We start from the raw sequence: 72,089 nt of genomic DNA on the forward strand, positions 1-72,089 counted from the left end.
TTTCCTCTCCACCCTACTGCTGTACCCAGGGGCCTAGAAACAATGGAACCAAGTGACCATTGTCTGAAACCACTGAAACTGAGACAAAATAAACATTTCCTTCTTTAAGTTGATTTTCTCAGGTGTTTTATCACCATGAGAGAAAGCTAATTTAACACACTTAGTGATGATACATTTTATAAAAGCTCTAATCTGCATAATTTAGCTCCAAATGCTCTATAGAGCTGACTTGCCTGAATGGAAGTCTCCACAGCTTGCTGGGTAAGTCCTAGGGTCCACTGTTGAGTTATCTTATGTAATAGGCTAAGCAGGATTCTCATATATAAAGTACCTCAATACTGAATAAGTTTATAAGATACTGGGCCTCCTTTTTGTTTGCTGAAGATGTTTAAAGTCATCAGGTTTTCTGTATTAGATTCAGGGATTATTCTTTTTTTGAGATGCCTTCATATTTGTTCTTTATTCTTTTTTAATTCATTTTTATTGTAAACAAATGGAATACATCTTGTTTCTCTGTTTGTACATGAAGTAGAGGCATACCATTTGTGTAATCATACATTTACCTAGGGTAATAGTTTTTGATTCATTCTGTTATTTTTTTTCTCCCCCTAACCCGTCCCACCCCTCTTATTCCTCTATAGAGTCCCTCCTTCCTCCATTCTTGCCTCCTTCCTACCCCCAGGGATTATTCTTTAGGCACCCCAAGAACCTTATTTGGGTAACTGGCCACTGATTTCTTGATAAGAGTTAATCTTCCAGTCATGATGAATCATATATTGGACCCTATATCTAAGGAAGTATGCCATCCTTATCTCTTCAAAGCATAGGAGTTTTCAGTCTTTTCTAGGTCTCAGCCTATCCTTTGGTGAGAAATCATGGGAGAGTTTAGATTGCCTTATTGGAGCCCAGTAAACATATATTTTAATCTGAGCTATGTGAATGCAATTTGACTTTGGTCATCTAAATGTAGTGGGATGCTGAAGAAGGCATCAGAAATATCCAACACTGCACATCAGAGTCCTGCACAATGCACTCTCTCATCATTACTATATCTGGAATCGTAGGCATGAGGATTATGGTAGTCCACATTAAGGTGTCAAGTATCACTGATAGTTTTCATCAGACACACTGGACTGGTATGAAATTATTTAGTTTCCTTAAGCACCTCTGCTTCCATTAGTCCTTGATTAGTATAATGACCTGCATTTCCCACTCTGATATCTTTATTCCTTTGCAGTTACCACATGACTGGACTGAGGAAGTCTGTCAGGCTTCTAATTGTGCACTCATACCACTACCACTGCTCTAATTGTGTCATTTCCCCATAGGGAATATTCCTTCCAATCAAGAAAAATACATATAGAGTATGTATTGGCCCCAAAAGACCCATATATAAAGTTTTATAAGTTTATTGTCTAATATGAGATTTCCAATTTTAGTTAATTTGGGGGCTATATTAATTTTCTACTGCTGCTGCAATGAATTACTATAAACTCAGTGGTTCAAAACAATATACAGTTGTATTGTTCTAGAGGTCAGAAGTCTAACATTAAGGTGTTAGGCAGGTTATATTCCTTCTGGAGACTTCAGGGGAGAATGAATTTCCTTGTCTTTTCCAGCTTCTAGAAGCCACCTGCATTTCTTGGCTTGTAGTCCCTGTTTCCACCTTCAAAGCCAGCAGCATAGCATCTTCTCTCCTCTCTTTCTGCACCCTTCTTATAAGGATTTTAATGACTCTTGATTACACTGGGCCCATGTGGATAATCCAGCATAATTTTTCCACATCAAAAATTCTTAATCACATCTGCTTAGTTCTTTTCTCCATGTAATATTATCATCATAGCTTCTGGGGATTAGGATATGAACACTTTTGGTGAAAGCATCATTTAGCCTGCCACACTGGCTCTGTCCACACATACTTCCCAGCATCAGATTGGTTTGTTTCCTAAAGTTCAAAAGAGTTGAAAATGTTTGACAACCATGGTTGCTGTCAAGTGCTCAACACACCCAGACCAGTGTATAAGGCCTCTGGTACCTCTTAGAGAAGAAGGAACCTCCACCTCTGCCTTAGTCCTATATTTTCTTGAAGAGGGTGAAGTCTGGGTAAAGAGGTGGGATTGAAGATATTGAATCAACATTAATTCGAAAAGCACAAACTTCAGGAAAGAAGCTAAATCCTCCTGGGCCTTCTCCTATTTGTCCATAGTAAATGCTAAAGTTGGCCAGGGATACTGTCCTACTACACTATCTTGTGGTCTTCTTATGGTCTGATAGTGACAGAATTTCCTCAGGGGAAAATTAACAATTCCCTCTTTGAGGCCCATCAGCATATTAGCTAGAGTCATAGGTCCTGTGGTCTAGACCTTGAATTGGTTTTGTTTTCTTCTCCTTAGTCTGAAGGACCTCTTCCTATTTTTGTGTCCATTCTTTATTCTACCAGTTTGTTTCCCAGGAGCTAAGTACTTTTCTCAAGGCAATCTCTGGGACACAAGATAAGATTTTATCATCCTTAATAGCCTAATGGTGCCAACTGAACAAACCAGTGGATCTGACCCTGGTTGAGTATCTGATCATCTGAGAGCACATGTTCTCCATTATAAATCTGAACTGTAGTTACATTAGTCTTAAGGGAAATTAAAGCATCATCTTACCTCATCCATGGGTATTTATTAAATGACAGAAACTAATCTCAGGTAAGTTATTGTTTCATTATGAATGTAAAGATTCACTGTGGCAAACCCTGGTGTATTTTATCATGTTCTTCTGCCATGATAATTTCATCCACCAAAGTGCATTTGACCAGGCTGGCTTGGAGCATGGGGTCAGACATTAGGTAACTAAATGATTCCCATTCCTTTTCATTCATTGAAGCTGGCATGGCTCCCTCATTTACTAGTCAGAGGAGCCAAGCCTCTGTTATCTCAGTGGGAATTTTTTTCTCATTTTTAAGTTCATTTTAAGAGCAGATCTCAGCACATCTCTGAGATCTAACTCCCCTCGATTACCAACGTATATTTTATTTGTGGGTATGTCTGCTGATCAGAGAAAACTTGTGTTTTTGTTTTGTTTTGAGTTGGGGTCTTGCTAAGTTGCCCAGTCTGGCCTCAAACTGAAGATTCTCTTGCCTCAGCCTCCCACATAGCTGGAATTACAGGCTTGCAACACCATGCCCAGCTAAGGAAAAGAGTTTTGCTTTCCTAATGGCACATAAGAAAACAACTATGGAGTATTTCTTTTTTAGGTTTATAGGGTCCCCACCTATTATCTCTAACAATGTGACTCACAGGAGGTTAAAGAACAACTGTCTCCTCATCAGCAAACACTTCAATAACCAGATCTGCTACTGCCCACCATGGTTATCTGTCTGGCTAGTCAGGCTGTTCAGCCTCAACTGCTTTTATTTTATTTTATTTTTCAGAAAGGGCATTGTGATCTTATAGGCCTTCAGGAGAAGGGGGTTAAATAATGGAATAGTCAATATGTCAGGAACAGGGGAAGGCAAAATCTCTTGTAACGTGGCTTCTTTTGTAGCAGTTACAAATTTTTCTATCAGGCACACATGAATTTTTTTGTTGTTTGCAAAAGAGGATTTTTCTTTGACTATCAGAGGGATTCAGTGTTGTGAAGTTGCCTACATTGTTTCAAGAAACTATTTAGCAAGCAGGCCTTGAATTTTGGGGGAGCTTATCAGTTGCTCCCACAGGCAGGCAGCCAAGGCCAATGAGACCTTTAATTTGTCAACCAGCAAGACATCATTACACAGTGAAAACTTTGGACATCAGAAGAATTTTCTAGTAATCTATAAATGCTCAAAATTTGAACATGTATCCCATTTCAAACCAATCACACATTTTTACAACCATACATACAATGAGTTATCTTAAGCCTCACTCACAAGTTATTTTAACCTTTTTTTCTGTCTCCATTGAAAGTTTTAGACAACCTCTACTAGGCACTGTTTTTTGATTTTTTAATTTTTTTTAACCAGAAACAAAGAACAAGAGTTGTAATGTAGGCACCTGTGGAATTGAAAGCCGGAAATTCAGGGAATGGGAGAAGATGGTGGTACAGATGAAACAACTTGTACCAAATAAGTGCAACTTTCATTTTGTAGTAGTTTTCGTTTCATTTTGTTTCTGTTTTTTTGGTACCACGGATTGAACCCAGGGGTGCTTAACCAATGAGTCACAACCCAGCCCTTTTATTTTTATTTTATGTCAGGGTCTCACTAAGTTGCTTATGACCTTGCTAAGTTGCTGAGACTGGCTTTGAACTTGCAATCCTCCTGCCTCAATATCTGAGCCACTGGGATTACAGGTATGTGTCACTGCACTTGGAAGAAGCAAGCATTTCTTAAATGCCTCCTGAGTGGCCAGGATTAGAGGGGTGTGCCATCATGCTTGTATTTTTATATTTTTAAGTGGCCATTCCCTGGGTATGAACAAAAGCACTTTTATTGTGTTTAAATTTTTTTTGGTTCATTTTACTTATACATGAAAATAGAGTACATTTTGACATAATTTTAAAAGATGTCATATAATTTGATCTAATTCAGTCCCCAGTACTTCCCCTTCCCCTCCTGTTCCCCTCCCCATTCCCTTCACTATAATCTACTGATCATTCTGCTATTTAGTTTTTTTTTCATTAGTGTCTCATGGATGATCATGATGGTGTATTCATATATGTACATAGGAAAGATAGGTCAGATTCATTCCACTGTCTTTCCTTATTCCATCCCTCCTCCCTTTCCTTCATCCCCTTTTTTCTACTCCACTGATCATACTTCTATTCTTTTGTTTGACCCTCCCCCCATTTTGGATTAGTTTCTACATATCAGAGAAAATATTAGGTCTCTTACTTTTGGAGAGTGACTTATTTGACTGAGCACTGTAAGAAAAATGCAGCTCAGCTTGGGTTCCAAAGCAGCTCAGACCCTTAAATCCAGGGGAGCAGGCACTCTGGGGTGCCCAGTCTGAGTCGTGGCCCAGCGACAGCACCCAGAAAGCCACTGCAGACACAGGAACTCACACCAGAGATTTTATTAGGCGGTCGACTAGAGCATCCACTCGGGGCTGGAAAGAAAGGAAAAGAGAAAGAATGGTGCAGGAGCTTCTCCTAAATATTGGAGTTCGGTGGGCTAACAAGGGACCAATAACTGAGTAGGAGACTTACAGGCTGACTGATGAACCAATAGCTAGCTAGGATGTTCACAGACTGACAAGCTAGGTTGTAAGATGAGAGGTGGAGAAATGGCTGCAGCGTAAAGGGCAGAGGAGCAACTTTATATTATATTCCCCCTTTTTTGTTTTTATAAGAAGATCTCTTTTGGGTACATGGACGAAGGTCCATCTTCAGTAACTGCTTCCTGCTGGGTGTGGACGTAGAGCTGATTCAGGGGAGAGAGATGTCACTGTGGCAGGCTGGAGTTTGGGACCTGATAGTTCCTCTGGGGAGTGCACTTGTAGCCAGGCTCTGATTCTTTTCCTGTGAGATCCTGATATTTCTGTAATACAAGCTGATTAATAGTCTGGTTAGAAATATTTTGAATTTAATTTTGTACAAATCTTAATGTACAGGAGGTAAAGGTCAATATGGCAATTACAAGGAGTGGGGATATAAATGAGAGAATAAGCTGCTATAATTTGCCAGAAATGGTCCACGAGAATCCTCAGGTAAGTCCTCCTGTCGCTGTTTGATCTTATCCTCAACAATACCTGATTGGTTGACATAGGAGCAGCACTCTTCCTGTAGGAAAAGACAGAGGCCCCCCTTTTCGGCTGGCATTTGAACATGTCTATTGAGAAAAAAATCCAATGGTTAGGAAAATAGCAAACAGGGTGAATGGTAGGGGAGGCAAGAATGTAGCTAGCAGTCCAGTCCTCATGGCTGGGTGTGGTTGTCTGGTGCTTCAGTTGTCTGGTCCTCAGTCTCTGGAATGGGAGAAAGGGTGGAGGGCTTGATGTCCTTCAACCTGAAATGAAGAGGTCCCACAGGGGTGGCCGAGCATTGGTTAGAAGAAGTCTGTGGGTTAGAAGCTGGAGAGGTATTTGTGGATTGAGAGTAGAGCATAATCCGAGAAATGTGTAGCCATCCTGGTAAATCTTGCACCCTGACAGTCGTTGGCATAGCCAGGATCACCGTATGGGGTCCCTGCCATTTGGGAGACAGAGGGGCTGGAGCCTCCTGAGGAGAAGAGATAAGAAGTTGGTCTCCAATTTGAAGAGGTTGAGCAAGGGGGGCCAGACAAAGGTTTAAGCAGGGAGGAGTTGGCATACCCCATAGAAATGCTCAAATATGGTTTAGGAGAGGAACAGATATATGAGAAGGAAGAAGGGAACGAAGGAGCATTATCCCAGGGGGAAGGATGGGAAGACCATACATCAGCTCAAAAGGGGAAATATTAGCAGTTTCTTTGGGAGTGAACAAAGATGCAGAAGAGCAAGGGGCAGAAGTTTAACCCAGTCAAGGTGAAGTTCTAAAAAGAACTTGGTTAAGACATGTTTAAGAGTTTGGTTTGCTCTTTCTACTTTGCCTGATGACTTTGGGTGAAAGGAAATGTGGAAATGCCAAGGGACCCCAAGGGCCTTGGCAAGTTTTGGGGAAACTTGGGAAATGAATTCAGGTCCATTATCTGACTGGAAGGAAGTAGGTACTCCAAAGTGAAGAATGATTTCACGAAGGATGAAGGTAGAGACAGCTATTGCCCTCTTTTTGGAGGTGGGGATGGCTTCAACCCATTCTGAGAAGGTATCTACCATAACCAAAAGGTATTTAGACTTTCTTACTGTGGGCATGTGAGTGAAATCAAGTTGCCAGTCTACCCTTGGAATGGTGCCACAGGCTTGGTGAGTTGGAAAAGTGAGTGGTCTGACAGCTGTAGGATTAGTTCATAGGCAAACTTCACATGAGGAGAAGAGTTCCTTCAGAAACGAGATGTCAGAGGAGGATAGTTCCAGATGAGTCTTAGCGAATTGTAAGAGTGAAGAAAGGTTGGGGTGGAGGTAGGAAAGTACCATCTCCCTGTTGGTGGGTGGTGGAGGTAAGGAATCATGGAAAGTCATAATGGGGGCTGCTGTGGATGACAGGGCAGCCCTTTTAGCCTCCTCATCTGTCTTGCTGTTGCCTGAAGAGATGAATGATTGGTCTGTCTGATGGGCTCTGCAATGTACAAGGCCTATAGTTGCTGGAAGGTGAACAGACTCAAGGAGATTTAGGATGTAGCTAGAGTTGGTAATAGAGTTCCCTTTTGTAGTAAGAAGGCCCCTCTCTTTCCAAATAGCAGCATGGGAAAGGATAATGTGAAAAGCATATTTGGAGTCAGTGTAGATTGTGAGGGCTTCTCCCTTTGCAAGGGTGAATGTGCGAATGAGGATGGCTATTTCTGCCTGTTGGTTGGTGGTGTTGTTGAGTAGTGGTCCTGACACTACAACCTTTTTCAGAGAGAAAATGGCATATCTAGCCCTTCAGATCCCTTCATGAAGAAAAAAGCTCCCATCAGTGAACCATATGAAAGTAGGGTTGTGTAAGGCCCCCTCCTGGAGGGACAGGAGAGTAACTCCTCCAGGGTCTCAAGGCAGCTTTGGGATATTGAAGCATGTATGTTGGAAGACAGAGGTAAGAGAGTGGCTGGATTTAAAGGAGAGCATGTCTTAAAGGAAATGGAAGAGTCCGCAATAAGAGCAGCTTGCAAGGCTAACACCTGACAGGGTGGTAGAGTTTGCAGACCCATATAAGTTAAGAAGCTCGGACAGATGATGAGGTGAGAGCACTTCAGTGGGAGCCCCAAAGGAAAGTTTCTTTGATTCCTGGATTAAGACAAATGCTGAGGCCAATACCCTAAGACATGGTGCCCAGCCTCTTATGGTGGGGTCTAGCCTCGTTGATAGGTATGCCACTGGGCCAAAGATGAGACCGAACACGTGTCCTAAGACCCCCAGAGCAAACCCACTTTTCTCAGAGACAAACAGGTAGAATGGTCTGGTTATGTCAAGGAGGTGCAGGGCTGGGGCTTGAAGGATTTTCCTTAGGTTCTAGAAAGGGGCTTCCACCGTGTTGAGGACAGGTTCAGTGGGAGTGCCCTTTGAAGCCTCATATAAGGGAGCTGCCAGGATGGAAAAATTTGGGATCCAGGATCATAAATATCCTGCTAACCCTAAAAAAGGAAAGGATTTCTTCCTTGGTGGATGGAGTGGGCATGTCCTGCAGCAATGCTTTTCTCTCTACAGTGATGACCTTAAATCCAGGTGAGAGGCTAACTCCTAAGTAAACCTGAGACTGGGAAAGCTCCACCTTTGCTGGAGAGACCCTACAAACCCTGTCAGCCAGAAAATTTAGAAACATAACTGTATCTCTGGGAGTCCTTGAGAGAGGAACTACATAGAAGATATCAACATACTGTAAGAGAGAGGAGGAAACGAATGAGAGAGAGGTGAGATCATGAGACAGTGTTTGACCAAAGAGGTGAGGGCTATCTCGGAGTCCCTGTGGGAGAACTGTCCAGGTCAGCTGAGAAGAAACTTGAGTGGGCGATCCAAGATGGCGGCCTAGAGGGAGACTGCACCCCCAGTCGCTCCAGAACCCTGGAGTTAAGAAGGGGAGGCATTGAGAGACTCGGACTGAAATAGAGCCACGGGTGAGTCTGCCCACTGGGTAAAGCTCGGCCCGGGTGGTAGGCCCAGATAGAGGTGGCTTATCGGAGCCGGGCAGGGCAGCTAGAGTCATCCACAGGCAGCCCTGCGCACTCCGGCAGTGGGCCCCGCCCACACAGCCAGCTTCTCCAGGTTCTCGGAACGGAACTGGCCCGCTAGTGAGAGCCTTTCTGACCAGAACAAGCTCCGAGTCCCGGAGCCACTGCAGCGTAGCGTACTCCAGCAACGAACCAGCAGAGAGACACGATCAGCAAGCAGCCTCTGGGATTAGGGCAGGGCAGCCAGAGACCTCTTCAGGCGGCTCTGCCCACTCCGGCTGCAGGCTCTCTTCACGGGGCGATCCAAGATGGCGGCCTAGAGGGAGACTGCACCCCAAGTCGCTCCAGAACCCAGGAGTTAAGAAGGGGAGGCATTGAGAGACTCAGACTGAAATAGAGCCACAGGTGAGTCTGCCCACTGGGTAAAGCTCGGCCCGGGTGGCAGGCCCAGATAGAGGTGGCTTATTGGAGACGGGCAGGGCAGCTAGAGTCTTCCCAAGGTAGCCTTCCACACTCCGGCAGTGGGCTCCTCCCACACGGCCAGCTGCACGGCGCAGGCCCACAGTGAGAGCATTTCCGCACAGAGCCGGTTCCAAACCGTGGAACCAGTAGGGGGCTAGGGGCAGTTTTCTTCAGATGAGCTGCTTTATCAGATTCCTCCAAGACATCAGGCTACTGAAGGCTGGAAGGTGATACACTGGAAATCTACCGGGCCATTATAAGCCAGTAGCGGAAAACTGCAATATCTCAGGGTCCCACTGACAACTGACCAATATGAGAAAACAAGGGAAGAAAATGTCCCAAACAAACCTAGATACTACATCAATAAAACCCAATGACAGCACAGCAGAAGAAATGACAGAAAGGGAGTTCAGAATGTACGTAATTAAAACGATCAGGGAAGCTAATGAGGAGATGAAAGAGCAAATGCAGGCATTGAATGATGAGATGAAGAGCAAATGCAGGCATTAAATGATCGCATCAATCAACAGTTAAAAGACCAAATACGGGAAGCAAGAGATCATTTCAATAAAGTTAGAGATACTGAAAAAAAAAAAAACAAACTGAAATACTTGAAATGAAGGAAACAATAAACCAAGTTAAAAACTCCATAGAAAGCATAACCAATAGGATAGAACACCTGGAAGACAGAACCTCAGACATTGAAGACAAATTATTTAATCTTGAAAGCAAAGTTGGCCAAACAGAAAAGATGGTAAGAAATCATGAACAGAATCTACAAGAATTATGGGATATCATGAAAAGGCCAAATTTAAGAATTATTGGGATTGAGGAAGGCTTAGAGAAACAAACCAAAGGAATGAACAATCTATTCAATGAAATAATAACAGAAAATTTCCCAAATCTGAAGAATGAAATGGAAAACCAAGTACAAGAGCCTTATAGAACTCCAAACATACAAAATTACAACAGACCCACACCAAGGCACATTATTATGAAAATACCTAACATACAAAATAAAGACAGAATTTTAAAGGCCGCGAGAGAAAAGAATCAAATTACATTCAGAGGGAAACCAATAAGAATATCAGCAGATTTTTCAATCCAGACCCTAAAAGCTAGAAGGGCCTGGAACAACATATACCAAGCCCTGAAAGAAAACGGATGCCAACCAAGAATCTTATACCCAGCAAAACTTACCTTCAAATTTGACGATGAAATAAGATCCTTCCATGATAAACAAAAGCTAAAGGAATTTACAAAAAGAAAGCCAGCATTACAGAACATTCTCAGCAAAATATTCCATGAAGAAGAGATGAAAAACAATGATGCAAATCAGCAACAGGAGGCGCTAGCCTAAAGGAATAGCCAAATAAAGGAGAAACCAAATCATGTCAAAAACAAATATGAGTCAATTGACTGGGAATACAAATCATATCACAATAATAACCCTGAATGTTAATGGCCTGAATTCATCAATCAAAAGACACAGACTGGCAGATTGGATTAAAAAGAAAAATCCAACAATATGCTGCCTGCAAGAGACTCACCTCATAGAAAGAGACACCCATAGACTAAAGGTGAAAGGATGGGGAAAAACATACCATGCACACGGACACAGCAAAAAAGCTGGAGTATCCATCCTCATCTCAGATAATGTGGACTTCAAGCCAAAACTAGTCAGAAGGGATAAAGAAGGACATTACATGCTGCTTAAGGGAAGCATAAATCAGCAAGACATAACAATCATAAACATCTATGCCCCGAACATTGGCTTATCCACGTATGTCAAACAAATCCTTCTCAATTCCAGAAATCAAATAGGCCACAAAACAATAATACTAGGCGATTTTAACACACCTCTCTCACCACTGGATAGATCGTCCAAACAAAAATTGAATAAAGAAACTATAGATCTCAACAACACAATCAGCAATTTAGACTTAACGGACATATATAGAATATACCATCCAACAAAGAACGAATACACTTTCTTCTCAGCAGCACATGGATCCTTCTCTAAAATAGACCATATTTTATGCCACAAAGCTACTGTTAGCAAATACAAGAAGATAGAGATACTACCTTGTACTCTATCAGATCATAATGGATTGAAATTAGAAATAAATGACAGAATAAAAAACAGAAACTTCTCCAATACCTGGAGATTAAATAATACACTATTATATGATGAATGGATAACAGAAGACATCAGGAGGGAAATTAAAAAATTCTTAGAAGTAATGAGAACAAAGACACATCATATCAAAATCTCTCGGATACTCCGAAAGCAGTACTTAGAGGAAGATTTATTTCATGGGGCACATTCAATAAAAGAAGTAGAAATCAACAAATAAACGACTTAACACTACAGCTCAAAGCACTAGAAAAAGAAGTGCAGACCAATACCAAAAGTAGTAGAAGACAGGAAATAGTTAAAATCAGAGCTGAAATCAACAAAATCGAAACAAAAGAAACAATTGGAAAAATTAACAAAATAAATAGTTGGTTCTTTGAAAAAATAAATAAAATTGATAAACCCTTAGCCACACTAACAAAGAGAAAGAGGGAGAAAACTCAAATTACTAAAATTTGGAATGAACAAGGAAACATCACAACAGACACGAGTGAAATACAAAACATAATTAGAAGCTATTTCGAAAATCTATACTCCAACAAAACAGAAAACCTCGAAGACATCAACAAATTTCTAGAGACATATGAACTACCTAAACTGAACGAGGAGGACATACACAACTTAAATAAACCAATTTCAAGCAATGAAATAGAAGAGGTCATCAAAAGCCTACCAACAAAGAAAAGTCCGGGACCAGATGGGTTCTCAGCCGAGTTCTACAAAACCTTTAAAGAAGAGCTCATTCCAATACTACTCAAACTATTCCATGAAATAGAAGAGGAGGGAACCCTACCAAACTCGTTCTATGAAGCCAATATCACCCTGATACCTAAACCAGACAGAGACACATCAAGGAAAGAAAATTTCAGACCAATATCCTTAATGAACATCGATGCAAAAATTCTCAACAAAATTTTAGCAAATCGCATACAAATATATATTAAAAAGATAGTGCACCACGATCAAGTGGGTTTTATCCCAGGGATGCAAGGTTGGTTCAACATTCGGAAATCAATAAATGTCATTCACCATATCAACAGACTTAAAGTTAAGAATCACATGATTATTTCCATAGATGCAGAAAAAGCATTCGATAAAATACAGCATCCCTTCATGCTCCAAACATTAGAAAAAATTGGGGTAGTGGGAACATTCCTAAACATTATAAAGGCAATCTACGCTAAGCCCATGGCTAATATCATTCTAAATGGTGAAAAACTGAAAGCGTTCCCCCTAAAAACTGGAACAAGGCAGGGATGCCCTCTTTCACCGCTTCTATTCAACATCGTCCTTGAGACTCTAGCCAGAGCAATCAGACAAACCAAAGAAATTAAAGGGATACGAATAGGAAAAGAAGAACTCAAACTATCCCTGTTCGCTGATGACATGATTATATATTTAGAGGAACCTGGAAATTCCACCAGAAAACTTTTAGAACTCATAAGTGAATTCAGTAAAGTAGCAATTTACAAGATCAATGCTCATAAATCCAATGTATTTTTATACATAAGTGATGAATCTTCAGAAAGAGAAATTAGGAAAACTACCCCATTCACAATAGCATCAAAAAAAAATAAAATACTTGGGAATCAATCTCACAAAAGAGGTGAAAGACCTCTACAATGAGAACTACAGAACACTAAAGAAATAAATTCAAGAAAACCTTAGAAGATGGAAAGATCTCCCATGTTCCTGGATAGGCAGAATTAATATCGTCAAAATGGCTATACTACCTAAAGTGCTATACAGATTCAATGCAATTCCAATTAAAATCCCAATGATGTACCTTGCAGAAATAGAGCAAGCAATTATGAAATTCATCTGGAAGAATAAAAAACCTAGAATAGCTAAAGCAATCCTCAGTAGCAAGAGCGAAGCAGGGGGTATTGCAATACCAGATCTTCAACTCTACTACAAAGCAATAGTAACAAAAACGGCATGGTATTGGTACCAAAATAGACAGGTAGATCAATGGTACAGAATAGAGGACATGGACACAAACCCAAATAAATACAATTTTCTCATACTAGACAAAGGTTCCAACAATATGCAATGGAGAAAAGATAACCTCTTCAACAAATGGTGCTGGGAAAACTGGAAAACCATATGCAATAGAATGAAATTAAACCCCTATCTCTCACCCTACACAAAACTCAACTCAAAATGGATCAAGGACCCTGGAATCAGACCAGAGACCCTGCATCTTATAGAAGAAAAAGTAGGTCCAAATCTTCAACTTGTTGGCTCAGGATCAGATTTCCTCAACAGGACTCCCATAGCACAAGAAATAAAAGCAAGAATCAACAACTGGGATAGATTCAAACTTAAAAGCTTTCTCTCAGCAAAGGAAACTATCAGAAATGTGAAGAGAGAGCCTACAGAGTGGGAGAATATCTTTGCCAACCATACCTCAGATAGAGCGCTAATTTCCAGAATCTATAAAGAACTCAAAAAACTCTACACAAAGAATACAAATAATCCAATCAACAAATGGGCTAAGGAAATGAACAGACACTTCACAGAAGAAGATGTACAAGTCATCAACAGATATATGAAAAAATGTTCAACATCCCTAGTAATAAGGGAAATGCAAATCAAAACTACCCTAAGATTTCATCTCACCCCAATTAGAATGGCGATTATCAAGAATACAAGCAACAATAGGTGTTGGCCAGGATGTGGTGAAAAAGGAACACTCATACATTGCTGGTGGGGTTGTAAATTAGTGCAACCACTCTGGAAAGCAGTGTGGAGATTCCTCAGAAAGCTTGGAATGGAACTACCATTTGACCCAGCTATCCCACTCCTTGGTCTATACCCAAAGGACTTAAAATCAGCATACTACAGAGATACAGCCACATCAATGTTCATTGCTGCTCAATTCACCATAGCCAGATTGTGGAACCAACCTAGATGCCCTTCAGTTGATGAATGGATAAAGAAACTGTGGCATATTTATGCAATGGAATATTACTCCGCAATGAACAATGATAAAATTATGGCATTTGTAGGCAAATGGTCGAAATTGGAGAATATCATGCTAAGTGAGATAAGCCAATCTCAAAAAACTAAAGGACAAATGATCTCGCTGATAAGCGGATGAGGACATATAATGGGGGGTGGGAGGGGCTAGCATTAGGTTTAGGGTTAGGTTTAGAGTTAGGCTAAGGAGAGCGGCAAGAATGAAGGAAAGAAGGACTGTGTAGAGGGAAAAGAGGGGTGGGAGGGGTGGTGGGAGGGGAAAAATAAAATAAACATCATTACCCTATGTAAATGTAAAAAAAAAAATAAATAAATAAAATAAAAAATAAAAAATAAAAAGAGCTAGAGATGAAAAAAAAAAAAAAAAGAAACTTGAGTGAAAGTGTCAGTCCAGGTAAAAGCAAAGAGATCCTGTGAATCAGGGTGAAGTGGGACAGTGAAAAACGCATCCTTCAAATCTAGTACTGAAAAGTATGTGGTGGAAGAAGGGATAGAAGAAAGCAGGTGTAAGGATTGGATACAATGGGAAAGATGGGGACCACTGCTGAGTTAGTGATGCGGAGGTCTTGCACTAAATGGTAAGATCCATTAGGCTTCCTAACAGCCAGGATTGGAGTGTTATAAAGTGAGTTGGCAGGGTGCAGGAAGTCTTTCTGCCTTAAATCCTGGATGACTGGTTAAAGTCCTAAGAGGCTCCTTTGGTGAAGGAGATATTGGGCTTGGGCTGGGTAGGATGTTGGGTCCTTCATGCGAATGAGTACAGGTAAGCATTTGGCTACAGAGGGTGTGTGGGTGTCCCAGACCTTGGGGTCAACAAGGGAGGGAGGAAGGGGATATGAAGACTCAGTTTCAGTTGTATATTTCTGCAGAGTCATAAGGAATGGAATAGCAGAGGAGTCTTGGCTGAGGTACATGGTGAGTGAGAAGGAAATAGAGGCACCCAATTTTGTTAGGATGTCCCTTCCCAGGAGGGAAATGGGACATGTAGAAATTATCAAAAATGAATGAGTGAAGCAGATTTGCCCTATATGGAAACTTATTGGAGGGGTTTGTAGGGGGTTGTATAGTTTTTCCCTCTACCCTGACAATGGAGGATTTGGCAGGGGAAGTGGGCCCCCAAAACTCTCACAGCACTGAGAAGGTGGCTCCAGTATCTATAAGGAAAGGGATCTGCCTGCCTGCCACCCTAAGGGTCACCCGGGGCTCCTGAGTAGTGACGGTTGTTGGGTGTAAAAGTCCTGGGCCCCTTCAGTCATCCATTGCCAATCCCAGTAAGTCACTGGGGCAAGGGAGTGAGTGTGACCTGGCACTTCTCTGAGCACCAGGGCAAGCCACTGCCCAATGTCCCGGGTGATGGCATTTTGGACAAGGACCTGATGGACAAGGGCTGCTGGGGGTTGGGGCAGGCTCATGCCCAGTGGCCCTCTTTTCCACACTTGAAGCATGGGCCTAGAGGTCTTCTGAGAGTTAGGGTGACCTCAGCAGTGGCCAGTTGTGCAGGTCTAGCTGGCTGAAAAGCTTTGGTCAGCATTTGGTATTTCAATTTTTTTTTTTCTTCCCCTCCATTATAAACCTTGAATGCCACTGCTAGAACCTCTGGCTGTGGGATAAGGGGAGCCTATCCAACCACCTCAATTTAGCCTTTATGTCAGGGTAGCTTTGGGAAAAATAGTCATAAGTAGCTGCCGTCCCTCTGGAGTTTCAGGGTCCTGGTTACTATATTTGAGCATGGCCTCTGTGAGGCAACTCAGAAATGAGGATGGGTTTTCAGTTTTGTCCTGTATTACTTCCTGAAGTTTATCATCATTAATGGGTTTAATGGCAACTTTTCAGAGACCTGCGAGGACACAGGTTTCAAACTGGTCTTTCTGCTGCTGCCTGGCCCCCATGTTATAGTCCCACTGGGGCTCCATATCTGGTACTGCTTCAGTCCCAATGGGGTGGGCTGAGGTCGATTGGTGAACCTCATCTGCAAAATTGTGCACTTGTTCCCAGACTCTCCTGTGCTCCTCAGGGGTCAAGGTGTTGGACATAATCATGTAAATGTCATGCCGCGTAAGATCATAAGACTAAGATATTGAAATTCCTTAATGAAGGTCAAGGAGTCAAAGGTGAAGGAGACTAGCCACTTCTCTATTTGGGAAAGATCGGAGAGTGAAAAAGGAACATGGACTCATCACTCCTTCTACACCAGCCACCTCCCATAGGGGGGCTAGAACATGTGCTCGGGACCATGTGGTGGGTGGACTGGGTGGAGAGGCAGAAGTAGAAGCAGAGTGGAGCAAAGGAGATGGAGGAGCAGGGGCTGGAGGAGGCCAGTATGGGAGTGGTTAGGCTTGCAAGAAAAGATCAATTTTAGTGTGTAGAAAAGAAAAAGAAAGAACATAAGGAATCTCTTTCCACTTGCCCGATCGCTCACAAAAGTTGTATAAAACCCATAAAATATCGGGGTCCAAGGAGCCATTTACTGGCCATTTGGATTGATTATCTAAACGGTACTGTGGCCAAATATCGTTACACAAATGAATAAGTTTTGATGGCTTTAAGCCAGGGGTCAGGTGAAGGGTTCTAAAGTTGTCTAATACATATCCCAGGGGTGAATCTGCTGGAATGGAGGACCCAGATCCCATGGTGGAGATGGATAAATAGTCAAGTCTGTGCCTCAGTGTCCCAAGGTTGGACTAATTGACTGAAAACAAGAAGGGACACAATGAAGGGTTCGTCACCCAAACATCAGTGTGTGCTGGGCAAAAGCCGAGGAGGTTGAGGACCTGGTGCTAGGAATTTCGAGAGGAATGAGAAAAGAAGCCTTAACCCAAGAGGGACTCTCCATCATAAAGACCAGGAACCCACCTGTCAGATTAGACTGACTAAGGGGGCCAGCCATAACTATAAAAATCTTGACTTGGGGTACCCCCACTCCTCAACTGCCTCAAGGGTCCCAGGCACTCAACGGTCGCTTTCCAGGTCAGCAGAGGAGTGTTTAAGTCGGCCTAGGGGTACTCACCTAGGGAACTCACCAATCTGCAGTCTGGTGATGCATGCAAAGCAGAGCATCCAGGTAAATGAAAGGTGAGGCTATGTCCAGGGGGCACTGGGGCATCAGATGGGGTTCCACTTGCCTAAGAGGAAGTGAAAGAGCCCATCTGAGTCATGGCACCAATGTAAGAAAAATGCGACTCAGCTTGGGTCCCAAGGCAACTCAGACCCTTAAATCCAGGGGAGCAGGCACTCTGGGATGCCCGGTCAGAGTCACGGTCCAGTGACAGCACACAGAAAGCCACTCCAGACACGGGAACTCACACCAGAGATTTTATTAGGCGGACGACTAGAGCATCCACTCGGGGCTGAAAAGAAAGGAAAAGAGAAAGAATGGCACAGGAGCTTCTCCTAAATATTGGAATTCTGCAGACTAACAAGTCTCCTGAGAAGGAGACTTACAGGCTGACTGATGAACCAATAGCTAGCTAGGATGTTCACAGACTGACAAGCTAGATTGTAAGATGGGAGGTGGAGAAATGGCTGCAGGTAAAGGGCGGGGAAGCAGCTTTATATTATAAGCACAATAGTCTCCAGTTCATCCATTTACTGGAAAATGCCCTAAAGTCATTCTTCTTTATGGCTGGGTAACGCTCCATTGTGTGTATATACTACATTTGCTTTATCCATTCATCTGCTGAAGGGCTCTTAGGTTGGTTCCATAGTTTAGCTATTGTGAATTGAGCTGCTATAAACATTGATGTGGCTACATCACCATAGTATGCTGATTTTAAATCCTTTGGATATATATGAAGGAGTGGAATAACTGGATCATATGGTGATTCCATTCCTAGTTTTTGAGGAATGTCCATACTGCTTTCCAGAATGGTTACACCAATTTGCAGTCCCACCAGCAACGTATGAGTATACCCCTTTCCCTACATCCTCACCAGCATTTACTGTTACTTGTATTCTTCATAATTGCCATTCTAACTGGAGTGAGATGAAATCTCAGTGGATTTGTAATTTGCATTTCTCTAATTGCTATGGATGTTGAACATTTTTACATATATTTGTTGACCATTTGTATTTATTCTTTTGAGAAGTGTCTGTTAAATTGTTTTGCCCATTTATTGACTGGATTATTTCTTCTTTGGTGTTAAGTTTTTTGAGTTCTTTATATATCCTGGAGATTAATGCTCTGGGGTGCAGGTGACAAAATTTTTCTTCCATTCTATAGGCTCTCTTCACATTCTTGATTATTTCCTTTGGTGTTAAGAAGCTTTTAATTTGATGCCACCCTATTTATTTATTTTATTTTATTTTATTTCTTGAGATTTAGGAGTCTTGTTAAAGAAATCATTTCCTGAGCTGACATGTTGGAGTGTTGGGTCTACGTTTTCTTCTAGCATGCTCAGGGTTCCTGGTCTAATTCCAAGGTCTTTCATTCCCTTTGAGTTGAGTTTTGATGCACTTCTAATTAGGACAAAATGCCACTTGAACAACTGGTTTTTATTTTATTTTTAGCCACTTGATTTCCAAGTGTTTACTTGCAGATAATCCTACAGGATTCCTGGGAGTCCTAGCCCCTAGCAGAGTTCCCATATCTGCTATAGGAAGACTCTTACTTCTCCCTGACCCATGTTCTAGGTTAAGGCTGTACCAAAAACTGGTGGTTTTGTCCTTCCTAATGTGGCCTATGTAATGCCTCAACAGGAGTACCCTACTCCCTCTTTTGCACCACATAGGTAAGAACATATGCTACTGGATGTCAAGGAGTCTATCTATTCTCCTAAACTGGCCCAAATGGTCTGATGTTTTAAAAATGGTGTCACCAATTTGCTGGCCTCAACTGGGCACCAAATGTGTAAAAGTCACACATAACAAAGCAAGGGCAAGCCAACGTCTGGTTGACTTGACTGTCAATAACACAATGAACTGCTTTTAGGTTTAAGCAGTTTGTTACTTACATAGACAATAAAAGGAAGAGTACCCAAAGATGCCAGCTCCTTGAGATTCTTATATCACAAAATAAATGAGCCAGGAGTCTATGATACAAATTGTGGTATGCTCTGTCACTGAGGAGAGAAATCTAGGAATCAGTTAAGTGATCTGATACTTAATAGCTCTATTCTGATGTGCTTGGGACAGAAGGTCTTCTAATTTATCAGAACCAGGAAGGATATTTGAAACCTTCTTATGACACCCTTCCAGGGGAGATAAGGAGTTGAGTAGGAGATGGCCTTACTGCAATTTCTTGTAGACCTCCCATTCTCTTGTGTTCTGGGAGGATGGCATGGTGTTGTAGGACTCTGATTAGCTGTGTACAAGGTTTTTCCTATGTGGATACACACAAGGGCACCAGAATACCAGGACAGAGCCATTCTCCTGTGGGAAAAAAATCAAAGATATAAAACCAGTGATCCCCAAGAATTATTAAGACTATTTAAATCTTCCTCATTTATACTGAGATGCTTCTCCTCATTTTCCTCCTTCTTTTATGGCCACTCCTTTTCAATCTATTTCACTGTTCCTCTTTTTCTCCCTGCTTATTACTTTACTCTGTGCAGACTTCGAATTTAGCACTCGTGTCCTTTTTGGTGCACTTCTGTTTGTGTTTGCTTCTTTGCCAGATTGTGAGATCATTCAGGGGGAATGACCCCATTTCATTGTCCTTTTCATATCCAGTGGGTATCATACTGAATGAAATATAGTGGACTTATCTTTTGAATTAAAATTAATCTTGGCATTGACACTGAAAAGAAAAACGAATATCTTCCAATCTGTAATAACTATAATAGTTTTTCCCCCTGTGTCTTATTTGTGGCCATAGTGCATCAGGTACTAATATAAATTCTATGAGGCAACTCTGATGTATTTGAGGACTAGAATTGGACTCATTTTTCTTTGTTCATTTTCATACTGAATAGCTGAGTTCTCAATGCACGGTATGATGTTAGGCATCATTTCTACTGCTTTAGTAACTCATGGCATCTCCTTCGCTTTTTTTTCTCATATACACATGACCTATAAGTTATTAATTATTTATTTTTTGGTGCTACTAGGGTTAGAACCCAGAGGTGCTCTACTACTGAGCTACATCTCCAGCCCTTTTTAGTTTTAAACAGAGTCTCACTAAGTTGCCGAGGCTGGCCTTGAACTTGGGATCCTACTTCCTCAGCCTTCCAAGTGGCTGGGATTGCAGGTGTGCACCACTGCACCAGCTCTGTATTTAATATTGTTAAAAAGAAATCAAGATAACTCTAAAAATAAAGTATCTGGAAACTGAACAATATTACTGAATAAAAATAAACTTAAATATATAATCATAACTACTACCCCTAGTGCTGGAACCACCTCACAAAAGTTATCCTCTAATCTCATGGGCATTTCAAGGTTTCAACCACCAGTTCCAGGGATTAGTATTCCCAGTTCTAAGACCTTCTGCAAGAAGGAAATGTTCCTGATCTAGGGTCACCAGAGAAACAAGAGAGAACTGATCCTGAAGCTAGGAAAAATGTACCCACAATGTGAATCCAGGACTTTGTACTTCTGCTTTCACTCAGATTTTATTCTGAGCCTGGTGAGGCAAGGCAGATGGAAGACAAGGAAGAAAAAAAAATAAGCTCCTCTTGGCTTACTCTGCTTCAGAGTGAAGACATTAAGCTTCATGTCTCTGAGGTTCCAGGAGAGATCAGCATTAGCTGCTCCTAAAAAAAGGGACATCTGCATATCACAACTTACAACTCAGAGGATAACCTCCAAATTCTAAGCTCCAGCTCCTCCCACATACCTTCCCCAGAAAAACTCCCAAACCAAGCCCTTAAGAACAGAGTAGTGATGCCAAAAGGACACATAACAGAAGAAAGATAGATGCAGTATTCCTTTTTAGGTTCTAAGACAAAATGATCTCTAAAATCTTAGCATTTACAGGAGGAAGAACAGAAGACAGAGAAGAAAGCTTAAGGGTAGGTGGAACATGATTCAGATAATAAGGCCTTTTCTTTGTCTTTTTAAAATATGAAAGTAGGACTTTAATGTCTTCAAAAAGCAGAAGCATCTATAGACACATAGCATAGACACTTGTCCACAACATGACATACCACTTTACACATTCACAAGATGAACAAGAAATCTGTCTTTAACACACAACTTATTTTGTGATTAAATATCATAAGGAAAAGATAAAATTTTCTCTGGTAAAATAAAGTATGGCTTTTACCAAAAAAGATACACAAACAGATATAAAGAGAATGAATCCAATAACTTATAATATACTAAGCACTTACATATGTAATTTTATTCCTTACAGAAAACTTCAAAGGAAATGTTATTGTTCCAATTTTATAAATGAGGAAATTAAGAACCACACAAGTTAAATGACTGGACCCAGGTAAACCCAGAAATATTTTATTACAGAATCCTAAGAATTGCATTATAGGCAGGCTCTAATTTTATTATGATCACTATTTCCCCTGGTTTCTTTTCCTTTTTAAACCAATATGGTTCCCCCTCCTTTTTCCTGCCATTTCCTAATCTTTTTCAGTCAGTTCTTCATCCTAGGCCTATCCTGAGCCTCAGAAGTTATATATTTATATGTACATATATATTTATATATTAAATATATACAAAATATATGTATATATTATTTTAAACATATAATTAAACTAAACTTGGCTTGATGATGCCTTTGTACCTGGAGACAATATGCAATGAACTGCAGCCTAAATTATTAGATAAATTAACTGAAAGCCTAACTTAGGAATATACATTTGTAACAAATAGCTGCATCTCAGCCAATCACAGAAGTTGAGCTTCAGTCAGTCACATGTAGCTAAGTGATCAGACCATGTTCAAATGAGACAAAGCCAAGTTATAAAGAATCATGATCTTTCTGTCCTCATTTCCATTTTCTGTCCATAAATATGCCAGCCCACGTTCCCTCTGAAAGTATTTCTTGGTCAGAGGGCTGCCCCATTAGCAAATTGTTCTTTTCTTCAAATATGTTAAATTATAATTTGTCTCAAGTTTTTCCTATGACATAGGTAATATGGAAAATAATAACTATTTTTATAATGTCATATATTTTAATGGAGTGGAGACAGAAGAAGGAACTTCAGTGAAATTTGTCTGCAATTGTAGAACTTCAGCTCCATGCTGGGCTCCAATGACACTATGCCAGGATGGAAAGCAGAGTGCCAACTAGCACCATCTTTCACTGCCTCACTCTGTTTCTTTAAGTGCAGGATGCACATTATTTACCCACTCTACAAAAATCAAGTCTTAAACTCAGAGTTTCATAAAGATGTCCACATTCTTTCAAAATATTTTAGTGACAGAGAAGAATTCCATCCCAGTTTAGTCAGAGCAGGATAACATTGATCTTTCTGGATTCTGGGCTTTTCCTTCAAGTGTCTACTGAACAAGAATGATGTTGTCTTGAGTCAAGCACAGATGCTTTGTCATCTGGAAAATATGTCCACAACTACTCTTGCAACCAAATTATTTATTCAATCATTACTCAACAATAATTTCTTATGAACTAGATGCTAGGAAAATCACAAAGAACAAAAATGCACAGCTTCTTCGCTCATCAAAAAAGTCTTGAAGGGAACTGGAGAGAAATGTACTTTATCTATGATAGTAAATTTCTCATCAGAAACCATGAAGCCAAGAAGGAATGGCAAGCTGGTGATGTAGCTCAGTGGTAAAAGCCCTGGCATCACTATCCACACTGGCTTCCCCAGGCCCCCCAAAATTAAGTAATGGCACAGCATATTTCAGAAGTGTCAACCAAGAATTCTAAGTGCAACAAAAATATCCTTCTGAGATACATATGAAAACAAGACATTTTCTGATGAAAGGAAGCTAAGAGAAATTGTTGCAAGCAGGTCTGCCCTATCAGAAAATCTAAAGGAAGTTCTTCAAATAGAAAATAGATGATGAAACAAAGAAATCTGAAACATAAAGAATAAATAGAGTGGCTGGGGAGATAGCTCAGGTGGTAGAGTGCTTGCCTTACAAGCACAAGGCCCTGTGTTCAGATCCCCAGCACTGCAAAAAAAAAAAAAAAAAAAAAAAGATTGAACAGACAATAGTGTGTAAATATAACATCTACTTATAAGTTTTCTAAATTATATTGAAACAAAGATGATTGAAGCAAAACATAAAAATTAATGGGCATGGATCTTAATGTATTATAGGACATACTAGTTTCCTGCATGATTTTCTCTTTATCTATATGTTCTTCAGTTTAAATATGATATACCTAGGATAAATATTTCTTGTCTCTAATAATTTTGTGTCTTTAGTTTAATATCTCTCATTAATTTTAGAAGATCTTGCAGGAAGCTAGTTGAAAGAAAATGCCTTTCCTATTGAGGTAAGAATTACCTTGAAATTTTCAACAGAACCCATGGAGCAAAAAGAGAGTACAGTGAGATATTTAAAATGTTGGAAAATATCTACTGATTTACAATTCTATGCCCAGATAAATTATTCTTCAAAGAAAAGAAGAAGGGCTGGGGATATAGCTCAGCTGGTAGAGTGCTTGCCTTGCAAGCACAAGGCCCTGGATTCAATACCCAGCACCACAAAAAAAAAAAGTGAAGAAGAAATAAAGACATTTTAAGACAAAACAAAAACTGAGGGAACTGGTTGACTGTAGATCTACACTAAAATTGATTAAAATTTTCTTCACAGAAGGAAAATTATATAGATCAGAAACATGAATATAAATAAAGAAAGGATGATAACTAGAGAAAGAGTAGATGAAGCAAAATAGAATATATTGGATGTCTTCTTAACTGTTCTAACATAAGTGTTCGAAGTATTAATAATAGCATATTGGTTGATTCTAGCACATAGATAAATTAAATGAATGACTGCAGTATCTTAAGGGATAAGAAAGAGGAATCAAGGATATTCTTAGGTACTTATACTAAACCATGGAGTGGTAGAAATTATTTGAAATTAGACTTATGAAAATTGTAAATATATATTGTAGACTCTAAGAAAGTCACTAGAAAAATATTTTAAGGCTTTTATTAGTGCACTACAGTTATACGTAATAGTGGGGTTCATTTTGACATGATCATACATGCATGGAATATAATTTGCTCCATTTCAGTCTCCAGTACTTCCTCTTTCCTCCCCCTCCTCTTGTCCTGTATTCCTCCTTTTACTTTACTTGTCTTCTATTTTTTGTTGTTTTTAAAAGTTGGTAAGTTATAGATAAATATAAAGGTAAAAGTCACTATGGCATATTCATACATTTACGTAGCATTATTTGGTCAAATTCATTACATGCTTCCTTCTTCTTCCCATTCCTCCTCATTCCCCCAAAACTCCCTTCTACTCCACTGATCTCCCTTCTATTCTTGTGGAATCCACCCACTTTTTTCCCTTATATTACTCTAGTTTCCACATTTGAGAGAGAGTACTTGACCCTTGTCTTCCTGATTCTTTCTTATTTCACCTAATAAGATGTTCTCTAGTTTCATCCATCTACCAGCAAATGTTATAATTTTGTTTTTTTATGGCTGAGTAAAATCTCCATTGTGTGTTTATCTATGTGTGTGTGGGCACCTGGGCTGTCCATAACTTAGCTATTGTGAATTGTGCTGCTATAGCCATTAGAATGACTGTATCACTATAGTATGCTGATTTTTGTTCTTTGAATAAATATCAAGGAATGGGATAGCTGGATCATATTATGGTTTCATTCCTAGATTTTGAGGAATCTCCATACTACTTTCCAGAGTGGCTATACTAATTTGCAATCTCACCAACATGTATGCATGTACCTTTTTCCTCACATCCTCACCAGCATTTAGTATTATTTGTATTCTTGATAATAGCCATTCTGAGTGCTGTGAGAGGACATCTTAGTGTAATTTTTATTGATGTTTCTCTGATTCCTAGAGATGTTGAACATTTTTTCATGTATTTGTAGGCCATTTGTATTTCTTCTTTTGAGACTTTTTAGTTTTTGCCCATTTATTGATTGTGAGTTTTTTTTTTGGCATTTAAGTTTTTTGAGTTCTTCATATATTTTAAAAGAGATATAATTGACATCCTACAAAAGGAAAGAAAATTGAATAATAAAAGATGCTCAATTAAAACTGGAAATGGAAGTCAGGTGTGGTGGTACACACCTGCAATTCCAGCAGCTGAGGCAGGAGGATCACAAGTTCAAGGCAGCCTCAGCAACTTAGCAGGCTAAGCAATTTAGCCAGACCCTGACTCAAAATTAAAAAATAAAAAGGTCTGGGGATGTGGCTCAGTGGATCAAATCCCGGTAACAAAAATGAAAACAAAGAAAAAGAAAGAAAAGGAAAATAACTGGAGAAGACTGGCACATGCCTGAAATCCCAGTGACTCAGGAAGCTGAGGCAGGAGGATTACAAGTCCAAGGCCAGCCTCAACAACTTGGCAAGGCCCTAAACAACTTATCAAGACTGTTTCAAAATTAAAAAATGAAAAGGGCTGGGGTGTAGCTCAGTGGTAAAATGCCTTTGGATTCTGTTCCCAGTACAAAAACAAACAAAAAGAAAGGGCTGCAAAAGAGGGAAAGATTTTAAAAAAAAGAACAAGTACAATGAAAAGCAGTTTTTAAATGTGCTAGTCCAATTATATCAACAATATCTTTAAATATGAATGATTTAAATAAACTGATGAAAAGACAGAGTCTGTCAGTATGGAATAAAAAACCAATACTCAAGATATCAACTTCAGACATGACAGCATAAACAAATGTATAGATCTTCCAAATTAAACTGGTGAAATTATTTTTAAAAATCATATAAAGCCTCTATAAATGGCCTTAAAGTCATTCAGCATATGAAAAAATATCTATTTAAAAATCTATGAAAATTCTGTAATAAAAGAGAGTCTGTGGTATATTCAACCCAGATCACTCCTTTCCTAACTCTCCTAGCTGAGCAAAGCAAAGATTCCACTATAGTCAGGTATAGCCCCAAACATAATCCCCAGCTTCCAGTTTGATCTTTTTGTCCCAGGAGGAAAAGGATGTAGGCATTTCTCATCCTGTCCCCAGCTGTCCCTTGCTAAATCTAAAACTCCAGGTGATTGTGCTTGCAAGGTAGGGACTACTTTTTCCCCCAGCCCTTTCTTAGAGAATAGAGGCTCTGACTATTCTAGCCCTGGCTCATAAGTCAATGATTCCTTATGCCAAGAAAGGCAAGTGAAGAAGACTTTAGGCAATTGCCTCCACTGAGCACTCAGCTCCTAATGCAGGGATGTCACATAGAAATGTGCTTTGACTCCAGCTCCAGATTCCTGACTCAGAGACTTTCTAAGGGAGAGAATTAGGACATAAAACATAATTTCCAGACTTCTTCCCAAAGAAATTGATATCATTTACAACAGAGTGTGAAAATTTTCAGGCCTAAGGACATTTTCAACACAGTAGTTGTGTTAAATCAGAAAGGGATTTATACATTCATTGAGAATACAGGATAGATTGTAGGCTATGCATTTTATAGGTGAGGTTCAGGGAAAAAGATATCTGGGTCAAACACTGACTTTCAAATTCATTCCTTTCAAGAAATTTTATTGGACTAGTCTGCAGACTAATTGATGCCTGGAAGCATTGTCAAAAACAATAGAGAAATCAGCAAGTGATTAGATTAGTGGATCTTAACAAGTAGGTGTGGTCAGAGTAACTGCCTAAGAACACTGCCAGAACCACTGTCATCCAGGGGTGACTGTGTGCATAACCCAAAGCTGGGTCTCCCTGAGGAGGAAAATCTAAGGCTTCACACCATAGGGTGGAAATACACTTTATTAAATTAATTCAGTCAGTCACTGGACAAACAAATAGCAATAACAAGCTCCAGTACTTCAGGGGAACCAGTACTCAGTTACTATAATGTGTAAAACATCACTTCTGAACAACAACAACAAAGACATGGAGAAAAATGAAAGTATGATGCATACATTAAGAGAAAAAACAGTTCATATAAACTGTAAAGAGTGGCTGGCAGCCACATCAATGTTTGTAGCTGCTTAATTCACAACAGCTAGATTGTGGAACCAACCTAGATGCCCTTCTATTGATGAATGGATAAAAAAACTGGTATACATACACAATGGGATATTACTCAGCCATAAAGAAGAATAAAATTATGGCATTTGCAGGCAAATGGATGGAGCTGGAGAATGTCATGCTAAGTGAAATAAACCAAGCCCCCAAAAATCAAAGGCCAAATGTTTCCTCTGATAAGTAGATGATGATACATAACAGAGGGGATGGGTAGGGGGGCAAGAGAAGAATGGAGGAACCTTGGATTGTGTAGAGGGAAATGGGGTGGGAGAGGGTGTGGGAAGGAAAGATAGTAGACTGAGACAGACAGTATTACCCTATGTATATGTATGATTACATGAATGTTGTGAATCCACATTGTGTACAACCATAGAAATGAAAAGTTGTACCCCATTTGTGTGCAATGAATCAAAATGCAGAGTGGCTGGCAAAGATTTCCTCTCATTCTGCAGGCTCCCTCTTTACACTCATAATTCCTTTGCCATGCAGAAGATTTTTAATTTGATGCCATCCCCCAGATTCTTGGTTTCATTTCCTGAGCTTTAGAAGTCTTAATGAGGAAGTGTTTTTTGTGACTACATGCTGGAGATATTTTTTGTTTTTTTGTTTTGTACCGGGGATGGAACACAAAGGTTCTTAACTACTGAGCCACATATCCAGCCCTTTTTAATATTTTATTTAGATTCAGGGTCTCCCTGAGTTACCTTTGGGCCTCGCTAAGTTGCTGAGGCTGACCTTGAACTCACAATCCTCCTGCTTCAGTGTCCTGAGCCTTTGGGATTTCAGGCTTGCACCACCATGGCCATGCTACGGTTTTGACTCTATGATTACGTTTAGCGATTGCAATGTTGCTGGTGTAATTTCTAGGTCTTTATGAGTTGACTTTTGTGCAGGATGAGAGATAGGAAACTAGATTCTTCTCCATATGACTATTCAGTTTTCCCAGCAGCATTTGTTTAAAAGGCTGCCTTTTCTGCAATGCATGCTTTTGGTGACTTTGTCAAGGATCAGCCAACTGTATCTGTGTGGGTCTGTCTCTGTGGCTTCTATTCTATTGCATTGGTCTAAATGTCTATTTTTATGCCAGTACTATCCTGTTTTTGTTACTATAGCTCTGTAATATAATTTGAAGTGTGGTGTTGTGATACCTCCAGCTTTGCTATTATTGCAAAGAAGTAAGTTGGTTACCCTGGGTCTTTTATTCTTCCATATAAATTTTAGGGTCATTTTTTCTAGTTATGTTAAGAATGTCATTGGCATTTTGTTGCGGAGTGCATTGAACCTGTAGGTAACTTTTTGTAATATGGCCATTTTAACAATATTAATTCTGCCTATAAAAGAACAAGGGAGATTTTTCTATCTTCTAATTTTTCTTCAATTTCTTTCTTCAGTGTTCTATAATATTCATTGTAGAGGTCTTTCACCTCCTTGATTAGACTTTTTCCTAGGGATTGTTTCTGAGGCTTTATGAATGGAATTATATTCCTGGTTTCTTTTTCAGTGGATTCATTATTGGTGTATAGAAAAGCTATTGATTTTTGTATGTTTTTGTATCCTGATACTTTGCTGAATTTTTTGTCAGCTCTATAAGTCTTCTAGTTGAGTTTTTGAGTCTTCCAACAGTGATAATTGGACTTTTTTCTTTCCTATTTATTTCACTTATATTCCCTTCTCTTGAATAATTGCTCTGAATAAAATTTCAAGTACTGTATTAAATAGAAGTGGTGAGAGTGGACATCCTTGATGGGTCAAAATACACTCTACTGTCATGTGTATCTAAAAAGTACAAATAAAAAATAATAAAAAATAAGTAAAAGAACAAATTTTTAAAACCTACTGGAAAAAAGAATTTAAATTATCTCGTCAATAACTTTATATTTCTGGACTTCTGTGATTTTGGTGATTTGGGAGGCTGAGGAGAGGGAATCACAAGTTTAAGGCCAGCCTTAGCAACTTAGTGAGAGCCTATCTCAAAAAAAAGGACTGGGGATGTAGTTCAGTGATAGAGCATCCCTGGGTTCAATCCCCAGCATCAATCAATAAATAGATGAATAAGTAAATAACATATATTTATTACAAATTGAAATGATTTTTGATATGTTGAGTTAAATACAATATATTGCTAAAGCTTAAAAAATACCTAGGAATTAGACCAGAAACCCACTACAAGAAAATGTAGCTACAACACTCCAACATATTAGTACAGGCACTGATTTTCTTGATAAGAACACTAAAGTACAGAAAATAAAACAAGAATCAATAAGTGGAATGGTATTGAATTAAAAGGCATAGCAAAGGAAATAATGGCATAAAGAAAAAGAAGAGAGAACCTACAGAATGGGAGAAAAATCTTTGCCACTTGCTCCTCAGATAATATCCAGGATATATAAGAAATACAAATATCTTAACACCAAAAAAACAAATAACCAAATTAATAAATGGGCAAAGTAACTAAAGAGATACCTCTTGAAAAAAGAAATACATGTGGCCAACAAATATATGAAAAACTGTTCAACATCTCTCGCAATCAGAGAAATGCAAATGAAAACTACACTGAGATTTCATCTCACCCTAGTCAGAATGGCATGATCAAGAATATAATAATAAGTGCTGCCAAGAATGTGGAGGAAAAGACACATTCATATATTTTTGGTGGAATTGTAGACTAGTACAACCATTCTGGAAAGCACTATGCATATTCTTAAAAGAAATATTTTTAAAAAGCTAGAAACTGAAGTACCATATGACCTAGGTGTTCTATGCCTTGGTATATATCCAAAAGATATAAAATTGTCATACAATAGGAATACAGCCACATCCATGATTATAGCAGTAAATTCATAATAGCTGAGCTATGGAACCAACCTGAATGCCCATCAACAGACAGATAAAGAAAATGCAATATATGAACATAATGGAGTTTCACTCAGCCACAAGGAATGAAAACAGGGCATTTGCTGATAAATGGATGGAACAGGAGAACATTATGCTAAGTGAAATGAGTTAGATCCAGAAATTCAAGGGTGGAATGTGCAGAAGCTACATGAAAATGAGGGGAACAGTGGGGAAAGAAATCCCATGAAAATAGAAGATAAATCAGCGGACTGGAAGAAAGGGATTGAAGGGGAAGAAAGAGGGACGGCAAAAGGAAGGAATGGTGGAACAAATCTGACCACACTTTTTATGTACATATTTTAATATACCACAGTGAATTTTGCTTTTATGTATATCCATAATGCATTAGTTAAAAATACCTGCACCACAAGATGGGGAAAAAAGGCAAAAATACCTATAAATAAATAGAAGAAAGATTAGTAGAGAAGAAAGGGAACAGGGAAAAGGAGAAGGGAAGGGAAAGAAGAAGTACTGGGGACTGAACTGGAGCAAACTATATCCCATGCTTGTATACTGATGTCAGAATGAACCCCAATAGTATGTATAATTATAATTGCTAACAAAAAAAAGAAGTAAAGGAAGGTATGATGGGAATGCCACATCAAATTGTGAATATGAATAATGGAATAGAAAGTAACCAAATGGAAATTCTAAAATTGAAAAGTAAAATAACTGGAGTGAAGAATTCACTGGCAGGGCTCAACAGTAAATTTGAACAAGGAAAAGAATGAATTAGTGAGCTTGAAGGCAGATGGGTAGAAGTTATGAATTTTTTTGTACCAGGGGTGCTTAACCACTGAACCACATCCCCAGCCCATTTTTGTATTTGATTTAGAGACAGGGACTCACTGAGTTGCTTAGGGCCTCACTAAGTTGCTGAAGCTGGCTTTGAACTCAGGATCCTTCTGCCTCAGCCTCCTGAGCTTCTGGGCTTACAGGCATGTGCCACTGTACACAGCAGAAATTATGAACTCTAAAGAACAGAGAAAAACAAGAATGAAGTTAAATTATTAGAGCCTTAGAGAAATGTGGCAAAACATGAAATGTTTAAACATATATGTAATAGAAGTGTCAAAAGAGAGATGAGAGAGACAAGAACAGAAAAAAATATGCAAAGAAATAATGGTTAAAATTATCCAAAATTTATTGACCAAATTGAGGAAGCTAAACTACCTTCAAGCAGAATAATCCTAGAAAGTTGGTTGGCTGATGAAAGAGGATCACAAGTTTGAGGCTAGTCTCAGCAATTTAGCAAGACACTGTCTCAAAAATTTTAAAAAATAATAATAATTAAAAGGGCTGGGGATGTAGTTCAGTGCTAAAGTATCCCTGGGTTTCATCCATATTACCAATAAATAAATAAGTCAATAAATAAATGCATACATAAATAAATACACTCACAGATAAACAGACTGAGAGAACTTGTTGCTAACAGACACATAAGAAATACTAAAGGAAGTACTCAGACTGCACCAGTGAAACTAGATGGTAATTCAAATCTATAAGAATAAATAAAGAGTACCTGGATGATGGATAATTTAATATGTCAAATTGACTGGGATATGGGGCACCCAGATAAACATTATTTCTGGATGAGATTAGTATTTGAAGTGGTGGACCAAATAAAGCAGACTCTCCTCCTTAATATGAGTGTATGTTATCCACTCAGCTGAGGGACTGAACATAACAAAATGTAGAGGAAGTGAGAATTCTCTCTCTTTCTTGACTATTGAACTTGGACAACTCTTCTACCCTTCACAGGAACCCAACCCACCCACCCTTTAGTTCTCAGAACTATATCACTAACTTTCCTCAGTCTCTAGCTTACAGCTGGTAAATTGTAGGATTTTTCATCCTCTATAATAAATATGAGCTAATTCCTTATAATAAATCAGATATGTTTTCTATTGTATCTGTTTCTAGGGAGACCCTTGATTAATACAGATTTTGGTACTGAAAGTGATTCTAGATAAACAGATCACTAAGGATTAATTTTCTCAACTGGTTGGTTCTAGGGCTTCCATAATACAATTAAACTTAAATATGCTAATAATCCATGGCTTGATCTGGTAACAGAGATATGCAAGATCTTTGCATAGGATAGCCCTAATCAACCATGTATAGGAAGGAAGGGGCAGATGGTGAACACTTATATGAACTTAAAAATTTTTTTTCTCCTGGTACTGGGGATTGAATCCAGGGGTGCTCTACCAATGAGCTACATCCCCAGTCCTTTTTATTTATTTATGAGACAGTGTCTTGTTCAGTTTCTGAAGGCCTAATTTGCAGAGGATGACCTTGAACTCGTGCTCCTCCTGCATCAGCCCCTGAATTACAGGCATGCACCAACATACCCAGCTACTTTTTTTTTTAAATTTAGTTGTTGGTGGACTTTCATTTTATTTATTTATTTATATGTGGTGCTGAGAATCGAACTTAGGGTTTCACACATGCCAGGCCAGCGCTCTACCACTGAGCTACAAACCTAGCCCACCCAACTACTTTTGAATATATATTTTTTTAAAAACTAATGAATATAGTGAGGTTGACTGGTTATTCCTCATGTCACTGGACAAAGTGGCACAAGAAAACAATGAACTCAAGGATTTAAATTCCCAGCTGAAATACTGCACAAATGATCTAAGAGCTTCTGTGTGTGCCCTGAAAGAGACCCTTATCATCTCTGGCCAAAAGGCTGAGATTGCTGACAAAAGCAATATCTCATCCTGCAACTGGCTGAATAACAATGGCAGTTGATATTCCAGACTCTCTGAGTGTTTATTGTTAAAGTGAGATCATTGATTGGGAAATAATGTGCCCGTGTAGGTTAAAATGGGGGCATATAGAAAGACACAGTTGAAGCTGAGGACGTTCTGCCCTTAAATCCTGATCAATCTGATTTACCGCTGAATGAAACTGTTTTCCCTATCTCCAGCATGAGTTGCCTCTCCAACTCACAGTGATATTTCTCTAACCAAATCAGAGAGAGTTAATCCTACATTGCTTGAGGAAATTGCAATGTTCTCTCTTGAGGTGATTGTCATGTAAGGCAATGCTGATTCTCCTTAACATTTACCCCAATCATCTCTTTGCTTCTAGACCTATAGTTGGACTCAAGTTCCAGCAGATTCCTTAAAGGTAAGCTACAAAATATGACCTAGGAGAAGGTACACAACACTCCAAAAGAACTAGGGGAATTTTCTAATTTATTCTGACATAAATCTGGGGAACGTATGGAAATGGATATTAAGGGTGTACAATATTGGTGCAAGGAACTTAAAGTTGGATCAGAATGAATTTATGGATAAGTGTTCATTAAGCATAGAATTTGCATATAATGTTGTAGATTCAAAGTGTTAGAAAGGACTCTCCCAGTTTGTTTTTCTGTTAACTGAAACATGAGCCAAAAGGCAGCCCATAGCAAGCAAAGTGGAAATGCCATATCTGCCTTGGTTTACTGCGGAGTAAGGGATGAAAAGGTTTAGGGAGACTGAAATGCTAGGGCAGATGTATCTTTTAATACCTACTCACACTGAGTGGGTCCAGGAAACATACCTTTTACCAATACTATGAGAAATTATGAGCAGAACCTCAGTGTCCTTGAAAAACTCTGATCTTTCTTCTCTGTAAGCCAGATATTAGAGTGGGAACTGCATCAGTGAATTGGGAAATCTAAATGCAATGAGAGTAACTGGACCCCAGGGTGGCAGCAGCCATGTGGCAGCCCTCAGCCACCAAAGACAAGATGGGCCAGGTTACTACAATGGATGGTATAGTCAAAGCACCAATCAGAATATTCTGACCCATGAAGATAGATAGTATTGACCATACCATCTGGAGTTTGTTGATATCATTTTATCTTAAAAGCCAAGCAGGCTGAGGTCTGATCAATACTTTGATGGGAGACCACCTGGAACTATTGGGAGCTATCACCTGCCAAAGAAAAACCTGTACATGAATGTTTATAGTAGCACTATGTAATAGAAAAAAAAAACTGTGAACAGCAGGGATTAGGGCCATGTTACCAAGTTTGAGTCCAGACCCCATCTCATAGCAGTTAGATGACCATAAGCTAATTATTTAACCTTTCTAACCCCTGCTATGCTGAACATCTCCAAATGGTCTGTAGGCTAGAGTCTTGTTCTTAGGGTGGTGCTATTTGGTGATAGTGGAGCCTTTAGTAAGTAGGATCTAGTGGAAGATCATTGTGAGTTTGTGCTCAAAAGATAGTTCTCATGTTATCAAAACCTGAGCTTGGACTCTCCCTCTCTCTGCTCCTTGTTTGAAATGTAATTACTTGCTATTGCTTGTGCTCTTGCTTTGCTATATACCACAGTGTGACATAGCTAGTAACTGAACTGATATCCATACCAAGTCCTTGGACCACCAAAACTGTGGACTGACTAAACATTTTCTGTTTATATAGCTAGCTACCTCAGATATTTTATTATAGTGATGAAAAACTAACTCATGCAACCTCAGTTTTTAGTCTTACACAAATATACAGAGTTTTGTGCAGATCTAAAGATTAAATTATTTTTTAAAATAAGCAGTACAGCCAACCTGTTGGTTATACTTGAATTTATCCTTAATAAAAATTGAGTTCATTTTAGAGTTCTAGCAATAGATCAGATATTATTCAATATTACTGCCCCTACATACCCAGTGAATTAATAAGAAAGTTATCTTCAACACAGTCAATAGGTTCAGGCCAGTAAAATTTTTCTGAGGAAAAACTCAAGTTCCTTCTCAAATTGTAATCTGATTCTCCTAATTATGATCTTACTATAATGACTACTTTGCTATATTTTATTGTTTTCATTACCCCCTTTCTAATATATTTATACCTTTCCTTCCAAGAAATTGTGATTATAGTCATGGAAAAAAAGATTGTAGAACAGAGAAAAGAAAACTTAGCAGTTGGTTTTATACAGTGGAAGAAAGAGTTGCTACATATTGCAGTTCTGTAAGTCCTACACTTATCATTATCTTACTGTGATAATACACCATTGAGATCTGCAGAGTTTCTAGCAGGGATCTTTGCTTTCATTTTCATGTCATTATTATCTGTATACTGGTAAATTTATTCACATATATGTGCTACTATTTAAAATTTTGTATTTTATACTCTAATAAATAAAATTGAATTTTAAAAAATTGCTAAAAAAAAGAAAGAAAGAAACTGTGAAAACAATTCAATTGTTCATCATTTGCTGAATGGATAATCCACATGGGTATGTCCATACAAAGGGATATTAGTGCCGATATATGCTGCAAAACAGATGGAGCTTAAAACATGCCAAGTGAAATAAACCAGGTAGCTGAAAAAGACAACACATTATATGATTCCATTCATATGAAATACCCAGAATATGATAATCTTTAGAGGCAGTAAGTACATTAGTAGTTATTTAAGGGCTGATAGGTTGAAAGAGGGATAACAGCAAAAGCATATAATTGTTTTACAGTTGATAAAAATACTCTAAATTGATTATGCTAATGTTTCCACATGCCTGTTAATACAGCAAAAATAATTTCAGACTTTAAGTGGGTAAAATTCATATCAATAAAGCTGATAAAAAACAAGGCAACATTATCTTGTGTTCAAGAAATATACTGTGATAGAAAGGAACAACTAGGTTAAAAGTAATGTGATGGAAATATTGACCAATAGAAAAGGATAGAATGCTAAGAAATAGGGCTGGGGAGACAGCTCAGTTGGTAGAGTGCTTTCCTTGCATGTACAAGGCCCTGGGTTCGATCCCCAGCACTGCAAAAAAAATACTAAGAAATAGGAGAAGAGTCAGAGGGGCTAAGATTCTCTAGCAATCATTTTCCCATAGACATACCAATTTCAAGAGCTATTTGTGCACATAAGTGTCTTCCCAAGAACTTAGGATCCAGGTGAGAGACCATAGTAAAATAATAATAAAAGACACTGAAAAAAGGAAGGAAAGAGTTGCCCGTGTCACCCCTGCATCAACTTGAGGCAGGGTAGGGAAGGATGTCTTCTTCTTTGGGAGAGAAAATTAAGTTAAGTCCAGGTCTTAGACTTGAAAACCAGGACCAGGACCACCACAGTGAAAGCCAGTGCTGGGCAGAGTCCCACAAACACTGCCCCCAGGCCTGTACTCATGGACTGAGCTGATAGAACTGCATTAGCCAGGCAGCCAAGGGCCACCTCCACCACTTTTCCTCTATTATTAGTGGCAGAACAAGACTCCACCTGCTGGAGAGCAAAGCACAAACACTATCACAGGGCTTGGTCTTAGAACTCTGTGCTAGTATCATCATGGTGAGACCCAGCACCAGTCAGAAACCAAAGGCCTCATGTATATGCCAGAGCTCAAAGATGGCATCTCTAGACCTGCCCTGGAATCAGGCAGAGACTTTCATGATGGTTTGACATACCCACTATTTGACCTGCATTATTGCCAGCCCTGGAGTAGGCATGGGACACCTTCACTCCAGACTTCTCAGGTCCCAGTAGCTATGAGAATCAGATGTAACCCATTTTAATTGGTGTCCAAGGGACTGTCCTGGTTACCTGTCTACTAACAGTAGGCAGCAAGTTATCCCCAGGCCAGTGCTCAGACATAGCTCTAGACCTGTCCAAGCACCAGGCAGAGGCCTATGCCTCAGTAGGATAGACAAATGTTTCAATATGCATCACCACCATCTGCTGTGTGGGCCTCAGTGCACTCCTGAGACTGCAAAGGTTCTTTTAGCTGTGAAACTTGGGAGCAACCCAGCTTAGCATAAGTCTTGGTGGTCAAGGGACTGCCTTCATCAACACTATCCCAAACTCAGGTAGCTTAATTTGGAGCAAGATTCCTTTCATAAGGGGTAGGACAGGGTAGTAATTATGGGATTTTGCCCTGGAACTCAGGCACAACCTAACACTGGGGAAATACTCTCAGGATGAAGCCTCTGGAAGAGCCCCAGAGTCACAGCAAGACATGCAACTTGTCAATTGACCTTCTATTCCAGCCAGCATCAACTGAGGCTGGGTATAGCAGTTTGGGATCAGCAGTCCTTCTCCAGCAGTAGCCAGATTGTAAAAGTGTGGACCTTGGCTTATAAAGTGCTGGGCTGGACTGGAGGGTTGTGGGCTCAACATGTGACATAGCACTGAGGCATTCATGACCATAGGCATGGATGGCTTAGGAAGCTAGGACCCGTCCTTCCACAGCAATTCTGTCCCAAGTCAGGAAGAATTCCACAGTCTCTTACCACAGGCCAGAGAATATGGACAGGAGTTTGGGCCTATTGCAGCCACAGGGGATGTATAGATGATATCACACACTATCAAGCATCAAGAACTTCCAGGGATGGGCTGGAAGATAGCTCAGAAGCAGAGTACATGCTTGGCATGTATCAGGCCCTTGGTTCCATATTCAGAACAAGAAAGGAAAGGAAGAAAGAAAAAGAGAATTTACAATGGCTGTTTTCAGGAAAATCAATGAGTTTCAAGAGGACACACAGAAATAATGAAATATGCTAAAAGATAAATTGAGGTGGAAGCAAATTTTAAAAATCAAAAGTCTTGAGCTGAACAACATACCATGCAAGATTAAATTCACGAGAGCAGACATCAAGACCAGATCAAATAGAAGAGTGAATTAGTCAACTTGAAGACAGGCTATTTGAAAACACACAGGTGGTTTTCATCAGCACATAGAACACTCTCCAGAATAGATCATATGATAGGCCATTAAACAAGTCTCAACAAATTTTTAAAAACTAAAATCATTGCCAAGTGCAGTGATGCATGCCTGAAATCCAAGCAATTTGAAAGGCTGAGGCAGGAGGATTGCGAGTTTGCAGTCAACCTGGGCAACTCAGCAAGATCCTGTCTCAAAACGGAAAATAAAAAGATAAAAAGGGCTAGAGATACAGCTCAGTGGTAGAGAGCACCCTTGAGGTCAACCCCCAGTACTACAAAAAAAAAAAAAAAAAAAACCAGCCAAAAACAACAACAATAACAATCTCACATCGAGTTATCTTTAGTTATCTTTTTCCAATGCAATAAAACTAGAAAATCAGTACCAAGAAAAGCTCTGGAATCCATACATGGAAATTAAGCAACTTTCTCTTGAATAACTAGTGGAATCAAGAAGAAATTAAGAAGTAAATTTAAAACTTTCTTCAAGCAAATGAAATTTAAACACAACATACCAGAAATTCTGGGATGGAGCAAAATCAGTATTAAGAGGTAACTTTATAGCAATAAAAAAGTAGAAAGACAACAAATAAATCTATCAGTGCATCTCAAGGAAGTAGAAAAACAAGAACAAACCAAGCCCCAAATTACTAGAAGTAAACTAATAATGAAGATAAGAGATGAATGAAATAGAGACTAAAAGGACAATACTAAAGATCAATGACTAACTAGATCAGTGACTAACTAAGTTGCTCAGGCTGGCTGCAAAGTCAAACATGAAAAGGGAGATATTACAACTGAAAGTGGAGAAACAAAAAGGATTGTTAGAGAATATTATGAACAAGGATATGCTAAGAAATGTGTTACTGTAGAACTGGACAACTTTCTGGACACATACACTTTGCCAAAATTTAAACATGAAGTAGAAACCTGAACAGACCAATGAAGAGTAACAAGATTGAATAAGAGCCTGCTATCAAAGAAAATCCCAAAACCAGATGCCATCATCACTGAATTCTACCAAACATTTAAAGAAGAACTAATATCAACTCTGCTTAAATTATTCCAAAAAATGTGAGAGGAGCAAATTCTTCCAAACTCATTCTATGAGGCTAGGATTAGCCTGATACCAAAACCAGACAAGGATACAACTACAACAAATCTACAGCCAAATACCTTTGATGAATAGAGATGCAAAAATCCTCCACAAACTACTAGCACATGAATATAATAGCACATTTAGAAGATTATTCACCACAATCAAGTGAGATTCATCCCAAGGACATAAAGGTAGTTCTACAAATGCAAATCAGAAAATGTGATACACTATCAACAGAATGAAGAAAAAATCATATGATCATCTCTATAGATGCACAAAAGGTATTTGATAAAATTAACATCCCTTTATAATAAAAACAGTGAACACATAAGGTAGGCATAAAAGGAACATAACTCAACATATTAAAGGTCATTTACAATAAGCCATCAGCTAACACTGTACTGATAAAGAAAAGCTGAAAGTTTTCAAAAATTTGGAACAATACAATGATTATTTTTTCAATTTTTTTATGTACCAGATATTTATTATCTATCTATTAGGTAACAGATAGGGAGGCGAGGATACACCTTGTTGCAGGGCTAGCCATAATGCAGAATCTCTGTGGCAGTGGACCACACTCAGGAAGCCTGGGGAGAGCCGGCTCTACTGAGGCTGACACTGAGTGGTTGTGCTGACCGGTGGTCCAAGGCATACCACTTTTACCACTTTTATTCAACCTAGTTCTGGAAGTCCTAGCCAGAAAAATCAGGGAAGAGAAAAAAATAAAAGACATCCAAATTGGAAAGGAGGAAGTCAAATTGTCACTGCAGATGACAAAATCCTATAAATAGAAAACTCCAAATACTCCACCAAAGATGTATTGGAAGTGATAAATGAATTCAGCAAAGTTGCAGAATACAAAATCAACATACAAAAATCCCTAGCCTTTTTGTGGGGGGGTGGAGTACTAGAGATTGAACGAGGGGTACTTTACCACTGAACAATATCTCCAGTCCTTTTTCTATTTTTTTTCTTTGAGACAGGTTCTCAATAAGTTCCTGAGGCTGGCCTCAAACTTGAGATTCTCCTGCCTTTACCTCCAAGTTGCTGGCATTACCGACATATGCCACCATGCCTGGAAATCCATAGCTTTTTTTATACACAAATAGTGAATTATCTGAACTAGAAATCAAGAGTAATACAATTTATAATAACTACAAAGAAACCAAATACCTAAGAATAATGTAACCAAGTAAGTTAAAGATCTCTACAATGAATCTTATAAAACTTTGATGGAAAAAATTGAAGACACACAAAAATGGAAAGATAGTCTGTGTTCATGAATTAGAAGAACTGATATTGTTAAAAAGTCCACATTGGGGCTGTGGTTGTGACTCAGTGGTGGAGCACTTGCCTAGCATGTGTGAAGCACTGGGTTAAATTATCAGTACCACATAAAAATAAATAAATAAATACAAGTATTGTGTCTATCTACAACTAAAAAAACATTTTTTAAAAAAGTCCACATTGGGCTGGGGATATAGCTCAGTTGGTAGAGTGCTTGCCTTGAAATCATGAGGCCCTGGGTTCAATCCCCTGCACCGCTAAAAAATAAAAAGTTTACATTACATGAAACAATTTACAAATTCAATGCAATTCCTATCAAAACACCAATGACATCCTTTACAGAACTAGGAAAAATCCTATAATTTGTAGAGAATCATAAATAAACTACATATAGGCAAATCATATTGAGCAAAAAGAACAAAGCAGGAAGAATTATATACCTGACTTCAAAGCAGTACAAAGCTGTTGTCATCAAAAAGTATGGTATTGACAAACACACCTGGAGACCAGTGAAATAGAATGGAGAGCCTAGACGCAAACCCATGCATCTACAGCCAACTGATGTTTTTTTATCGAGATGCTATGAACAAATGGAGGAAGGAGGGACTGTGTAGAGGGAAAAGAGGGGTGGGAGGGTTGGGGGGAAGTAAAAAATAACAGAATGAATCAAACATCATTACTCTATGTAAACGTATGATTACGCAAATGGTATGCCTTTACTTCATGTACAAACAGAAACAGCATGTATCCCATTTGTTTACAATAAAAATAAATTTAAAAAAAAGATGCTATGAACATGTAGAGGAGAAAGGACAGTGTGTTCAATAAATGGTGCTGGGATAGTCACATACAGAAAAATAAAGCTACAACCTTATATCTCACCAGTTACAAAAATCTATTAAAAATGAATTAAAGATTTAAACATGAGACCTGAAGCCATGAAAATCTTTGAAGGAAACACAGGGAAATATTTTAGGACCTTGGAATGAGCAAGGATTTGCAGGGAGGCAAAATCCCACAAACACAGTGAACAAAAACAAAAACAGGCAAATGGAATAATGCAAACCTAAAATACTTCTCCACAGCAAAGGAAACAATAGAGTATAGAGGTAACCTATTGAATGGGGGAAAATATTTCTAAACTCTTTTCTGACAAGAGGATATTATTATCTGGAATATATAATGAACCTCTAACACTCAATAGCAAAAACCCAAATACCCTATTTAAAAATGTGCATAGGGGGCTGGGGAGATAGCTCAGTCGGTAGAGTGCTTGCCTTGCCTGCACAAGGCCCTGGGTTCAGTCCCCAGCACCATAAAAAAAATGTGCATAGGTCCAAATAGACATTTCTCCAAGGAGACATACAAATGGCAAACAGGTACACGAAAAAAATTCTCAGTATCACTAATCATCAGGGATATGCCACAATGAGTTATTACCTTACACCAGTAAGAATGGCTATTATCATAAAGACAACAAGTGCTGGCGAGGATGTATGGAAAAGGAAAATCTTGTACACTGTTGGTGATAATGTAAATTAGTACAGCCATTATGGAAAATAGTTTGGAGGTTCCTCAAAAACTTAAAAATAGAACTACCATCTGATATAGCAATCCCACTATTGTGCATATGTCCAAAGGAAATGAAATCAGTATGTTGAAGAGACAGCTGCACTCCAATGTTCCTTGTGCCACTATTCACAATAGTCATGAAACAGAAACAACGTAAGTATCCATAAACTGATGAATGAATAAATAAAATGTAATACACATACACGATGGAATACCATTCATCCATAAAAACAATGAAATCCTGTCATTTGTGACAACTTGGATGCAACTACTGATCATTATGTTAAAAGAAATCAGCCAGATACTGAAGGACAAATACCACATGATCTCACTCATATATGTAATCTAAAAAGTTGATCTAATAGAAATTGAGAAAAAAAATGGTAGTTACCAGAGCCTGGGGACAAAAGAGGAGAGAGAGAAATAGGTAAAGACATAAATGGTACTAAGTCACAGTTATATAAGAGTAAGTTCAGGGGTCATATTGCACAGTAGGATGATTATAGATAATGTATTGTAGATTTCAGAAAACCAGAGGAAAGGAATTTGAATATTTTCACCATAAACAAATCAAGCTTTTTATTTTTTGGTACTGGGGGGTTGAACCCAGGGGTGCTTAACCACTGGCTATATCCCAAGTCCTTTCATATTTTATTTAGAGACAGGGTCTCATTGAGTTGCTTAGGTCCTTGCTAAGTTGCTAAGGCTGGTTTTGAACTCACCAGCCTCCTGCCTTGGCCTCCTGAGGCACTGAGAAATCAAACATTTTTGATGTATGCTCTTGATGGGAATGTAAATCAGTAAAGTCATTTTGGAAAAAAAGTATGGAAATTCCTACAAAAACTAAAAGTAGAATTACCATCCAATCCCACATTCCCATTTCTGATATATATCCAAAAAAATAGAAATCAGTGTGTCAAAGTGATATGTTATATACTCTCATTTTCATTGCAGCATTATTTGTAATAGCCAAAATATGGAAGCAATTTAAAGTGTTCATTGATGGATGAATAAATAAGTGAATGAAAGAAGAAAATGTGGCATACATAACAATGGAATACTACACAGGTTTTAAAAATAAGGGAATTAATTATATGGTTCATGACAATGTAGACAGAACTAGACAACATTGTAAGTGAATTTTACTAGAAACTACAAAATAGAAAGACAAATGCTCTATGATGTCACTTACATGTGGAATCTAAAAAGTCAACCTCAAAAATAGAGAGGAGAAAGATGGTTAAAGTCTGTGGTGGGGAAGGAATGGAGAAAGGGGAAATGTTAATCAAAGGGTACAAAATTTTTCATGTAGACTGGATGAATAAGTTTCCATGATCTACATGATGACCACAGTTAAATAAAAAATATATTACAGATTTCAAATTTCCTAAGAAAATAGATTTTCCACATCCTTACCTCAGGAAAAAATATCTTGATGAGGTGATGGATGTGTTCATTAGCTGAACTGAATCTTTCTACAATGTATACATAGGTCAAAACTCACATTCTGTGCTCAAAAAATATGAACAATTATTATTTGTTAATTAAAAAATAAAATGAAATAATATTAACAGAAAGATATACCATGATACTATCAATAAAAAGAAAGCTGAAATATCTAGAATAGTTCCAGATAAACCCAATGGAAAATTATGAAGGATAATGAGCAGCATTTAAAAATAATGAAGGAAGATTGTTGGAATGCTATTTTTGCAATTGTTCATTCTTTCATTTATCATATGGTACACAGCAATGGATGTACTTCACTGTTTTTTAACACTTTTTATTTTGTAAATAAAAAATATGTACAAGAATTGAAGGAAATTTGTCCAGGAAGATTCTTTCTGTGCAAGTACCTAACAAAAGAGCATGAAAATATGTGACATATAAACTGATAAAAATACAAGGAGAAATAAACATATGCACTGTAATAGTTGGAGAATTGAAGACTTTTCTAATAGGTAGAAAATTAGGAAGGGTAGAATTAAATGAAACAATACCATTAATCAAGTGGATCTAATAGACAATTATAAAATATGTCATCCAAAAACAATACAATAAACATTCTTTCTAAGCTCCTTTGTAACTTTCCCTAAGATATACTACTTATGGGTTGACAGAAAAAAAACCTAGAAATTCAAAAAAACAGAAATCATGCCAATGTGCTCTCAGATCACAACTAAAATAAAGTAGGAATTGGGGCTGGGGTGTGACTCAGTGGCACAGGGCTTGCCTAGTATGTGTGAGGCACTGGGTTTGATTCTCAGCACCACACAAAAATAAAATAAAGATATCATGTCCATCTACAACTAAAAATATTTTAAAATAAAAAGTATCATATAAAAAATAAAGTAGGAATTAATAACAGAAAGACAGCTAGAAAACCTTACAATATATTGTTGAACATACTTTCAAATAACACATGAGTCAAAGAAGCCTCAAGGGAAATTTAGAAAATAGTTTGAACTAAATGAAAACACAACTTATCAAAATTTAAGTAAAGTAGAAAAAAAGTATCTAAAGGGCACTCAAAAGGTTAAATATATATGTTAGAAAAGCAGGATCTAAAACCAATTTAAATTATTTAAATTAATTATTTAATCTTCAGTAGATAACTAGAGAAATATGAGTTATATAAGCCTTAAACAAGAGAAAGAAATTATTAAAATTAGAGCAGAGATAAATGAAATTAAAAACATGAATCAACAGAGAAAATGGATTCTTTGAAAGATCAACACTTGATAAACCCATAGCTAGGCTAAGCAAGAAGAGAAAGAAAGGAAAGAGAAAACGAAAGAGAAAAGGAAGGAAGGAAGGAAGGAAGGAAGGAAGGAAGGAAGGAAGGAAGGAAGGAAGGAGGGAAGGAAGAAGAGAAGAGACAAATAACTATCAGAACTGAGAAAGTGGTTGTAGAAACTAAACCAGTGGGCATTAAAGCATAATTAAGGAATATTTTAAACTATTCTGTTCTCACAGTCACAGAGATGACATAGCCCAATTCCTTGAAGGATACAAAGAACAAAAGCTCACACAAGTAGAAATAGATAATATGAATAGGCTAATACCTATTGTAAAAATAAGACAATACCTAATAACTTCTAAGAATAGAGCAACCCAGCCTAGATGGTTTTACTTGTCAATTCTACTGATCATTTAGCGAAGAAACAATACTCATTCTCAGGAATCTCAGAAAACAGAAACAAAGGGAACATCTTTTAAAACATTGTTTGAGGATGGCATTATCTTAATGTTACAACAAGACAAAAACATTATAAGAAAGCCAAAAATAGTGCTCAAAATCAAGTGGAATAAGTTCTAATATTCTATTGTACAGCAGGATGTTCTAATAGAACAATATTGTATCATATTAATCAAAATAACTAGAAGACAGGATTTGGATTTTGTTTTGTATTATTTTGCATTTTTTGCATTGCTGGGGATCAAACCCAGGGACTTGAGCATGCTAGGCAAGTGGTCTACCTCTGAACTATATCCCCAGCCCCAGAAGTGAGAATTTTGATTGTTCTCATCATGAATACATGATATATATTTGAGATAACATAAATATCCTGAATTGATCAATACACAATATATAAATGCACCAAAACATCATGTAATACCCCATAATGATATACAATTATTTTGTCAATTAAAAAGAAAAACTGAAGCCAAAACAATAGAAAATTTCATGGCACGTTGTTCATCTTTGACTTACCTCATTCTGCAGCACAGAATGAAAAGTAGGAAACTCCCAGCTTCTTTCTCAGGATGAAAGTAAAAACTGGAACTTGTTTGAAATGTTCTAGCTTGTCTGGGCACTACCTGAGGGACTGGTTTCTGTTTCACCTGATACTGAATACTGATGGGAATGATGACATAGTTTGCATACCAGGTTAGAGGTCACTGAAAGCCATGCCTGGTGCAGGGATCATTAGAAGTGAAGGGAGTTTGCAGTCTGACAGGTACATGGGTGTAAGTGATTACAGACAGAACAATACAATAGAAACCACAGGCTTCAGAGAAGCAATGCCAAGTATCTTATGGAAATAAGGCATTTAAAATCAGCTGTATATATCAGGAACTGGAATAAAATCATAGACCTAGGGAAGATGAATCCCCAGAAAAAGTTTGAGAGAATCTAGAATCTCTGTAGACTGCACAAAGACAGTCTGTACAAACTAGAAGAGGTGGCCATTTTTTCAATTGTCTAAGTCTCTACAAAAGATTACAAAAGCATGCCACCAAACAGGCAAGTAGAGCCCATTTGAATGAACAAAATAAATCTCAATAAATCACCTGTAAGGAAATGTAGCTCTCTGAGTCACTTGACCAAAAAATTTAAAACAACTCTTTTAAAGATACTCATTGAATTAAAAAAAGGTTGTAAATTAGTATGACCACTATGGAGAGCAGTTGCTCAAAAGATTAGGAATGCAACCACTATATGACCCAATTACCTCACTCTTCAGTATTTATCCAAAATAATTAAAGGCAGCATACTATAACAATAAAACATTCTCATGTTTATAGCAGCACAATTCACAATAGTCAAGTTATGGAATCAGCCTGGGTGCCTATCAACAGATGAATGTCTACATACACAATGAAGTTCTACTCACCATAAAGGAGAATAAAATTATGTCATTTGCTGGTAAATAGATAAAAATGGGATATATATGGTAAGTAGAATAAGCCAGATAGACACACAAGGGTCAGATATTTTCTCTCATATACATAAGCTATAACGTAAAAAATATTTTTAAAAAAGGAGAAATATCACAAAAACAGGAGGGAGATCAGTAGAGTAGAGGTGGGGGACCAAGTTGGAGAGAAGGAGGGAAGAAAAGGGAAGAACAGGAAATTAAAATCAACCAAATTATGCTATATGTACATATGAATACATCACAATGAATTCCACTTTTATATAAAATTATAATTCACCAGTGGAAAAAGTGTGTGTAGCTAAATACGTAGAAGGCCAAAAGAGTAAAGGAAGGAGAACAGGGAGAGAGAGGAGAGGAGGAAAAAGGGAAGCACTAAATAATGTTTTAGAGCAAGTTTTTTTATGTGCATATATGAATGTCACAATGAACCCTACTACTATGCATAAGTTCAATGTACTAATATAAAACTAAAATCTATAGAATATACATGAAATAAATTAGAAGGGAATCATGTATGTTACCAGAATAAAAATCTACACACAAAGGAAGGCATTAGGGCTAGAATTGTAGCTCAGTGGTAGAGCACTTAGGTAGCATGTTTGAGGCACTGGGTTCTCAGCACTGCATATAAATAAATAAAATAAAGGTCCATTGACAGCTAAAAAAATTTAAAAAATTAAAAAGTAAGACATTAAGGGAGGAAATGAGGCACCAAAAAAGCTAAAATACAAATAGAAAACAATAATAAAATGTCAATAGTAAGTCCTCTGTATCATTAATTTCTTTCAACGTAAATGGATTACATCCCCCAATAAAGACATACATTGCCTGAATGGATTTTTTAAAAAACAGAATGTAACCATATGATGTTTAGAAAAACCTCACTTTAGATCTAAGGACACACATATTCTGAAAGTGAAAGGATGGAAAAATATATTCCATGCAAACATTAACCAAAAGAAAGCAGCAACAGCTGTATTCATATTAGACAAAACAGACTTAAAGTTAGTAACTGTTACAAAACATTAAGAAGGGCATTACATAATATTAGATGTGTCAAAGCACAAAGAAAAGATAACACTTATAGGTGCAGCAGACATCAGAACTCAGAAACATAAAGCAAACATTGATAGAACTGAAGAGAGAAATACACATATCTACAAAAATAATGAGACTTTAATAACCCTTTTTATGGTACCAGGGATTGAACTCAGGGACACTCGACCATTGAGCTACATCCCAACCCTTTTTTGTATTTTATTTAGAGACAGCATCTTGCTGAGTTGCTTAGGACCTTGCTAAAAGTTGCTGAGACTGGCTTTGAACTTGCGCTCCTCCTGCCTCAACCTCACCTGCCACTGGGATTACAGGTGTGTGCCACCATGCCCCAGCTAGTACCCCACCTTTAATAATGAATGAAAGAACAAGTCAGTTGAGCAAAAAGGAAGCAAAGGCCTTAAACAAAATGATAGATCCAATGGAATTAACAGATATATATGGAACACTGTGCAATGACAAAATAATACATTTTCTTGTCAAGTGTACATGGAATACTCTTCAGGATAGAACATTTCAAAAAATGTTTTAATAAATTTAGTAATTTTGAAATAATACCAACATTTTTTCTGATCATAATGGAATGAAGACAGAAATGAATAGCAGATGAAAAATTGGAAAATATAAACATATGCAAAAATTGACAAACTCAAACAATCGATGAGTCAGAGAAAGATCCCAAGGGAAATTAGAAAATATGAGATAATTTAAAATGGCAGCAAAACATACCCAAACTTAAGGGATTCAGAAAAGGCAGTGCGCTAAGAGGAAAATTATATCTATAAATGCTTATGTTAAAAATAAAGAGTTCTAATATACAATCTAATTTGCACCTTATAGAATTAGAGAAAAAAATAAATTTAAATCAAAGCTAGCAGAAAGGAAATAATAAAGATGGAAGCAGAGCAAAAAATAAAGAATATTAAAAATAGAGAAATCAATGAAAACAAGTGTTGGATCTTTGAAAACATCTACAAAACTGACAAATACTTAGCTAGATGATTTTATAGAATTAAAAGGATTCTTAATACTATGAGCAATTTATACCATAAATATGATAACATAGATAAAATGGACATAGTTCTAGAAACATACAACCTACCAATACTGAAACATGACATAGAAAATCTGAACAGCTGCGCGTAGTGGCACACACCTGTAATCACAGTGGCTCAGGAGGCTGAGGCAGGAGGATCACAATTTCAAAGCCAACCTCAGCATCTTAGTGAGATCCTGTCTCAAAATTAAATAAATAAATAAATAAATAAATAAATAAACAATGGCTGCAGATGTTACTCAGTAGTTAAGTATGCCTTGGTTCAATTCCTGGTACCAAAAAAAATTAAAATTTTAAATCTGAACAGAAATGTAACTAATAAGAGATTAATACAGTAATAATTATCCTCCCAACTAAGAAAAACCCTGGACCAAATTTTGCCATGGGTAAATTTTACCAAATATTTAAAGAAGTGTAACATTAATTCTTCTCAAACTCTTCCATAAAAATTAAAGAAGAAACATTTCCATAATCATTCTGTAAGTCCAGCATTATCCTGACACCAAAACCAGAAAAACACATTGCAAAAGAAAAAAAATAATAGCAATATCCCTGATGAACATTAATGCTAAAATTCTCAACTACATACTAGCAAAGGGACTGCATCAGGATATTATAAGGGTTACAGACCATGACTAAATGGAATATTTTTTTTTGGGAATGCAAACATAGTTCAACACAGGAAAATCAAAGTAATATGTCACATTAACAGACTGAAGGAAAAAAAAACTCACATGATTATTTCAATTAATATAGAAATAAACATCTGACAAAATTCAAAACACTCTCATGTACACTTTTGGTTCCTACCAAAAGTGAATTAGTGGAGATGCTGTGGAAAACATTAAGGCAATTAATTTAAAAATTAAAAATATAATCACCATATTTACCTCAATTCCTTTTCTGGGTATAAAATTTAAAAAATTAAAGCAGAGTGATGATCTCCCTTATAGGTAGAATCTTAAAAAATATATTGAATATATAGAAATAGTAGAAATGCTGTTACCAGATGTTGGGGTGGGGGGAGATGGAAGAGATAATTCAAAAGGTATGAAGTTGTAGTTATATAGGATAAGTCTAGAGACTTAATGTACAACATGATGACTACAGTTAGTAATATTGCATCGTATACTGGAAATTTGCTATGAGGTGCTCTTAACACACACACACAGAGTAACCATAAGAGATGACAGATGTCTTAAATGGCTTGAGTGGATTAATCATTTAACAATGTACGTGTGTATCAAAACATCATGCTGTTTACCTTAAATAGAATTGTTTCTTTTGTTGTTGTTGTAGATGGATACACCCTTCTTTATTTATTAGTTTTATGTGTTGCCGAGGATCGAACCCAGTCCCTAATATGTGCTAAGCAGGTGCTGTACCACTGAGCCACAACCCCAGCCCCTGATACAATTCTTAAAAGGGAAATTAAAGCAGGGTCTTGAAAATGTATTTTTATATCCATGTTCATAGCAACATTATCCACGACAGCCGAGAAGTTAAAACAACCCAAGCATCCTTTGACAGATGAATGAATAAATAAACTTTGGTACATATATACAATGGAATATTATTCAACCTTTGTAAGGACAGAAACTCTGACATATTACACCATGGATGAATCTTGAGGACATTATGCTTATGAAATGCACCAGTCACAAAAAGACAAACACTGTATGAATCAGTTTATATGAGTTATCTAGATAGTTAAATTCATAGAAACAGAAAATAGAATAGTGTTTGTCAGAGGCTTGGGGCATAGAGGAAAATGGGGATGTTTTTGTTCAATGGACAGAGTTGCTATTTTGAAAGATGAAACACTTCTGGGGATCAGTTATACAATAATGGAAATATACTTAACACTACTGAATGTACAATTTAAAATTTTAAACTGTTAAATTTTATGTCATGTGTATTTTACCACTATTTTAAAAGTTTTAAAAAGTGACCCTTTATTGAATGCCTGTCAGATAGCAACCATTATGCTCTGCTCTTTAATGACATTATTTTTAAAACAACTTCCATATGTGGGAGGTTCTACATTTATGCCTATTTCCCAGACATTGAAGTTGAAACTGAGTAATTTTGTGATTTTTATGTTCTCAGAGCTAGCAGAGTTTGACTCGAGAGTTAGACATCTAGGTTCCAATTTTCATTTTCCCAGAATTGCTGTGACTTGTTGTGTGGTGCTGAACTAATTACTGTACCTGGGATCCTACATGTCCTCATTTGTTGACTAGGTACAATAAGATCACATGATTTCTAGATTTTTGTAAAGATTAAAATAGATGGTATATGTGAAATGCTTCCAATAACCTCTGGCAAATAATGAGTGCCCAGTAAACAAGGAATTTTTATGATTAGGATTACTTCATGTACTCATATATTTCTGACGCCAGGAGCTAAACTTTTAACACTTCACATGATACCAGAATCTGTGTTTCTTAGGGCTAGATAATCATATCCTCAAGTAAAGATCCAATCTATATAAAGAACACAACAATTCTGTAAATTGTCTATACCAACAGAATATATTATTTTGTATGTTTCCTCATGAAAAATAAAATGCAGGGAAATTGTAACTTTTTCCATTTATTGACAGAATACTGTGTACCTGAACTATGATAATCCCACATGTTCAAATAGTAGTGAATATTAACTGAAAGCAGACTGTCAAGTTGACAGATTTGGCCAGAAGCAAATTCTTTTAGATTCACAGTTTAGGACTTACATAGACAACACAGGCAATTCCAATATGGTGTCACTTCCCACTACCCATGTCTCGCAGGATGATATCAAAACAAACTAGGCTAGATGGTAGGTATCATCAGCAGTGGGGACCTTGTTGCTGAGGAGCCATGTCCATACTGCAGTTAAGCAGTAAGCATTTCGACAGCCTGCAGCTGTATTCTGGAGGTGGGACAGACAAGTTGAAAATTCCTATACCTCTACTGGAGCCAGCCAGGGAGGTAATAAGAAAGTGCCTAACGGCAGCCTTTTTCAAAATAGGGAGAAGATAAATGGCTTTGCAGCATCATTTTAAAAATAAGCCTATCTGCCATGTTCCTGGAGGATCACAGGGCATTTCACACAGCCTTGGGCCAAACTACAGTTGCCTTCATGGCAACTACATCTTGCCTTCATGGCCCATGTACAAGTCTGTCAATGTGCTAACAAAGAATAGTTCATCTGCATATATTATATATACTAGAAATTATCCAATGCTTGCTTGGGATAGCAATTGGAGGTATATTTTATCAACCCTGAAGATGAATAAACAGGCTCAGAAGAGTAAGGGATTTTACTGCAAGTCCCAAAGTAATACAAGGTGTGTGTGTGTGTGTGTGTGTGTGTGTGTGTGTGTGTATGATTCAAGGGCCCATTCCTTTTGTCCAACACCAAACTGCCTTCAGTTTTACCAGTGTACAAGATCAATAGGAACTCACATTCCACCTGGACAATAAGAATTTTGAATACAGGAAGCAAAAACTAACCTTCCCTTATACTGCTGGGTCCCTATTCGATGCATAGCTAAGTAAATACTCATGGAAGAGTTGTTCACTCATTCACTGGGGATTCATTTTGTACTTAACACATAGCCTACATGATTGAGCTTAATCACCTATAATCACATATAGCAAGTTGTTAAATAACCTCTGTTCACAGGGATTTTTTTGGGGGGAGGGGCTACCAGAGATTGAATCCAGGGATGTTCAATCACTGAGTCACATTCCTAGCCTGTTTTTGTATTTTATTTAGAGACAGGGTCTCGCTAAGTTGCTTAGGGCCTCGCTAAGTTGCTGAGGCTGGTTTTGAATTTGTGATCTTTCTGCCTCGGCCTCCAGAGTCTCTGGGACGACAGGTGTGTGCCACCATGCCCAGCTCATATAGGGATTTTTTATGTTGTTGCTAATTGAGCAACAGAACAACCTCTTTTCTTTATAATTTACCCATCTATGAAATTGTTATTAGCAACAGAAAACAGTCTAAGATACTTTATATCTATGATTTCCATTTTCTAAAATGTGGAGAAGACTAATGTTTCCTTTGAAGATTAAATTGTGTGTGTGTGTGTGTGTGTATTACAGTGACAGGCATGTGATAATTGTTCAGTAAACATAAGTATAAGTAACATAAGTTATTGTGTCTCAAAAACTGTCTTTTCAAAACATCCAAAATTGTAGCAGTTATCATCAGAATTGGTGAGATGTCTCTCCCAAATGTATCTTTCCTCATTTAATCTTATTTGAGACCTAACATCAAACTTGTCTTAGTAAAAGAGAATATTTTTAATTATTTATTTATTTTTTTATTTTTTACAGACTGCACTTTGATTCATTGTACACAAATGGGATTCATCATTTCGTTTCTATGGTTGTACACAATGTAGATTCATACCATTTGTGTAATCATACATGAACATACGATAATGATGTCTGTCTCATTCCATGATTTTTATAACTGCCTCCCTCTCATTTTCTTCTACATAATCTAAAGTTCCTCCATTCTGAAAGAGAATATGTTTAAAAAACTCTGTGTTTACAAGGGTTTGAACTGGATTGTATCACCCTGAATTTTATATATTTAAACCCTAATCCTACCACCCGGGATGTAACTGTAAAATGAGGTCATCAGGGTAGGCTTTAGTCTAATCTGACTGATGCCCTTTTAGGAAGAGGAGATTTAGACACACTAAGAGACACCCACAGTGAGGGTGCAAGCCATGGAGAGAAAAAAAAAAAAACAACCCTAGGTCTGGGGGTATAGCACAGTTGGTAGAGAGCTTGCCTCTCATGCTCAGGGCCCTAAGTTCATTCCCCAGCACCACGAAAAAGAAAAGATCATGTCATCTGCAAATATAGCTTTAACTGGGGATACAGCACAGTAGGTAGAATGCCTGTCAATCCCCAGCACCACACACACACAAAAAATCCTACCAACACCTTGATCTTGGACTTTCAGCCTCCAAATCTGTGAGAAAATCAATTTCTGTTGTTTAAGCCACCAAATTGTAGTATTTTTTATGATAGTCCTAACACACTAATATACTCTTCTTTCTCTCTTTCAAGACAAGATCAGGGAATGTAACTATGAGTGACTGTCGCCTACTCAGTGTACATAGTCCGGTACACTGAGTAGGTGCATAATCAATATCTGTTCAATGTTCAGTGTTAGTGAAGAGGAGTAGGAGAAGGAGCTGTAATTAACTGAGAACTGAGTGTGGCAGAAGAATAACATGATCAGGTGGTTGGATAAGAATTAAAGGAATTTGACAGACACAGTGGCACACACCTGTAGTCCCAGTGACTCACGAGGCTGAGGCCAAGTGGATCACAAGTTTGAGGTTAGCCTCAACAATTTGGTGAGATCTGCATCTGAATCTGGGATATAGATTAGTAGTAGATCACCCCAGGGTTCAATTCCCAGTACCAAACTAAATAAATAAAATAAAAGTAGGGGAATTTGGAGTAATGCAGACCTGGATTTGAATCTCCACCCCAAAATTCAAAGTGAGAGCATTGGTTTCTTTCATATAATTAGTTGAGTCACGAGGCATACTCTGAGGTCAGGTTTCCTGATTCGTATGTTTCATTACCAACTTTTAATGGTACCATGGGAAACTCTATGAACCTCTCTCTCTTTGTTTCATTCTTTTCAATGTACAAATGAGATAATACTAGATGCCTTATTTTAGGGCATGTGAGGATTAAATGAAACAATGACAAACTTAAGTGCTCAGAACTATGCCTGGCTTGGTACAAACAGTAAAAAAAAATAGCTCTTAAAATAAAGATACTTCTGGATTACTATAAGCAAATGTATAAACTCAATAAACATTGGTAATTAATATTAGTCTATGGCAACCACTACTAACATTATTTCATTTGATCCAACAATTCTTCAGTGTAGGTGATAATATTGGCCTCATATAGAAACTGAGCTGCAGTAATTAGGTATTCCAACCCAGTGTCCCCTGAAAGGAAGGATTGATCCAGTGGAAACAGGATACATATTTTTGGATGGTGTTATTAAAATATAAATTCCTGCATCATATAGAAGAAAAAGTAGGTCCAAATCTTCAACTTGTTGGCTCAGGATCAGATTTCCTTAACAGGACTCCCATAGCACAAGAAATAAAAGCAAGAATAAACAACTGGGATAGATTCAAACTAAAAAGCTTTCTCTCAGCAAAGGAAACTATCAGAAATGTGAAGAGAGAGCCTACAGAGTGGGAGAATATCTTTGCCAACCATACCTCAGATAGAGCGCTAATTTCCAGAATCTATAAAGAACTCAAAAAACTCTACACGAAGAATACAAATAATCCAATCAACAAATGGGCTAAGGAAATGAACAGACACTTCACAGAAGAAGATGTACAAGTAATCACCAGATATATGAAAAAATGTTCAACATCCCTAGTAATAAGGGAAATGCAAATCAAAACTACCCTAAGATTTCATCTCACCCCAATTAGAATGGCGATTATCAAGAATACAAGCAACAATAGGTGTTGGCGAGGATGTGGTGAAAAAGGAACACTCATACATTGCTGGTGGGGTTGTAAATTAGTGCAACCACTCTGGAAAGCAGTGTGGAGATTCCTCAGAAAGCTTGGAATGGAAACACCATTTGACCCAGCTATCCCACTCCTTGGCCTATACCCAAAGGACTTAAAATCAGCATACTACAGAGATACAGCCACATCAATGTTCATTGCTGCTCAATTCACCATAGCCAGATTGTGGAACCAACCTAGATGTCCTTCAGTTGATGAATGGATAAAGAAACTGTGGCATATTTATACAATGGAATATTACTCCGCAATGAAGAATGATAAAATTATGGCATTTGTAGGCAAATGGTCGAAATTGGAGAATATCATGCTAAGTGAGATAAGCCAATCTCAAAAAACTAAAGGACGAATGATCTCGCTGATAAGCGGATGAGGACATATAATGGGGGGTGGGAGGGGCTAGCATTAGGTTTAGGGTTAGGTTTAGAGTTAGGCTAAGGAGAGCAGTAAGAATGAAGGAAAGAAGGACTGTGTAGAGGGAAAAGAGGGGTGGGAGGGGTGGGAGGGGTGGGAGGGGTGGGGGGGAGGGGAAAAATATAATAAACATCATTACCCTATGTAAACGTAAAAATAAATAAATAAATAAATAAAAAAAAAATATATAAATTCCATTTGTGGTGCTGTGGATGGAATCCAGGACCTCACACTTCCTAGGCAAGTGCTCTACCACTGAGCTACATTCCCAGGCCTCTATCCTAAGATTATACAACAGGCAAAAACTAACTCCAATTCTGCTGCATTTTTGCCTTCATGGAAAAAAATTAAAACATAAAAGGAGGATTAAATATTATGCATCCATACATGAAGCAGAATTTACACTGACTTTAGAGAATGATAGCACACTGCTGGACATAAAGACTCAGTTTCCTCATTCGTAAAATGAAGATGACAATAACTTTTTCAAAGGTTGCTGGGAGTTTTAAATTGGGTTATGTAGGTAAATCAGCTAACAGTATTTTGTTTATCTTTGTATTGCAATAAGTCACAGGACCTGACAGATGATATTCTAGGTAATTTTTAAAAATGAATGAACTAGAGCAATGACTTAAATATTTTGGTCTCAGAAACCCTTGATACTCTTAAAATGTTAAAGTGATTATGTTCATGTGTGTAATATCAATTGATATTTAGCAAATTAGAAATTAAAATAGAAAATTTCCAAACACAACTATAAACAAACACATTCCATTAGATTGCAGAGCAATAATATCATAGGTCCTGTAATCTCTGTAAAACCCTGCTTTTCATTAAAGAGTAAATAAAAGTGGAAAACTCAACTAACTTTTGGTAAGAGCATAAAATTATGTGACCTTGTCAACCCCTTGAAATGGCCTTGTGAAACCATGATCAATGTTGCAAATTGTGGGGAACTATAAGTTCTGGGAAATCCACATGGAAAACATCTTTGACTTATAAGTTACCTCTGGATTCACTGCTCTCCACTACAATATTTACCCTGTGTTCAGAAGCATTACTAACTCCTGAAAGAAACTTGAGGCTATGATAATTGAGGAGAGAGGTGGTGCAAAGAATCATAAATGTTTATCCAGTTAGGTTGATAACTCAGGAAAATGAAAAAAGTGTGTGTGGGAGATGTGGGAAAATGACTAGATCTCTTAGATCTAGCCCACAACCAACTAATGAAAGTCTGATAGTCTTGTTTATTTCCCCGAATGGATACAAGTTAATGTTGCTGTGCTCTGAACATAAAATTACACACTTACATTAAGAAATTCATAATTTTCCAGGCATGGTGGCATAGGCTTGTAATCCCAGCATCTCAGGAGGCTGAGGCAGGAGGATCACGAGTTCCAAGCCAGCCTCAGCAATGGTGAGGCACTGAGCAACTCAGTGAGACCCTGTCTCTAAATAAAATACAAAATAGGGCTAGAGATGTGGCTCAGTGGTCAAGTGCCTCTGAGTTCAATCCCCGGTACCCACTCCCACCAAAAAAAAAAAAAAAAAAAAAAAAAAGAGAGAAATTCATAATTTTCCATGGATTTGCCAAGACACTACTAGATGATCAACAAATGTACAAAATCACCCTAGTTGGTATTCTGAGATTTTTGGATACATGCACAAATCATGGCTAAAATTAATGTTCAATAGTTTTAAATTTAATTGTCTTCAGATGATGTCTTTTCCTAAAATAAAATAATTTACCTACTTATTTAGAAACACATATTGTCTTTTTTAAATATATTTTTAGTTTTGGATAGACATAATATATTTATTCATTTTTTATGTGATGCTCAAAATTGATCCCAGTGCCTTACACATGTGAGGCAAGTGCTCTACCATTGAGCTATAGCTCCAGCCAGAAATTTCAATTTCATTTTCAATACTAAAATTGTAAATAATTCCCCTTTTGAATTGAGCATTAATATCTGTGTATGTCCAGGTTACATGGAAAATATATGAGGTTTTTTAAAAGTCTGTTCTCTGTCCTGCCTTGGTACGTATTGTAGCTATAAAACTGCTTACAACAATTTCCAAGTCCAAACATAATATTTCGAAAACTAGTAGATAATTGGTTTCTATGTTTGCTGGAATATACCTTATGCTATAGCTAAATATCTACCTCCAACTTTTAATTTTGAAAAATTTCAAACCTATAGAAAATTTGAGAGATTTAAAAGAAGACTAAAATGAGTATCCAAAGATACATGTCAATATTCTTCCATATTTTTGCATACATGCATTGTATTTTATTATTCATATCTATCCATCTATCATCTATCAATTATCTATCTAAACATTATTCTAAACTATTTGAAGGAAAAATTCAGATATTATGAAACTTCACTCCTAAACACATCAACATTCAGCTGTTTAAAAAGAATATTCTACATTACTTGTTAGCAAACTTAAGAAAATCAATAACATTATGTAAAAATCCATTTTTAATTTTCTCAAATGTTCTTTAAACGTCTTTAATAGATTTTATTTTTGTGTGTAGGTGGTTCTGGGCAGGGGTTTGTGTTTGGTAGACAAACACTCTAGCTAGTGGTACCTCCCCTGCCATATAATAGACTTTTAAAAATCCCAACATGAGATTGAATCACTTACTCTTTTGGCATATGCCTCTCTTTTTTCCTTTATTAAAAATCTGGAGCAAATTTCCAACCTGTTTTGTTTTTCCTAACAATGAATTTTTGAACACTTTAACCTAGTTTTCCTTAAAATTGTCCCATAAACTAGATTTTTCATTTTCCTCATAATTAGATTCAGTTTAAATATTTTACAAAGAATAAAACACTTAATATTTTACATTAAAAGGTATTAAATGTGTTTTTCCTACTATGGGTTAAAAGTAGTAAGTGCCTCTATTCAATATAGTTAGTTCTCAAAACTCTAGCCAGAGCAATCAGGCAAGAGAAGGAAATTAAAAGCATATAAATAGGAAAAAGAAGAAGTCTCTAATTATCACTGTTTGATGATAACATGATCTTATATCTACAAGCCCTCAGCAAGTTAGTGAGACCCTGTCTCAAATGGGTTGGGGATATGGCTCAATGGTTGAACATCCCTGAGTTCAATCCCCAGTAGGGAAAAGAAAAGAAGAAGAAGAAGAAAAATACCAATAATAATAAATGCTGGCAAGGATGTGGGGGGAAAGGTACACTCATACATAGTCGGTAGGACCACAAATTAGTGCAACCACTTTGAAAAGTAGAATGCAGATTCCTCAAGAGACTAGTCATGGAACCACCATATCATCTAGCTATCCCACTGCCTGATATTTATCCAAAATAACTAAAATTAGCATACTATAGTGATATAGGCACATCAATCAATATTCACAGCAGCACAATTCACAATAGCCAAGCTATGGAACCAGCCCAGGTGTCTCTCAACAGACAAATGAATAAAGACAATGTGGTGTATACACACAGTGGAGTTTTACTCAGCCAAAAAGAAGAACAAAATTATGTCATTTGCTGGTACATGGATAGAAATGGAGAACATCATGTTAAATGCAGTAAGGCACACTCAGAAAGACAAGGGTTGAATGTTTTCTCTCATTCAACTAGAAACTAGAACAAAATAAGGGAAAGAAGAGGGATACCATGAAAATAGAAGGGAGATCAGTGGAATAGAGGAAGGGGGTTGAGTTTTGAGGGGGAGGGAGGAAGGATAGGAAAAGGGAGAAAATGTGGAATCAAACTGACCAAATGATACATATATTAGTATATGTACATAATATAAATGTGGAATGAAAGCACCAATTTAAATAAATAAATGAAAGACCAGTGTAGTAGAAGAAGGGGAACAGGGGGTGGGAGGAACAGATTGAAAGAGGAAGCCATAGGGACTTAAATAGAGCAAATTATATTCTATGTATGTATGATTTTGTCTAAATGAACTCCACTATTTCATATTACTATAATACACTAATAAAACATTTTTTGAAAATAAAAAAAATAGAAGGGGCTGGGGAGATAGCTCAGTTGGTAGAGTGCTTGCCTTGCAAGCACAAGGCCCTGGGTTCGATCCCGAGCACCGCAAAAAAAAAAAAGAAAGAAAAAAAATGCATATTTTCCTTTAGTAAATAGTAATCTGTGGGTTAATAACTTTGATCAAAATCAGATAAATTCAAGTTGGTATGGCTATAGTCTGGGTTAATAACTTCAATATCCTATTCCCTAATAATATTTCACTCAACGTTTTGTGATTCATTGAGTATCTTGACCTAAATCAATTCTTACATCAAGTGTTGCATTAACTACTAGTTTTTCTCTTTCTTTTCTTCCTTCCTTCCTTCCTTTTTTCCTTCCTTCTTTCTTTTTTTCTTTATTGCAGCAGTGCTGGGCATTTTAAGCAGTAATTCTACCACTGAGTTACATCTCCCACCCTTTAACTAGTATTCGTAATTTGAAGCAGAACTACATCCCCACTTTTCTTCTCATTCTTAGTTTTAAAAGCCCTCTCTTGTGATAACCAGCCTATCAACTTTTTCAAAGCATACTCCTATTCCTTATCTCCCTGGAGTTTTTTGTATCATACTGTGTGCCTGACACGCACTAAAATTTATTAACTGCATTGAAAGACATGAATTAGAGAAATTGTGACTTTGATTTCATGTTACTAACAAAATTTAGTGATAACAATCAGAGATTTCATTACCAAGAACTTACCATATGCCTGACAGTGCCTTGAACATTTTAAATGTTCTATACTTTTATGTTATGAAAACAATTCTACAAAGTAGGCATTATTCTTAACTCTGGTTTACATAGAGTATGACTGGGGCCTAGAGAGAACTTAATTATTTCAGAGAAGGTTACTTAACAAGGAATTGTTTATGATCACATCAACTCCTTAAATCAGGGATTCTATATTCTGACCATGGGCTAAAGTGTAAGAAGAAAATAAAAATTATTCCAAGTGGAACAGCATATTTAGGGTTCTGTAAAATTAAATGATATAAGGACTCAACAACAAACATATCTGGAAAATGTTAAAGGCTATACTTTTTTTTTTTGGTATTGGGGATTAAACCCAGGGGCACTTAACCACTGAGCACCATCCCCAAACTTTTTCATTTATTTATTTTATTTTGAGACAGGGTCTCTCTAAGGTGCTCAGGCCCTTGCTGAGGATGGCTTTGAATTTGCAATCCTCCTGTCTCAGCCTCCCAAGTCGCTGGGGTTCCAGATGTGTGCCACCACCCCCAACTGAAAGGTGAATTGGTCTGCTTTTTTCTAATAGTATATGGTAAATAATTAAGGTCTGTCCTATGAACTATGGTCAAAATATTTATCAGGTGTTTCCTATACAATATATCTTTTAATTTCCATATGACACCTAAAGTAAATTTCTTTCAACTTCATGGAAACAGAAACAAGAATATGGATCTAAATAATCCAAAGTTTCAATAGTACTTCCAGACTGTCTTCCAAAGTGGCCATAACAATTTGCACACCCAACAGCAAAGAATGGAGGTTCCTATTTCTCCACATCCTTAGCAGTTGTGTTGTTAGTGTTTTGGATTTTAGCATTGTAACAGATGCATAACAGTATCCCATTGTTTCAATTTGCAATTCCCTGAAGCCATGCTGAGCATTTTGTTCTTATGCTTATTCGCCACCTGTACTTTTTTTTTTTTTTTTTTTGGTGGGGTGAGGTATCTATTCAGATATTTTCCTATTTTTAACTAGGTTTGGTATGTTTGTTTTACTTTGGTTTGCTTTTTGTGGAGTAGGGTACTGGTGATCAAACCCAGTGCTTTGCAAGTGCAAGGCATGCATTTTACCACTGAGCTATACCCCCACTTGGGTTGTTTTATTGTCAAGCTTTAAGAGATTCTTGTATATTTTGGATACTAATTCCTTAAAAGATATTTATTTTGCAAACATTTTCTTGTAGTCTGTAGATTTGCCTCCACTTTCTTAAGTCTTTATCAAAGAGTTCTAACTTACCATGTTTTTCTTTCAGATTGTACTTGCTGATGTTTTATTTATTAAGTCATCACAAAACCTAAGCTCACTTAGATTTTTTCCTTCATTATCTTCTAGAAGTTTTATATTTTTGTATTTTATATTTTGGTCTATGATTCATTTTGAAGGACTTTTTGTGAAAGTTTTAAGGTCTCTGTCTAGATTCTTTTTCTTTTTTGTATGTTCATGTCTAGATGTCCTGGTACAATTTTTTGGAAATGCTGTCCTTTCTCCAGTTAATTCCCTTAGCATTTTAGTGTGGGACCCACTATAAATATAAACTATACTTGTGGGTGTATGTTCTTCACTACTGATCTATTTGTCTATTATTTCATTAATACTATATTGTCTTGGTTACTGTAGCTTTATAGTAAGTGCTGAAGTTTGTTTCTAATGGTTGTTGTTCTTCAGTATTGTGTTGCCTATTCTAGGTTTTTTTTTTGTCATTCTACATAATCTTTAAATTAACCAATACTAGTTATCCACAAAACAACTTACTACAATTGTGGCTGGGAGTACATTGAATTGGCAGACTGAGTTAGGAGAATGGAAGAAAACTGGTATCATTTATTCTTTAAATCTTTGGTAGAATTGACCAGTGAAACTACCTGATCCTGGTGCTTCCCATTTTGAACATTTACTAACTATTGATCCAATGTATTTAATAGAGGCCTATTCACCTTATATACTTCTTGTTTTGTTAGATTATATCTTTCAAGAAATTGGTGTCTTTCAGCTACATTCTCACATTTGTGGACACAGAGTTGTAATGTCCTTGGGATCACACTGATGGTCCATCCTTAATCTGATATTTGTAATCTGTGTCTTCTTTGTTTTTGTTTAGCCTAGTTAGAGATTTATCAGTTCCATTGATTTTTTCAATGAACCAACTTTGTTTTCTTTGATTTTCTTTGTGAATTTCCTGCTTTCAGTTTCATTGATTTCTACTTTAATTTTTATTTTATTTTGCTTACTCTGGATTTGATAGTTCTTCTTTCTATAGTTTCCTAAAGCAGAAGCTTGGATTACTGATTTTTTGCTCTGCCTTCTATTCTCATATATATACTCAATGCTATACATTTATTTCTGGTTTAATTAATTATGGCCTGAGAACATGCTTTGTATAATTTGTATTTTTTTAATTTGTTAGAGTGTGTTTTAAGGCTTGGAATATGATCTAGCCTAGTGATGTTCCATGTGAACTTGAGAAAAAAAATGGGTGTCCTACTATTCTTAAATGGAGTACGCTATATATGCCAATTCCATCCAGTTGATACAATGGTTTACCTCTGTCTTTACTGATTTTCTGTGTGCCAGATGTGCCCTTTTTTGATAGACTATTGATGGACTATTCAACTATAATAATGGATTTGTCCATTTTTCTTTGCAGTTCTTTCAGTTTTTGCCTCATGTGTTTTGACACCCTTGTTAGGTACATACACACTAAGCATTGTTACATCTTCTTTGGGAATTTTCTCTTTATCATTAGACTATGCCTATCTTTACTCCAAATAATTTCCCTTCCTCTTTGGTCTACTTTATTTGAAATTAATACAGCTACTCCAGCTTTCTTTTGAATGGCAAAAGCAAGAATTTTCTAAAATTGCTTCATAAGTAATCATCTGTAGTTAATATTATATTATTCTGTCATAAAATTTGGAAAATTAAAAAAAAATACATTCACCAAGTTTAGCTTCTGATATGGCTGAAATTTTCCTATCAGACTAACTCTCCCACTGGTACTATCTATGTATTGATCTATATGTTGATCTATATGTCTATATATTCACATGCACACACACACACACACACACACAATAGGCACACACTTATGTGAAGGTCCACTGAGTAAATAAAAGCATCCAGAATTTGGAGAAGAGTGACATTTGTAAGAATGATAACCTCACCATTAATTTGTGAATTTTAGTTTGAGAGAAAGTTCCAGTCTTCATCTACAGGGTGGCTAAAAACTCTAATGGAAAATCTGTAGCCTTGGTGGATTAAAGAACTGGAGTACACTGTTTTGGGCAATCATAATAGGTGGCAATTGAGACAGTATATCTTGGTAAAGAGAAACGTAAAGAGGAAGTGGCTAAATTCTTCATATAACCTTTGCCAAAATATTGGCTGATCTCTCAGTTTCAAATTTATGTATAGGGTAGACTCTGAGTGTCCCAGAAATGGTGAAAAAATGAACTGACATTTGAGCTACTATTACACCACAGGGGAGATGGAATTTGCAGTTTGGTTTCAGTCAAGTAAACTGCCTGCTGAAATATAAATAGATAATAAATATAAAATTAAACAAATGTGCTGAAAACAAAACTATATTATAATTTTAAAATAAAAGTAATGGAGATTAGGAGTGTCATAGGGGAAATAGAGGCTGCTATGAGAACAATAGGTAGGCCACTAATACAGGACTCAGGTGGGGAACCAGGGAAGGATCCCAAGAAAAAAACTATGTGTAAGCTTAGACTTGAAAGACAGACAAGAGTCTAAAAGTGAATAGAGCACCCTAGAAAGGTGGCAGGAGCCCCCACACATTAGGAAGAGTTTTCCTCAGATCTTTCTCCTTTGTACTCTGTCTCTGATTGGGCAGCATTTGAAAATATCTGGATAGGAATAGCCCACCATCCTCAGACAAAACCCAGACATGCCAGCTTATTTGTCAAACTGGGCCCTGTTTCTATGTTTTCTATTGGTCCCAAGTGGTCAGGGTTTGACTGTGGGAAGTTGGGTAGGGGGAAGTTTGATCTCAAGAGGAGTATCTCAAAAGGGCCTTTGCAGATATGATTAAGTTAATGATCTTTTTTTAAATACCTTTATTTTGTTTTACTTTTATGTGGTGCTGAGGATCAAACCCAGTGCCTCACACTTGCTAGGCAAATGCTCTACCACTGAGCCACAACCCAGCCCCAAGTTAATGATCTTGACGTGAGGAAATGATCTTGGGTTATCCAGATGGGCAAAATGTATTATAAGTTACAGGGAGGCAGAAGGGTCAGTGAAGAAAAGGAAATGTGAAAATAGAAGGAGAGGGGGGAAAGAGAAAGAAAGAAGCTATGCAACTGGCCCTGACGACGAAAGAATGGATCACAAGCCAAAGAATGTGTGCAGCCTTTATGAGCTAAAAAAAGGTAAGAAACAGATTCTCCCCTAGAGCCTCCAAAAGGAACTTGGCCTTTTGGACACATTCAGTCTTCTTAACTACAGAGCTGTGAAATAACGTAGTTTGGGTTTTCAAAACACCAAGATTGTGGTGTTTTGTTACAGCAACAACAGGAAACTAATATAGAATCACAGTGCCTTTGTTGACCATAGGGACCAAATCAGCCTCTGGTGAATGTTATAAGATGTTATCAAAGACCAGACAAGATCTCTTCTCATGCTTTCTCTCCCCGACTCACTTTCTTTCTCCTCCTCGCTTTTCCACTCTCTCTAGCGCGCCTTTCTCTTTCCTTTCATTTTCTCTCTTACCCTGCAGGGAGACACTGTTTGCTTAATAAACTCCCTTATGTGAAAAAAAAAAGACAAGACAAGATGGTTATCTGGAAAGAAAGTAATCTTATGAAAGTAGGCAGTTTTCTGTAGTTGTAGCTCAGTGGTGGAGCACCTCCTATCATGTGTAAGGCACCGAGTTTGATCCGAGTATCAGAAAAAGAGAAAGAGAAAAAAAAAAGGAGGCAGAGTTCAAGTGCTACCCCTGACAAGCCCTTAAGAGAAGCATAGCAGTTCTGCCTGACCCACCTGTCTATAGGCACCTGATAGTTATCAACCTCAATGTTAGTAGTGGATGTTAGATTAACAGTGGTTTCTGTATTTCTCTCTACCTCCCTCTCTCCTTCTCCCCCACCTCTTCCTCTCTCACCAAGGCTTATATCCTCCTAAGCATATAGATTCAGTTAGCCTTTGACAATTTATCTTATAACAGGATTGACTCTATAGGATATTTTATAATCATAAAATCTTTAGAAGAGCCATTTTGTGTCATAAGTGAGAACAATGGCAGAAAAACTGAAACTTGGTTAATAGCAATGCTTTTTGTCATTCCTAAACAAAGGATATGCAGGGAGCTTAATTAAAAGAGAAAAAGAACTACTATAGGTATGTCTTTAGCAAACTTTGAATTTTTATATTCAATCTAATCTTTTTAAATAAATAATTTATATTTAAATGTAAATTTAATAAGTTTTATTAAATAAATAATAAACAGAATTAAACAAATTTAATAAATTAATTAAATAAATTAAGCAATAAATTAAATTAAACAAATAATAAATACATTTGAATTAAATGAATTTAAATTAAATAATTTATATTTAACCCAAATTTTTATATTTAATTTAAAACTAAATGTTTATATTTGCCATTGATGAACACATAGCCAAAAAAAAATCAAAACAAAACAAAACTCCTCCTTTCAAATTACCCTCTACTGGAGAGTTATTTTTAAAATGGGATGTGGCCTCAAACTACTTACAACGTTCCTCCCTACTATTTGAGATCTTCAGAATGTGTAACACCCAAAAAAAGGGTTTCTTATACCAGCATTCACAAAACTAGTAGCCAGAACAAAATCAGCAGGGTTTATGTTTCCAGAGAAGGTACATGGAGGACAAAACACAAGACACTCCAGGATAATTTAAAAGTAAGGGAAGGGAAGATCACCTTCTAAATTTTAACTATAAAATTAGTACAAAGCTGGCTCTGGCAGTACATGATGGTAGTCCTAGAAACTTGTGAGACTGAGGCAGGAGAATAACAAGTTTGAGACCAGCTTTGGCAACTTAACAAGACTCTGTCTCAAAATTTAAAAAAATAAATAAATAGGACTGGGGATATAACTTAGTGGTAAAGTGTCTATGGGTTCAATTTTCAGTACCAAAAAAATAAAATACAACAAAAAAATTAGCACAGAGATACTTTAAAGTCACTTTAACATATAAGGTTGATATAGGTAGTATAGCTCCTTAAAATAAAGTGTAAACCCAGATAACTAAACTATAATATTTCAGGATCCATACATTGTGATCAGTGAGAGTGATATGATGCAATTTGGGGATGCTTATATTGTTCAATCTCAGATAATGATTATGAGGATATTTACTTTATTTGTAAATAAAATTTGTTAAGCTGTAAACATTTTATATTCCTTTTTAATTCTAATTTTAATTGACATACAATATTTGTACTTATTTGAGGTACAGTGTTATAATTTGATACACATATACAATGTGTAATGATCAAATCAGGGTAATAAGCATTTCCATCTTCTCCAGTATTATCATTTCTACATATTGGGAACCTTCAAACACTTCTCTAGCTATTTAAAAATATATAATTAATTGTTGTAGACCACAGTCACGCTATTGTAACGTGAATTAGAACTACTTCCAAACTTCTGTGTTTGTGTACCATATCCGTCCTCTCTCTATTCCTCCTCCCCCTCCCTTCCTGCCCTCTGATAACCACTATTCCACTGTACTTCTTTGTTATTCTGTGTTTGGCTGAATTCATTTAACATAATGTTCTATAGTTCAATCCATGTTGCTGCAAATGACAGGATTTCATATTTTTCATGGCTGAATAATACTCAATCGTGCATGTATACACATTTTTGACATCTTGGTTGATTACATATCTTGGCTATTGTGAATAGTGCTGCAATGAACGTGGGACTACAGATGTCACTTTGATATAACAATTTCAATTCTTCTGGATATATATCCACTAGAGGGAGGGCCAGATCACAGGGTATTTCGGCCTTCAATTTTTTGAGGAAACTTCATACAGTTTTTTTTTCTTTCATTCTTTCTTTCTTTCTTGGTACCAGGGATTAAACCCAGGAGTGCTTAACCACTGGGCCACATTTGTTGCTGGGATTACAGGTGTGTGTCACTATACCCAGCTTCATATGGTTTTCAATTATAGCTCTACTAATTTATATGCCCCCCAGCAATGCTTAAGTTAAAGCTGGGCCTGGTGGTGTACCCTTGTAATCCCAGTGACTCAAGAGGCTGAGGCAACAGGATTACAAGTTTGAGGTTTGCCTCAGCATCTTAGTGAGACTCTCAGCAACTTAGCAACATCTATCTCAAAATTTAAAAAAATATTAAAACGGTCTGGGGATGTAGCTTGGTGGTTAAGTGCCCCTGGGATTAAAGCCCAGTATTGCAAAAAAATGCATAAAAATTTCCCTTTCTGTGCATTCTCACAAGCATTTGTTATTTTTGTCTGATAATAGTCATTCTAAATGAGATTTTTTTGGTGGGGTTGGGGACTGAAACCAGGGCCTTGTGGATGCTAGTCAAGCACACTACCACTGACCTACAAAATAACCCAATCAATAAATGGGCAAAATAACTGAACAGACACTTCTCAACAAATATTTGAAAAAATGTTCAATATCTTTAGCGGTCAGAGGAATGCAAATCAAAACTACATTGAGATTTCATTTCATTCCTGTCAGAACAGCAATTATCAAGAATACAAATGGCAGGGCTGGGGATATAGCTCAGTTGGTAAAGTGCTTGCCTTACAAGCACAGGGCCCTGGGTTCGATCCCCAGCACCAAAAAAAAAAAAAAAAAAAAAAAGAAAATACAAATGACAATAAATGATGGTGAGGATGTGGGGAAAAGGCACACTCATACATTACTGGTGGGACTTCAAATTAGTGCAGCCACTCTGGAAATCACTATGGAGATTCCTCAGAAAACTTAGAATGGAACCACCATATGACTCAGCTACCCAACTCCTTGATGCATATCTGAAAGATTTAAAATCAGCATACTAAAGGGAAGCAGCCACATCAATATTTATGGCAGCAAAATTCACAATAGTCAACCTACTGAACAAACCTAGATCCTCATCAACAGATGAATGAATAAAGAAATTATGATACATAGACACAATGGAGTATTACTCAGTCATAAAGAAGATTTAAATTATGGCATTTGATGGTAAATGTATAGTACTGGAGACTATGATGGTAAGTGAAATAAGTCAGTCCCCCAAAGTCAAAGTTTGAATATTTTCTCTGACACGGAGAAGCTGGAGGGAATGGAATAAAAAGAGACAGAGAGAGAGAGAGAGAAAGGAAAAAAGGAGAGCTAATTTCATAAAAATATAGGAAAGATCAGTATAGTAGATGAGGGGGATTTCGGAGGAGGAAGGAGGGGAAGGTAAAGGGAAGAACAGTGAAATGAATCTGACTGAACTTTGATATGTACATATATGAATATAGCACAGTTATTCCCAACATCTAATATATCTACAAGACACTAATTAAAAAGAAAACCATAAATAAATTACACAAAGAGCAATAGAGTAGAGTTAGGGGAGCAGGAAGAGAGAGGGGGAAGTGCTGGGGACTGAATTAGAGAACATTATAATCTATGCTTTTTTGATTATATCAAAATGTCCACTAATGCTATATATAAAACTAAAAGAAAGTTGTTTTTTTATTGTAAACAAATGGGATACATGTTGTTTCTGTTTGTAAATGAAGTAGAGGCATTCCATTTGTGTAATCATACATTTACACAGGGTAATGTTGTTTGATTCATTCTGTTATTTTTTCCCTTCCCCCCCACTCCTCCCACCCCTCTCTTCCCTTTATACAGTCCTTCCTTCCTCCATTTAAAAAAGAAAAAAATAGCCATTCTAAGTACAGTAAGGTGATATCTCATTGTGGTTTTGATTTGCATTTCCCTGATGATTAGTGATGTGCACATATATTTTATGCACTTTTATATGTATGTACGTTTTACTTCTTCATGTTAATAAAACAGCAATAATGGCTTTATTCAAATTATTGATTAAAAGGTAAAGGAACTGGAATTTTCAGATACTATGGATGAAGTGTAAACTGATGCAATCACGTTGAAGTACTTTTTGGTAGCGTCTACTGGAGCTGAACATGTATGTAACCTGTGACTCAAGGTTTCCACCTAATAGAAATATGACATAACTACAAAAATATATGTGCAAAGATGTTTATAATAGCATTATTCATAGCTGTCATTAACCTGAAATGATACATAGGACTATGTTGCTGCCTAACAATTTATCCCAAAACTAAGTGGCTTAAAACAATAATCTTTTATTATTATTCAGATAGGGCACAACTGAGATGGCTATTTTGATGCCATGTTATCTGGGCCTCACCTGGAATATCAGAGGTCTTGCCTAGAAAATTCAAAGACTAGAGGTCGAAATCATCTAAAAGATCATTTACTCTCATGGCTGGCAATTGATGTTGGCTTCCACCTAGTTTATCCTTGGGGCTATAGGTTAAAACACCCACAGATGGTGGGTAGGCTCCAAGAGCTTGCAAGCATCCCATGATAGACAGGCTACATTGCATTTTATGGCCTAGCCTTCAAAGTCACAGTGCCATTTCTACCACATTCTATTGTAGAAGCAGTTAAAAGGTCTACCCAAGTTCAAGGAGATAAAGCACTCCAACTTCTCCATGGAAGAATATGAATGTCATATCAGAAATAGATATATGGTATGAGAAATATGTTGGTATATCAGCAATAGTAGCACATGTCTGTGATCCCAGCTACTCAGGAGGCTGAGGCAGGAGGATTGCAATTTCAAAACCAACCTCAGAAATTCAGTGAGGTACTTAGCAACTTAGCAAGGCCCTGTCTCGAAATTAAAAAATTAAAAATAGCTGGGGACATAGCTCAATTGACAAAGTGCCCAGGGGTTCAATCCCCAGTACCAGAAATGAAAAAGAAAGAAAAAAAAACAGACAAAACTATGCTGTAGAGAATGTAAGTCCAAGCAGAGTTTGTTTTAGGAGTTAATGATTGGGAAGAAGCAGGAGAGGAAGTTCCACAGTGCTAGTAATACTCCATTTCTTCAGGTACGTTTTGGTTACATTACTGTATAAGCTTTGCAAAGTAAAAACATCAGCTTGTGCACTTAGGAGTTGCATAACGTTTGTTTACTCAAAAAAAAAAGACTAGGGCTGGGGTTGTGGCTCTGTGGTAGAGCACTTGCCTAGCATGTGTGAGGCACTGGGTTCAATCCTCAGCACCACACATAAATAAATTAATTAAATAAAGGTATTTTTAAAAAGACTGGTTCCTGGATCAGAGCAAAATCAATACATTCTATATCTACTAAAAGTATGTGTAAGTCAAAAGGTAGTTGGTAGGTTAGGTACGGAAGCATACATTCGCTATTCCTTTCTAAACACTGGTTTATAAGGCATGTTTGGGGGGCATCTTTAGTCTTATGCTATTAATGGGGATAAAACAGATATAGAAATGTTAAATAGAAGTCAGCTCTCCCCCACCCTATCCTCTGGTTCCTATGTCACCAGAACCTCTCTTTTCTCTATATTTTAACCTGGTCTAGAAAGCAAACTCACTTCACATTCTTTCTGTCTCACTGACTCATACACATATACACACATGCACACAAACACACCCCTTTCTCACTCACCAGATATGAAGCTTAGAACTTACAAAGCTACTGTGGGACTAGCTTAAGGAAAAATCCAGCACTGAGGATTTCAGGAAATTAATCTCTTTCTTAAATCTTTCTCTGACACACTAATACCAACCATTCTTTTTGCTAGCCCCTACCTGTGTCCACTCCTACCTCTGGCTCATTCCTTCTAAATGCCCCACCACATCCACTAGGAATCACACAAATCAGCCTCTTAGATCCTGTTTTATCTCATCTCAGGAAATTCTGAGATAGTGTGTTTGAAAGGAAGGTTATAGCACAGGGGTCCCTAGCAATGCATTCAAAGCACCTTATGTTTTTACTCTTGCTAACCTTCCTCCACCATTTATGTTCACATTTAACACGTGTGTGTGTGTGTGTACCTCCCCTTCAGTCACATACTATTCTATCTACAAGCTCTTGGCTGTTGCTCATACAATTTTTTTTGGTCTGGATTACCCTTACATCCCTTTCCCATATTTATCTCCTACTTATCTACTGACAGGTAAGGTGTCAACTCTTCCAGAAAGTTTGACTTCATCATGATATCTACCATACTCTAATGAAATTATCTTTTTATGTTTGTCTCTCCCACTTTATGATAATCTTGAGGACAAAAGCTCTGTTTTCCTCTCCAGTCCCATTATACATTACTGTTTAATAAATATCTGCTCACTTCCCAGTGTCAATGAAGTAGGGTAGAGGAGGACAATACCATTTAATAAGCACAAGAAAGTGAGAGGAAGAAGAGGATAGTGTGTGGGGATGTCAAATCACGCATACCTGGATTTGAATCTCTACCAACTTCATAGCTGAGAAGTTATGACCAAGTTCCTGTTTCCCCCGCCATGTAGTAAATTGACTCACAGGACACATTCCAGGGTTAGGCTGGCTGGTTCACATGAGCTTCATTACTAGCATCCAGTGGGACCCTGGGAAATTCTCTGACCCTCTCTGTGCCTTGGTTCCCTCACCTGAAAAATAAGGGTAGTAA

General features: G+C 37.4%; 1 long non-coding RNA gene across 1 annotated transcript; it reads right to left on the reverse strand.

Annotated features, from left to right (window-relative positions):
• Positions 1-4,896: 4,896 nt before the first annotated feature.
• LOC124972493 (uncharacterized) lies at positions 4,897-45,644 on the reverse strand. Its single transcript, XR_007106468.1, has 3 exons — positions 45,544-45,644; positions 31,057-31,180; positions 4,897-5,515 (listed from the first exon to the last, which is right to left on the reverse strand). It is a non-coding gene; the product is annotated as an uncharacterized LOC124972493 (long non-coding RNA).
• Between the last annotated feature and the right edge of the window lie 26,445 nt (positions 45,645-72,089).

Source organism: Sciurus carolinensis, chromosome X (genome assembly GCF_902686445.1).
Source record: "Sciurus carolinensis chromosome X, mSciCar1.2, whole genome shotgun sequence".
In the NCBI taxonomy this organism is placed as follows: Eukaryota; Metazoa; Chordata; class Mammalia; order Rodentia; family Sciuridae; genus Sciurus; species Sciurus carolinensis.